The sequence below is a fragment of the Phacochoerus africanus genome, chromosome 10 (assembly GCF_016906955.1).
Source record: "Phacochoerus africanus isolate WHEZ1 chromosome 10, ROS_Pafr_v1, whole genome shotgun sequence".
Classification (NCBI taxonomy): Eukaryota; Metazoa; Chordata; class Mammalia; order Artiodactyla; family Suidae; genus Phacochoerus; species Phacochoerus africanus.
In genome coordinates, this window is record NC_062553.1 from 66,925,995 (window position 1) to 66,998,083 (window position 72,089).

General features: G+C 35.8%; 2 protein-coding genes and 1 long non-coding RNA gene across 3 annotated transcripts; all 3 read left to right on the forward strand.

Moving 5' to 3' along the window:
- Positions 1-10,653: 10,653 nt before the first annotated feature.
- On the forward strand, positions 10,654-19,642 carry ODAM (odontogenic, ameloblast associated). Its single transcript, XM_047799213.1, has 11 exons — positions 10,654-10,862; positions 10,954-10,995; positions 11,704-11,751; positions 12,321-12,548; positions 13,241-13,288; positions 15,463-15,567; positions 16,464-16,511; positions 17,150-17,221; positions 17,652-17,810; positions 18,032-18,090; positions 19,303-19,642. The coding sequence occupies exons 1-10, from the start codon at positions 10,797-10,799 to the stop codon at positions 18,059-18,061; spliced, it is 846 nt and encodes a 281-aa protein (XP_047655169.1). The 5' UTR covers positions 10,654-10,796; the 3' UTR covers positions 18,062-18,090; positions 19,303-19,642.
- Positions 19,643-35,926: 16,284 nt separating this feature from the next.
- On the forward strand, positions 35,927-41,534 carry LOC125137914 (uncharacterized). Its single transcript, XR_007137535.1, has 5 exons — positions 35,927-35,997; positions 38,385-38,454; positions 38,874-38,906; positions 40,170-40,374; positions 41,455-41,534. It is a non-coding gene; the product is annotated as an uncharacterized LOC125137914 (long non-coding RNA).
- Positions 41,535-52,710: 11,176 nt separating this feature from the next.
- CSN3 (casein kappa) lies at positions 52,711-60,238 on the forward strand. Its single transcript, XM_047799179.1, has 4 exons — positions 52,711-52,776; positions 55,956-55,988; positions 57,387-57,882; positions 60,083-60,238. The coding sequence occupies exons 1-3, from the start codon at positions 52,720-52,722 to the stop codon at positions 57,846-57,848; spliced, it is 552 nt and encodes a 183-aa protein (XP_047655135.1). The 5' UTR covers positions 52,711-52,719; the 3' UTR covers positions 57,849-57,882; positions 60,083-60,238.
- Positions 60,239-72,089: the final 11,851 nt, after the last annotated feature.

The following is a 72,089-nucleotide window of genomic DNA, read 5'->3' on the forward strand; positions in this document are numbered from 1 at the left end:
GTTTATTAACTTGTTTATTCTACATTTATAACTAGTTTATTCACTTGTTTATTCTACCTTTATAACTAGTTTATTCACTTGTTTATTCTACCTTTATAACTAGGTGTATTCACTTGTTTATTCTACCTTTATAACTAGGTGTATTTACTCATTTATTCTGGGCTTAGAATTTATGTGGAGGCCCCAAGCAAATGCAAATTGCTTCTTTCAACAAGAAAACTGCTCCACTAGGGCAAGTAAGTAACATGACTGCTCAGAAATCTTACCTTCCTGGGCAATCAGGAGAAGTAATTATTGCAGGAGTGCCTTCCTTGCAATCAAACGGCCAGGGCACCTCAAATTATTTCCCACAAATTGTTTCATCCACATTGGTTTCTAGGAGAGTCATTTCAACCCAACCTAACATTTATTCAAAGTCCAGGCTTAGACAGATAAGCCATCTTCAGACATTCTGCAAATCATTACATAATGTTTATTCATGGATGACTTTAGCCTCTTTATCGAAATTAGTTTCTTGACTGTTTCTTGGTAATACTTTTTCATCCGTTCAAACCCTCATGGTCAGAATTTATTTTGTAGCATTTCTAATTAATTTATCTCCAAGATGCTCTTTTTAAATCTTTGCCTGGTAAATGACAGCATGAGAAAATGACATTTCCCACAATAATATAAAATAGGCATCATGGCAGCAAGGAAAATATTAATAATAAATAATAAATGAAGATTAAATTTCTTCAACTCTTATGTGCACCTGGATGTTATAACAGGATACAAAGGAAGAAAAATACATTTGTGGAAATGTGGGTTCATAGCCATCAGATCCACGACAAAACACTATTCGATTCACTAAGTGAGATTTTTTTTTTTAAATGTGTACACATATAAAACTGTATACATTAAAACTATGGGATGAGTCTTTAATCAGCTAAGTGGTTTAGTACAGTATAGTGGTTGAGAAGAGCATTTTGGGGTTGTATAAATCTCAGTTCAGATCTTGTCCCTGGAACTCATTAATAACATACCCTTTGGGAAGGTTTCAGAATTTCAGTGATCAATATTTTAACTACGTATAAAATGAGAATATCAGTGTCTAAAGCTCAAGTGGCAGGGTGATTAATACAAGTGAGTTGATGTATGTAAATGTACAAGCTACATGTGAGCAAGAAATATTTTTGTCTAATTCACATCATCATTCAGAAATAGGTGCTGCAAGTGATTCTTTAGAGAAGTCTGCAAGTGAATGTTTCCATGTATGGTACACATATTTATATACAGAAAGAGAGAGAGAGCACACAAGGAGGAATATGCTCTGCAAGGAAACAGCATGTACATTTAGAAATTTGATGAGGCACCTACATAGTTATGAATATAATTTCAGAAAGAAAGTAGAACTCTTTGTAAGCCATCTTACTAAATAAAATAGTCAATTAAGCAGATACTTTATGAAAACACAATACGGGTGTTATTACAGAGTTTCTATGTTTCTGAAAGCAGTCCTGGTGAGGAAAATTATCTGTGGCACTGGCTTATTAGTTCTTGGCTTCTGCTGCCTTAAATAATTGTTTTTGTTGGTGGAAGATCTTCTTGGCAAACGAACAGAGAAATTCAAACTTCCGTCACTGAAATATGACCAGAACAATAAGCACTGTTTTTAGGTGACCTTCACGGTCTGTAATATCAGCAAAGGGTACTTAAGCTGTATTTTCAAACAATAATCTCAGATATATTTCCTCATGTCAGAATGAGTTTCTTGAGACCATTCAAGAAGCAGAAATAAGTTGTCTGACTTAGTATCTCTGACTTAGAAAATTCTCAAATGCTCTGAGGCAAGTTTCTGAAAGTCCAGAAACTGAGAGATACTAATTATAATAGAATATATGTCAGGGATTATATTATTCAAGACATTTGGAAAATCTTGAACAAGTGATAAGAAGAGAATTTTTTTTTGTCTTTTGTGTTTTTTTAGGGCCACACTCGTGGCATATGGAGGTTCCCAGGCTAGGGGTCGAATCAGAGCTGTAGCTGCCGGCCTACACCACAGCCACAGCAATGCAGGATCTGAGCTGCATTTGCAGACTACACAACAGCTCACGGCAATGCTGGGTCCTTAACCCACTGAGCAAGGGCAGGGATCGAACCCGCAACCTCATGGTTCCTAGTCAGATTCGCTTCTGCTGTGCCACAACAGGAACTCCAGGAAAGGAATTTTAATCAAGAAAATTATGATATTTATTTAATGCATCTCAAAAGTACATGGGAAAAAAATAACTAATGTCTTCATTCTGAGCAAACACATAACAAATGATTTAAAAATAAGTATCTCCTTTGGAAAAAGACCTAGGTTCAAATCTGATTCTATTGCTAACAAACTATGCCACCTTGGGAAAATTACTTAATCTCTCCTGAGTCTCAGTCTCCTTGTAAGTATAATGAGGATAATGATACTTTGTAGATTCTATGAGAATCAGTTGGAAAAAAAAGTATTCAGAACACACAGCTGAGAACCTGATGTATGGCACTGAACAAATGTTAGTTTCATATATCTCTAAATACCCACATCCGCAGCATAAATTGACAGTCATGTGAGATAAAGCATGTAAAATACTTATAAGTCAAAAAAGCTGTATCATTTGGATGATTCAAATATTATCCATTATGTAAAGGCATTATGTTGCTGAAGCTGACTCTTTCTGGCCCTTGAAATTTAATATTTAGCAACTTTAAAAGCCAGTTTTGAAACAGTTGGTAACTTGAAATGGGCCTGCTGAGAGTATTTACACTATGGGAAGTGGGAGATACTAAAAATGAGCATTTTGGTGGTGGTGGTGGTGGTGGTGTTGCGTGTGTGTTTGTCAAAGATCTGGTTTACCAGTGCACCATCGATGAAAAGAAAGGCTAGAATTTGGGAGAAAGAGGGGGCGTTAGAACCAAGTACATTTTCTTAATAAAATTGTTGAAATTAATTTTTCAGAATTTTTAAAAAAAATTTAATTAACAGACTATAGGGAGTTCCCGTCATGGCTCAGTGGTTAACGAATCTGACTAGAAACCATGAGGTTGTGGGTTCAATCTCTGGCCTTGCTCAGTGGGTTAAGGATCTGGCATTGCCGTGAGCTGTGGTATAGGCCAGCAGCTACAGCTTGGATTAGACGCCTAGCCTGGGAACTTCCATATGCCATGGGAGCAGCCCTAGAAAAGGCAAAAAGACAATAAAATATAAAATAAAATAAAATAAAATAAAATAAAATAAAATAAAATAAAATAAAATAAAATAAAATAAAAATTAACAGACTATATTAGTTGATAATCTATATCTTTCATTTTGTTTCAGGGACCTACCTCTACCAAAGTGCTCCATGGACCTTCTGACATTATGCTGACTCTTTGCTTTTCACTTTTGTTCTTCTACACCAAGTGCCATCCGAGGCACCATGCTGGTCTCGGTCTGAAAAGGGTAGTTTTATTAATGATACTTCACACTTTCACTCATTCAACAAACGAATATTCTGTGAAAACCTTACGCCAGGACCTAGGGATGCTCTAGTTTGTTTCAGTCTAATGTTTAGTTACATTAACCTCATAACTTTTTATGTGAACAGAGCATAAATTAGCTTAACAACCCTGTGAGGTTACCGTCATTTTACAGAAAGGTAAGCTGAGCCTCAGAGAAGTTAAAAGGTGCCCACGATTCAAAGGCTTGCAGCTGGCAGTTGGAGTTGGAGCCAGGCAAAATGACTCCAGGGTCCAGGCTCTTTATCTCAAGCCTTGTACAGCCCCACTTTGAGATGGAGACAAGTTAAAAAATGGTAACAAATGAAGGCAATAAACTGGGAAGGTTTGTAAGAGTTTTTGGAAATTAAATTTCTATAGCCCTGGTTTGTTATGGTCCTAACTTGATACTTTAGAAATGCACGCAGTGCTAAACTTGTGGGTGTTTGCTCTGCCAAACTGCCAGATGCTTCTCACCCTAATGGGATCTCTGTTCTCCCTCTGAAACTTGGTCAAAGATGCATTTTAGGTAGGGAGACACAAGTTTTATCAACCATCCTATGACAATAACCAGCAATAATTTTCTACCATGGACTCTATACATAGAGGGTGTTCTTCATTAGTCATTTTATGACCCATTATATCAGATAATATTGGTTCTTATTTAATATACATCTAATTGCTAAAATGTATAATAGAAGCAAGTGTAATGAGAAGTTGAGTTCTGGCTATTAGACTATGGCCTGCGACACAGAAACAGCATTCACAATTCAACACACAGTGAATGAGACTAGTGAATTAGGTGCTTTTCTCAGAAGTAATCTATTCTCAGTAGTGATTCAAAGCTGGCTCACTGATGAGAAATAATTAACACAATGCACTGCAAAGCAATCACATGTACCAGAGATAATATTTTTATGACTACAGCCTTGGTGACTGTCCCCCAGGAAGCACACTGAGGTGGAAACAAAGGGCAGGAAATGGATTAAGGGCCCTTGAATTTAACACCCCTGGGACGGAGGGGAAGGAAGCAGGAACAGGCAATGTGAGCCATCTAGCTGCTGTGTCTCCATCCCATGGGGAACTCAGGAGCTAGGCTGGCCTCTAGCAGATTAGGCAGATGGCGTTTATTGGCTAGAGAAGTAGAACACCTTTGAGGGAGGTTGTCGAGGCAAATCCTGAAGAGGCCGTCTTGTTGGCAGCCCTGCCAGCGCTGGGGTGGAAAGCCTTTCGTCCCTGAGTGGGGCTGTGGTTGGGGGCACTTTAACACCCACTACAAAGACTAGCACAGGATTCTCAAAAAGGAGAGTTCAAAACAAATGATGACTTGTCCCGTCATTGACGCTGGGGGACAGGCTAATGCGAATATGGGTGACAACTGACCAACACTGGTAATTTGATGAGATTGGGCACGTTCAGGGTGGTATGGCTGTAGACACCACTGGGAATTTGAACAGAATTATTCCCAAGGTGAAGCATGATGACAAAATAGTGTCTAGCAGTACTTTTACTCATATTTGCCTTCATCATCTGAGTCTGTAACATTGAGTGACCTCCAGGATGTAGTTCCCATTCGTGGCTCTGTTTTTCATAAACTTCATTACTGATTTTTTTTTCCTATTTCTGATTCTTCTGTCTGCCAATATAGCTCCCATTTCTGTCCTTGACTTTATAATCAGATTTGATACTTAGCCTTATTTTCCAAACAACAAATATAAGTTCCCCTTTCACTGATCAATAGCAAGCAGAAAAACAGGAAGACATTTCTAAGACCACTAAGGCATGGATTAAGACATTACAAGCAGAGAAACACATAAGTACAAATGACCACTCCTTTCTACCAAATTCTTCATTTAAGATCACCATGAGATAGCAGATTCTATCATAGAGAAGTATTTAAACCAAGTTAGATACATACGTTTTGTTTGACATAGGAAAGACATTACATTAAGAATTTTGTTGTATGATAGTTAGAATGAATTTCTAGAAAGAAGAGTAATTAGATTAAGCAATATATCTTGTCATCAAATAACATCAACAACTTTTAATATTTGTTAGTGCTGTAAGAAACATTTAATCTCATTACGCCATTGTCTGTCTTTGGAATTTCTGAGTCAGAACAATCATCATGTAATTGTTCAACAAATATTCAAATACCTGTTATGGGCTAAGCCCATCTAAGCACTGAGGATAAAGGAGTGAACAAAACAAAGATTCTGCTCTAATTACATCAGAGTCTAGTGATGGAAGGTAAAAAATAAAGACAAAGTTTTATGAATAATTTTTTTAAATAAGTTACCAAATAAGTCAACACATATATCACTGAAGAGACAGCGGCACATGCTTTGCAGAGAATTTAAATATAATTTAAATAGAGGGTACAGTTCACAACTAGGTAAAACTGGGAGCATCCTCTTGTGGGGTGACCCCTAAACTGAATGATGAGATGGCATCAGCTCTTCAGTGATCAGAGACAGAGCATTCCAGTCTGAGAGCAAATACAAAGACCTCCAGGCAGGAATCAATTTAACATAATCAATATTCAGAAAGAAACCTGGTATGGCTGGAGCTTAGTGAACAAGGACCCAAGCACAAAGCAGGGACGTGAGAGAATAAACCAGGGGTCAGATCGTTTATAAACCAGGATAGGTGGAAGGAAAAAAAAAAGAAGTGGAGTAGGAAATAAAGGAAGAAAAAGGAAATACATGGAAGACAGCCAAGAGAAAAGAGGAGAAGAAGAAAGGAAGATAAGGCAGCAAACGCTTTGAGCAATGATACCACTGCTATCAGAAAGCATAGAATCTTGTTAAGGAGGTGAACTTTTCATGTAACAAAATGGAAAACAAGACAAGCCACAGAATTCTGAGGAAGAACTAAGGCAGACTGGCCAGGGGTCCTAGGCTCCCTTGACGGGACATTCACAGGAGAGTGGATGATCACAGCATGGTCTCAGCTACGTGGCAGAGGAGAAAGCAAGAAATCAGCCAAAGACATTAATCGTGAATCAACTTACTAGAACCATGAGATTGGGATTAAAATGGATGTGTTCATTTTTGGGAGGTTATGGGACAGACACCAGCTTGGGGCCAAAATCAGATATAGGTCCAAAATGAAGATACGGGGTTCTGTATTCATAAAAAAAGCAAAGAACACAAATAAATACTGTAGAGGTTCAGTAGAAAAAGAAACCAGCTCAGATCAGGGGACAACAGAAGCGACTTTCAGAGAAGGTAGGTGCTGATCATGTCCAGACCAGGACGGGCTGATTTGGAAAGTCGAATTCCCACTGCACATGCTGCTGGCCGCACCACAGAACTCGGCATTCCGTAGCCCGAGCTTCGCGGTGTGCTGGCTTCTCAATCACTCTGAAGCTCATGGGTCCTTTGTGAAAGGAAGAGGTGAACATTACTTTATTTTTCCTACTGCCTCTATTCCTGAGCAAACAACTCCTGGAAATTATACTTTACAGCCATAATTCATATCACACACCTACAGATCCTAAATAAAATGCAATTAGACTCATTTAATCCAGCCAGAGCCAGAGTGGACATGTGATCTTTAATACCCAGGAATACTCACTATTAAACAGAAGGGGACACTTTAGTAAAGTCTCAGAGAAATTAAAAGTAAACACAACGTAATAAGAGGAGATTCGATGAAGAGCTTGTTTATTCTCCATAGTTACCACACAGGCTACTCACGAATTAATTGTTAGAATCATAAAAGCTTCTGCCTTCATTGAAATGAGATTCATTGTTCAACTCTGGCAATATATGAAAATATGCGCTTTTAGCCTTTATTATTTTTTTCTGTTGGAATTGTACCTTCTCTCTTCTGTTAGGAAGCTTGGTGCTTTAGAAAGGCGACTTGGTTAAGACTCTAAAGACCTGCCTATGAGCCACAACTCTGGTACTTTTTCTGACAATAGGAAAAAAAAAAACAAAAAACAAAAAAACAGTAATTTCCGTGAAGGCAGAAACCATGCTTATTTTATGAACACTAATTTCTCAGGACCCAGCAAGGGCACAGACTAGAGAAGGTGCGCAATAAGTATTTGTCACATGAGTAAGTGAATGGATGATATGACTGAACCTTCTGTAGCTCAGCTTTCTCATTGAAACGTGGCAGTGATATGTATGTCCTGCTTACATTGACATGTAATTAGAAGTTCCTGGAAAAGTATAATTCAGAGGCAAGATATTTATTTTTATTATAAGCAGTGCTAAAATTCAAATTCAATTCTTTGGCTCCACAGAATCTACTTCACAGTAGTTCTCTGTAAGCCTCTTAATTGATTTTCAGGTTAGCTGAACAACAACAACAAAAAAGCAGAGATAACATTTTCAAAGGACTAACTTATAAGCCATGGTTGTTTCTGCTTCATCATTTCTGTTACTGGAATAGAGCAAAGACATGGATAATTTCAAGGGTACATAAGCCAACAGTCATATGTACTTGGCATTGATACGTGTTTTTGTACTTTTATTTGAATAAAAAGCTGTCTGGTGTTCTGGTAATTGAACTAAAACAAACACTGAAGTCACATTGACACTACCTGGTTCAGGATTTCCTCATTTTAGATTCCTCTGCTTAATGTCCCTGCACCTTAATCCATACAGACTGACATTACTCTGGGTCTGGATCACCTTCTTTCTCCCCTGAATGAGGGAACCCACTTACTTAACTCAAGCCAGTGGAATGCTTACTGGGTGACTGACATGAGAGAAAAGTGAACAAATTCAGTTAAGTTGAATTGGAGAAACAAATACAGACAATATTTATCCTACAGTGGGTTAAGAATTAAACTAGAGCCCCTTGCTACTTTTATCCTACTCAGAGATAACTTTGCCTCCAGTGACATAGGAAACTCACGTAGGAAAACATAGCCTAGCTTTTCGTTCTTCAACTTGCATAACTAGAGAGTTTCGAGTGCTTTTCTTTAGAATATTCAGGTAAAGGAAAATAAAAACAAAAAGAAAACATAAATCTCTCCCCAACCACCTTCAGGTCTGAGAAATGCAGCAAGATGAAACTGTCCAACATCAGGGTAATGATGTCCACGTTGACTTCATTTTGGCTCTGTAATACAGGCCCTAACTTTTTCAGTGCTTGACCCTAACAACTTTCTGGCTCAGTTGTGGGGTTAGCTGCCAAAGACCCTGCACAATGCCACAGGTAATCTCAGGGGACTGAGAATTCACAATGTACTAAATTTAATTTGACAATATTCAGAATAAACTAAGGTCAATCATTGTAAATATATCATCACTCAATTTCAATATTCCTAGTTCACCTACTCAACCAACCTACTGGACTTCCCAGGCAACAACTAGTCAGCTTAATCACTTGGCTCTAGTGAAATCTGCATCAATATGTGTGGTGGTCTATTTAGCTAATCTAAAAAGGTAACTCTTCTGTATCTTGGGAAGGTTCTTTTATAACCGATATACAATCCTGATAGTAGATTCTCTGCTTTGGTAAAGAAAAGAGACTTGCTATCTTAACTTTTTTGTTTTGTTTTGTTTTTTTGGTCTCAGTTGTTTTCTTAGCTAGATAACAAATGGTATGATCATTTTAATAGTAATGAACCATACAAGTTCTACTCGCCTCATTCTGCTAAGAAAGACAAATTTATCAAAAGGCACAATGGAAATTCACTGCTAATATAATACCACAACAAGTGTGATCTTTGGCTATTTATTGGAGTTAGGTCAATATTAACAACAAAGGAAAACCAGAAAAACACAAAACTCACTTTACGAAGAAAATTTAAATTATGTGCAACAGTAATACTTGGTTGTATTTTGAATGCTCAAATCATCTTTAGCAAAAGAGAATTTTTTTAAAGCACAAAACATTCACTCTCCATCACTTTTAAAATGTAGGATATCATTCTTCATATTTATTAAATTATTTATTCCAAGCAACATGATCACATGGAAACGTATGTCAGAGATATAGAAACTTAGCAATTTTTTAAGGATTATTCGATAGGTAGGAGGAGATATACTGGGTTTTCAAGGCTGAACCTAAATGAAATTAGTTCCTATTTACTCCATCTAGCACTGAAGAACCAAAGTATCTTTACTGTCCCTAACTAGGTTTTGAATTTTTGTCTTTTAGATCAATGCCTTATATCTAATTATTTTGTATTTAACTCTTGAAATCAAAAGAATCACCCATTAATCCTTGAATAAATTTTTTTAAAGTTTCTCTATCAAGGTATCCATTTTAAGGACAGTAAAAGAAAGAACAGAAAACTTATTCTAGATGAATTCGTCATAACCAGAGCAGAAGCCAGGAATGATGACAGGGAAAGGTTTCTCAGAGGATAACTTAATGACATTACTAAAATTATGGGAATCCATATACCACCTAGATGATTAGGAAAGGGGTTATTAGTTAAGTCATTGTCTGAAACCCACTGAATCACTGGTCCTTTTGAAAAATGATTGGTCCTCCTTTTCTAAAGATGGGGTTTTTAAATTTAAGAGAAGTTCCAAGCAGCAGAGTTGAAAGATCAAAAGGACACAGACCCTGAATGAATCTAGATTTCTCTTCATAGGTAAAGGAGTGAGGTAAGATATCAAATCTTTGCTTTCAGAATTTTAACAGAAATTAGTCAAGTTTTCAGAATAAACTACCAAGATCACCCTAAATGCATGTGTAGGTCAGTGATTTGAGCTAGGGTAGGAGTTTTCACATCTGGAGGACTATATTTCCATCAGTTACACTACAAATCAAAATTACAGTTTTATTTATAACATCTTTCCTTGAATTAGAAAAAGTTTGACTCAGTTGCTATAGTTTTAATATATTTTAATGTTATCATAGTTTTAAACAGAAACTATCTGGTACTGATCTGGTCAGATCTGTATTGTAGTATTCTTACCACTGTGTAAAATAGAAAATAAAATTGTCTTCATGATAAGGACATAGTTCACTGATCCCAATCAGGGGCCTCTCATGGTCCAAAAGACCCACTCCCTTCAATGTAGAATCACACAAAGAATTAGGCCATGTTGTTCATAAATTTATTCAACTACATCGTATGCCACTGAATGAGTAATCTGGGCAAGCTAAAAGGACAAGGAAACGATTTCAGTTTTTATAAACAGCTGCTCTGAGAAAAAGAATGAGTTCTGTTACAGATATGAATAAATGTACCTTTTTACTTTAAATCCCATAAGTAAAGACTGTAGAAGTCACCCGACTACTCTTCTGATTGAACAATACCAAGTAATTATTGTTATGGTTTTTACGTAGAAATTTTTTTTTAAAGTTAAGGTTCACAACTTATCTTTTAGATGTTTCATCTGAAAATGAAAACTATGATCCTTCTTGGGATACTGGGAGCCACAATGTCAGCTCCGGTAAGTGAACTCATGATACAATTGAAATCATTGTGCAAAACGCCTAACAAATCCCTCCTTTGACCATTTCTGTTTCTGTTCGTTTGCTTAGCTCATTCCACAGCGCCTTATGTCTGCAAGCAACAGCAATGAGGTTAGTTTAGATACCTAAATAATGTCACCTAGCTTTTTTATTTGTTTGTTTTCTGGAAACACAGTAGGGAAGAGATAAAAGCCTTTTGTTGATTTAATCATGCAATTCTACCTACTAGCTCTTTATATTGGAAGGCATTTCCAAAGTTCTTGTTTGTTTTGTATGCCAAGTTGTTTCTAGAATATTATTTTGCCTCCCTTGCTTGATTGCAAGTTCTTTATAAGAAGACAGATCCTTGTATACTTTTCGTTCTAACAACACCTAATATGGTTTACATAGGTGTTTAGAGCATAAAATGACTGGAGTTCCTGTGTGGCACAGTGGGTTAAGGATTCATCCTTGTCACTGCAGTGGCTCAGGTCACTGCTGTGGTGTGGGTTTGATCCTTAGCCCTGGGAACTTCTACCTCTCACATATGTGGCCAAAAATAAATAAATAAATAAATGAATGAATAAAGCATAAAATGACTAAGTAAACCACTGAGACGGGCTAAAGTTGTGCAATTTTATATACAGCGTGGGAGAGGTAGTTAAATCCTAACCTCTAATCACTGTAATTCAGTATAAGCTTAGTGAGAAAAAAATCTCACCTGAAACAGGAAACCGTCAGCAGCCAGCTCTGACTTGTGCTGTATTTGTAGTAAACATCATTCGTAATAGTTTTAACATGTGTAGTCATCATGTTTTCATGTTATCTTTCTTTCTTTAGTTACTTCTGAATCTTAATAATGCTCAGCTTCAACCATTGCAGCTACAGGTAACCTCGACCTCAGTAATTACTTCAAGAATGTTTTTCTACTGTTCATTTCCCGGGGTACTTGGTATGAGAACAAAATGTTTTCTATTTCCACTTCTGAAATCTCAACTCTTAAAGTTATGAACTTGTCCCAAAGTTCTAATGATCATTTGTTTAAAGATTAAAGTTAAAAACTCTAATCTGATTAAAATTTATTGAGAACTTAGTATATGCCAGGCACAGATTCTCACAACTCTGAGATAGGTAAATTAACCATTTTACACAAAGTCATACTCAGCTAGTTGGTTTAAAGAAAAAAACAAAATCGAAACCAGTCTGGCATCTGTAGAAACTGTACCCCTTATCCATTTCATTCTGCCCCACATTTCTCATCATGACCATTGGGAATTTAGCATCGTTCATGCTGTTTGCAGGACTCATAATGTGCCAGGGTGCTGTCCTTTTTTCTAACACAGCAATGGAAATATAGAGATTGTTTACATTTTGTGTCTTTCTTGCTCAGGACTGCTTTTAAATGCTTTCTGAAAAGAAAGAGAAATGCCTCCTTCCTTCCTTTTGTATCCTCCCAGGGCCCATGGATACCCCCTTTCCCTGTGATTCTACAGCAGCGGCAGCAGCAGGCTCAAATCCCAGGACTCTCCCAATTCTCCTTAGCAAATCTAGACTGGTTTCCTGGACTGGTCCCAAACCAGAGAGCCTTCCCAGGACAGGTCAGCTTTGCTCAAGTCACTGAAGCAAGACAGCTGGACCCCTCACAGCCTCAGACATCACCACAGACCCAACAGGGCCCTAATTATGTAAGTCGGATCTCTTCCATCTTGTTACCCCGAGGGGAGAGAATGTGAAAACGAATATGAATTCATTTTGAAATAAGACAGGAGTTATTGAGCAAGAATTCTTTCTCATAATATGTTTCTGCCACCACTGGAAATGCTTTCTGATTTTTGACATGAAAAGTGTCATTTAAATTTTCTATTTTGGGATCATAGTCACAAAACCAAGGTGTTGAAATATGTCTTGGAAAAGATAACCAGGGAAATTTCATCTTTTTTTTTTTTGTCTTTTTGCTATTTCTTGGGCCGCTCCCGCGGCATATGGAGGTTCCCAGGCTAGGGGTCTAATTGGAGCTGTAGCCACCAGCCTAAGCCAGAGCCACAGCAACGCGGGATCTGAGCCGCATCTGCAACCTACACCACAGCTCGCGGCAATGCCGGATCGTTAACCCACTGAGCGAGGGCAGGGACCGAACCTGCAACCTCATGGTTCCTAGTCGGATTCGTTAACCACTGCGCCACAACGGGAACTCCGGAAATTTCATCTTTTAAAAAAAGGGAAAATTGTATTAATGTTGGTACCGATCATAGATGACATTTTGTCATCATAGAAGACTGCTAATATAAATTATATGGCTAGGTCTAAAGAAAACAGCTTTGGAATATTAAATTAAAAAGCCAAGTATAACTTCTTTATAATTCATTTTTTTTGGCAGGTTATGCCCTCTTTGTTCTCCTTCAAAATGCCTCCAGAGCAAGGACAGGTAAATGAAAAGAATACCATCATTTCCATATAGAGATGGCTGCATATACTCGCTGCCGAATGCTTTCTTTTGTATTTGCAACTCTTTATATTTCATATTTGTATATTATCCATACAAGGCTATTACTGTCTGGATACCACCATCTGGCATCAGTTTGTTAATGTTAGGCTCACTTAATAGCTTCTAAAGAAAGGCTAGCTGAGACTGTCCAAGATGCCTGAGTTTCCAGGACATTCCTGAGTTGGGACTTAAGGAGCTCACCAAGCCCTAGATAGCATCTTCATCCTCTGCACGTAAAGTGCTGACACTGAGAACAACTCTGGAGAAATATGATGGGCTAACTTTGCCCAACCCTAAGTTCTGTCTCAGAGGAAGATACATTAAATTGATAAAATATGATATGATTACAGAGAGTTATGAAATTTTTCTCAAAACATTTCCAGGTTTTTGTATGTTTTCAATTTAACTCCATATCACCATCAAATGGTGATGATTTCCATCCAATAAGAGAATCTTTAAAAATATGAATGCAAGCTATTAGAGTCATTAAAGTAATATAGAAAACCCTCTCAACATTAGGCTAATTAATTTTATAATAACCTGGTTTCAGAAAAATTAGGGATATAGATAAATTTTATTATTCACCAGAATACTGACCATTTCATTAAAAAGTTATACCACTTGGCTCTAGTGTAATCCATAATTATGTGATTTTCTCCACCCAATTACAAAACAAAGTATCTCTAGACATTATCTCATTCTATGCCATAGCATTTAGAGAGTTAGATACCTGACAAGTGGAATTACTTCATCTTAAAGATCAAGAAACTGAGTCTTAAAAAGATTAAGTTCCCAACCCTAATGAAAATAATTGTTGAGTTAGAATATAGTTCTTGACCATTCCTTTAACCACTAAACCAGTAGCTCTCCACCTTGGCTTTGCATTTGAATCTCTGGTGATGATTTTGAAAATTACAAATGCCTGGACCCTGCTCATACCCTATGAATCAAAACCCCATGAGTAGATCACAAATATGATTACCTGTTAAAAAGTTCCATTGGTGGTTTTGATTCTTAGCCATAATTAAGAACCACTGCACAAAATATACCTCTTTTCAAACCATGGTTATGGTTTTTTAACTCTTATATTCTATATAATCTCATATTTAATTATACAAGGAAACCAAAGAGAATATGAAACTCTATACATGTACAATGATTCACATTTTCTATAAACATATATGCATATAGAAACACACAGATATAAGTAGAAGCCAATACATGATAATGTGGCTAGGGAAATTGCAGGTGATTCTACTTGTTCCTTGTCTATTCTGGATTTTCCAAATATTCTACAATGCATATGGATTGTTTTTATTTATTTATTTATTTATTTATTTATCTATTTATTTATTTTGTCTTTTTGCCATTTCTTGAGCCACTCCCGTGGCGTATGGAGGCTCCCAGGCTAGGGGTCGAATCTGAGCTATAGCTGCTGGCCTACGCCAGAGCCACAGCAACACAGCAACTTGGGATCCGAGCCGCATCTGCGACCTCCACCACAGCTCACAGCAATGCCAGATCCTTAACACACTGAGCAAGGTCAGGGATCGAACCCACAACCTCATGGTTCCTAGTCGGATTCGTTAACCACTGAGCCACGATGGGAACTCCTGGTTTGTTTTAATAAAATGCTAATTACTAAAGGTAAAACATTTTTGACTATAAGTTCATCATGACAGAATTTCTAATACCTTGTCCTACAGAATGAAGAGTTTCAAAAAATATTGGGGCTCTCTTCCTGCACAGATTCTCTTTCTGCACAGGCTCTCCTCCTCTTACATATTTTCAAAGTAATTTATGTATAAAGTTTGTATATAAAGTCCAAGGTGCCCTTTTTAGTTTTAGTTGAATTCACTACTGGTTTTAGATGAATTCACTACTTCCTGGAATATTTGACCAAGCAACCTTGAAGCAAAGTCCAGTGTTGAGTGCAATGGAAGTTTTTTTTAAAGTTGGGCAAGGACTATTCTTTTGTTCATAAAACTGCTAAATATAAATCAGCTTTAATAATGTTGACACTAGAAGTTAGTTGTTTTTTGTTTTGTTTTTTTTAAAAAAAGGCCCGCACTGACCTAAAGAAAGCTCTTCTGTGCTTTAATGTTTACACATAGATGCTCCAATATTATCCAGTTTACATGCTCCTACCCTGGGAACAAGCTCAGCAAACAGCTGCACAGTCACCTCCGCAAAAAGGACAGCAGCTCTTTGAGGAACAGGTACTACAAGTGTTTGAATTTAATCTGACTGGTTGCACCTAGAATAGAAAAGATAAGGTAAATTTTTAGAGAAGAGACTATCTGATTATACTTGGTGCAAAAACTGAACAGCTTGTATTGGTGGTCATAAAAGGATAGAGTGCTTTCTTTTAATGTGTTACTAATTTGTAAATATCCCCCAAGGCTGAATTTTTAAGAAAAGTCAGTGAACAGCCTTCAGTCAAATTGGAGGCCCAAAATTGAATCATCCTGGAAAATGAAGTTTTCTAACTTTTAAAAATCTACCAGCATCCCTTTTGTCATACCTATGCATGGTTTTTTTAAATAGCTACCATGATAAAAGATACTTGTAACCACTAGATCTTGAGCTACAATTAAATAACTTGCAATAAATTTGTAGAATTATAATACAAATTCAGATGGCTCAAACATAACTAGAGTTTAGTTAGAATGGAAATTTTCTTAATTTTTCATCACTTAAAACTTGCCCCCCAAAAAAGAGAGTTCCCTGGTGGCCTAGTGTTGTCAATGCTGTGACAGAGGTTTGATCCCTGGTCCAGGAACTTCTGCATGCCAAAGGCATAGCCAAAATAAAAAAAGTAAAACTCAAAAAAATAAAACTTACTAAACCAATTAGAGAAAACTGCTTTAAATGATGGGTAGACGTACTTTCAATTAAGTCACATTAATTTAAAGAGAAAGGGAGGAGTTTTAACCTAGAAATCATATAGTGTTAAAAGGATGCCTGGTAATTTAACAGTAATTTTTACCACCTAGGACATAGAACCTTCAAAAAGTATTTAGTTAAATATGAAAACAAATAATTGAAAGTAATCATTGATCACATGATAAAAATCATCAGAACAAATCTAATGCCTTTTTCAAAATTCTGACAGATGCCATTCTATACTGAACTTGGATATGTTCCACAACAAGTAGAACCTGTAAGTGAATGCATGCTTTTCATTAAAAAACATAATAATAACTTAACAGCAAGTATTGGAATGACTTCTCACAGGGCCTGGGCTTGTGTCAGGTGGTTTAAGGGAAGGTTCAAGGAGTGATGGCTCATTTTGAATTGAGTGTTCTCAAGAAGAGAGGATTGTCCTATGATTGGATAACTTACGGATTCTTACCTAGACAGCTAAGAAAAACAGAGTGAGGCAAAGGCTGTGATGGGTAAAGAGGCAGGAATTCTTCAGAGTAGCCAGGACCTACGGATGCCTGGCATTTTCACACCTTGCACAGACACCTTGCTGTAGACAAGAGTACAAAGTGGTGTTTTGATTGCACGTCGTCGTGCTCGGAGGCAATCCTGTTTGAGGCTGGTGTTCTGTAGGATTGCTAATGTGCAACAGAACACCAGGGCCCAGCAGAGAATGTCAGGCCAGCTCCTGACAACACAGAAGCAGAGAACTGGGGGGTCAGGCCAGGTTCTCAATGTCGGGAGCTGCTTATCTATTTCTCAAATTATTATTTTCATTTTTAAGACACTGCTGAAGAAGCTGGGAAGGGTTTAACTGCCATAGGTGCAAAACAACTTATGTTATAGTTTAATAATTTAGATATTTTAATTGTTCAGGTTATGCCAGGAGGACAGCAGCAACCAGCCTTTGATCCCTTCCTAGGCACAGCTCCTGAAACTGCTGTGATGGTAAGTTTCTCTACTGCACTGCTAGCTACTGGAAATCAGCAACTGACAGCCCACAGGTCCCTGCTATTGTTCCTTTTAAAGGAAATGTTATTTTTATTCCATCAATAATTATTACCCCTTCCCTTGTAATCTTTTTTCACTCAAGATTCAATTCACTCCAGTTCATCAAATATTTATTGAGGAGCTATATGCCTGACACTCTCCTCAGGTACACTCATTTAAAATCAGGTATTAAGAGACATCCATGTTTGCTGGTATATATTCACAGTCTTTCTAAGGGATGGATTATAATTGAGAAAATTAATAAAGGTATTTGCTTCTGAAATTAAGTCCTTGCCTTGAATCTCAATCCTATTGCTTTATATGCTTTACAATTTTGACCTCAAGCTTGAACCTGTAACCACTTTGTTTTCTTTCTCATCCTCTACAGACAGCAGAAGTGTTACCATATTTTCAAAAAGAAATGATACAGTTTAAGCACAGCAATGGAGGAATTTTCATTCCTTCAACTTCACAAAAACCCAGCACAACAAATGTTTTCACTTCTACTGTAGACCCAACTATTACCCCAAAGCTCATGGAAAAGAAGGTAATCAAAGATTCATTTTAGTAAGAAATTGATGTCTAATAGAAAATATAAGGTTAGTGCTTAACTTATAGGCCTCATTCATGGAGTTAATGATATAGTAGAATATACGGTCTTAACCTTGAATAAGAAGACCAATAATTCCTTACTGATTATCAATTTTCTGAAACATAATTTAATTTTGATTTAACAAGAGCTTTTTATGAATGTCCTTTTGTCCCTAGGCCAAGACTGATAGCCTGAAGGAACCATAAGGCATTATCCTAATCATTCAGAATTTGGGGTAGGTATTTTTCAAGTACAATGATATACCTAAACTTAAAGAAAAAAAAGTAATGATTACATAACTAATAAAAACGAAAAAAAAAGTTAGTGCATGTATTTTCCTATGAAGTTAACAATAATTATGATACTCTAGCAATTTTTAAAAAATTAAAATAAATCTTTGAGGATCATGTCTATAAACCTGCCATAAACCTATGCCATAAACTTGGCATTAACTGAAAACACAAATAGTAAATATACTAGGTCCATGTAAAAGATGTTCTATAGACAGTACATACAAAGTTCACCCAAATCACCACTTTACTTTGCAAGTTAAAAGTTATAATAATGCTGGAGTTCCTGTTGTGGCTCAGTGGTTAACGAATCCGACTAGGGACCATGAGGTTGTGGGTTTGATCCCTGGCCTTGCTGAGTGGGTTAAGGATCCAGGTTGCCATGAGCTGTGGTGTAGGTCACAGAGGCAGCTCGGATCCCGTGTTGCTGTGGCTCTGGTGTAGGCTGGTGGCTACAGCTCTGATTAGACCCCTAGCCTGAGAACCTCCATATGCCATAGGCGTGGCGCTAGAAAAGACAAAAAGACAAAATAATAATAATAATAATAAAATAAATTTTTTTTAAAGTTATAATAATGCCCATATCTGTACTAGTTTGGAATGAAATAAAACCTCAAAGAGATTTTAAAAAATTGTACAATCACATGGAAATTTAAAATGTCATGATTTTATATTGATTGCTGTCCCAATGGGCTTTTTGGGCTATGAAGCTAGTGGATGTTTGATAGAATAGGTTGAGATGGCTCCAAAAAGTAAAAAAGTACGCACTAAAAAGCAAACAATTAGGCCTGAAAGGGAAAATTAAAAGGCAAAGATTCTTGAAATCTCCTTTCTGCTGCCTGTGAGACTCTTCTGATTTCTGCTTCTATGAAAATGAATATTTAGCATTCTTCAGATTTTAAAAAAGTCTAAAAATACAACCAGAAGTGAATAATGTGAGGATTCTTTAGAAAAGTCTCTTCTATAATAAAGTATTTTGTACCACGCAAGTCAATTTAATCAAAAATAGTGATTTCGGTATATACGACTTTTACTCTGTGGGCACCAATGTCAGAAGAAGTAGTTTTCCATTATTGTTAAGCAATTTACAAAATATCTAGGAAATTTTAAGAAAATGATCTCATGGTATTAAAATGCTATTCTATTTTATTTTTCAGAGAAAAAGATGCAGCTGTGCCTTGGATATTATGTTAGGCTATTTGCTTCCTCAATGTTAATGTCAGTTCTTTGGAAAATACGTTTTGGATCTTCTCCTGAGTTTCTTTTTACTTAAAAATAGTATTATTCTCTTTAATGTCATAGAAAAGTAATGCAACCATTTAATTAGCCTTATCTTTACAAAATTGTATTTCTTTTCAAATATCCTCTCATTGCATGATCTGAAAAGTAACAACAAGATAAAGCTATTTTCACTGAATCAATTGTACAATTACATTAATAAATGAAGGCTCTGGAAAATAGTGGCATCAGTGAAAATAAAGGTAACCTGTCTTTGGATTTATGAGTATGATGACTGAGACTGATGAACTAAAGTATGTGCTTAACTTTGACATATCACCTCATTATTCCCCCCAGGCCCATTCAGCTAGATTTCTTCTGATGCATTCCCCATTAAAATCAAAATTATTTGGTGGCAGATATCATAAAGTGCATGAACCCAATTTGACACAGCTACATGGAGAGAATGCTATCATCACTTAAATGGATGCAGCCCCAGAAAGATGAATACTGGTTTGAGGCATCATCCTATACAAAATAGGGCATCGATTTTGGATTTCATTAGATGTGCCTTCCATCTGGCTTTGACCTATCAGCAAGTCGCCAGCTGAGTCTTAGTTTTCACAGGTGTAAAACAAAGATAACTGTGTCTATCTTTTCAAAAGATAACTTTATCTATCTTTTCAAAATTTCTGAAAGGACAGCATAAATAGCACATGTTAAGATACCTGGCTCATACAAAGTACAGCTGACACTTGAACAACATGAGTTTGAACTGTGGAGGTCCAGTTACACCCAGATTTTTTTCAATAAATTCCTACAACCATACTATACAATCCGCAATTGGTTGAATCTTTGAATATGTAACCATGGAGACAGAGTGCCAACTGTAAATTAATTTATTTATTTATTTATTTATTGTCTTTTTAGGGCTGCATCCACAGCATATGCAAATTCCCAGACTAGGGGTCGAATAGGATCTGCAGCTACCAGCCTATGCTACAGCCACAGCAAAGGCAGATCCAAGCTGCGTGTGCGACCACAGCTCATGACAACACCAGATCCTTAACCCACTAAGCAAGGCCAGGAATTGAACCTGCATCCTCATGGGTGCTAGTCAGATTCACTTCCACTGAGCCACAATGGAAAATCTCCGACTGTAAATTTATACACAGATTTTAAGTCTTTGCTCTTAACTCCCATCTTGTTTAAGAATCAGCTGTACTCAGAAAATGTTAATATTCCCCTTTTCACTTGTGACTATGGAAGTTTTTCTTATTTATTTTCTCAGCTTTGTATCTTTCGGCTAAAATTTTAGCCAGAATTTTGGATAAAATTCTGTGAAAACAGAGAAAATCATATTCAATATACTTCACATATTTGTATGTAGACGTGTGTTGATGTGTAAACAGAAAAATGATGAGTTAATGAATGAGTAAATAAATAAATGATTATGTAATAGGTGGTTTCAGACATATTTGGTTAATATTTTAGACTTTAAAGTTGATCACAAATCCTAGAATTATATCTTTTTCCACCATTTAGTAACGTTCTAACTCTGGAATCTGCTACTTACCCTACAGAAGAGTAACCCCAAAATCACCTATTCTACCCTAATCTTATACTTTTCTTTTCCTCCTAAATTGGTGAGTTGAGTGAAAGCAATTCTGCATAATTGACAGACCTCTCAATAACAGACATGACATAGGTAGTCAAAGAACCTGATGTCTGATAAATCACAGGTATTCAGCACTTAGGAACTTTATGTCCCAAAATTCCAAAAGTTCATGAGGTCACTGAAAAATTGTCCAAGGTAATGCATGCTGAGCATTTAGAAAATATTCTTGAACACAGCAAATATTCTACTTCTCTATTGAAGGAGGAGGAGAAAGGGGATGGTCAGAGACTGAAGAAGAAAGATGGGCACAACGCAGCTGTTCTATCTGAGGGTACACTGAAGAGAAGCAGAGCTCAGGGAAAGCTGCGAAACTCTAAGAATCATGCTGTAATCGTCAAAAGCTTGGCAATATCAGGGGTTACAGTAATAAATGCTTTGAAAATTACATAGATAATATAAATACACTATTAACATATAAAGTCATAAAATGGATAAGTTCTACATAAATAAAATGATGCAATGGTAAACATTGAGAAACTAATTCAAGAATGAATATTTTGATAAAACATTAATATTAAGCTAAGCATGCCAAATTTATTTCTTTGTTGCTGGCAATATTAAAAGGACCTTATTCTTTTTTTGTGTGTGTGTGTCTTTTTAGGGCCACACCTGAGGCATATGGAGATTCCCAGGCTAGGGGTCTAATGAGAGCTATAGCTGCCGGCCTACGCCAGAGCCACAGCAATGCCAGATCCGAGCCATGTCTGCGACCTACACCACAGCTCATGGCAACGCCAGATCCTTAACCCACTGAGCAAGGCCAGGGATTGAACCCAAAACCTCATGGTTCCTAGTTGGATTCGTTTCCTCTGTGCCATGACGAGAACTCCTAAAAGGACCTTATTTGCACAGATGGCTTTACCAAATCCAATTTAGTGACTCAGCTTAAAAATCATTTCCCAAATCTCAGACTGTTCAAAATCCAATCTGTTTCAGGAAGACCTTAATTTGAAGATGTTAAGTCTTGGTAAGGTATTCTTGGGCAAAACCTTTGTTTGAAAACTCTAGTCACTATCAATGAAATATTCTATATTTTCACACTATTTTATAAAAAAACTTTTAAATTCTGTAGTTTTTGTTACCAAAGTTAGAAAGACAAGAGTTCAGAGTTAATGGAAATATCACTGGGACACAGGCAGAGAACTATGTTTTATGGGTCTGTTTGTTTTACCCCTGGCATCCCAATCTCCCCATTCCAGGCCAGTGAAGGAAGGCAAAGCCGAAAAACAGTCAATTCTGAACAAATTTGACCAGGAAAAATTCTACGTAGAGTAATTTCTCTAGAATCAGCTTTGCATATATTTGATAATCTTCACTTTAGCCTCAAAATTTTCCCTACCACCCTTCTCCACTGGGTGCTTCCTATCGAAATGTATTATAATATAGCCTTAGTTCAAAACTGCTGTATAGAATTCATGCATGATCTCACCTCCAGTCCTGCATGTACAATCCATCATCATAGTCTAGAAACACTTTCAAATGTGTAGTTTAAGTGTGTAGTTTGATGAATCTACTTCAAATTTACATATACATATATATGCACATATACATATAAACGTATATACCTTATAATCACCACTCCTATCAAGATACAGAACACTTATACCACTCAATCCTCCTTCACTTTTCCAGTCAATCTTGTCTCCCTATTTTCATGCCAAGCCACTACTTTAAAAAATAAAATTTTTCAGTTCCCATTGTGGCTCAGCAGGTTAAGGACACAACATTTTCTCTGTGAGGATGTGGATTCAATCCCTGGCCTTGCTCAGTGGATTAAGGATACAGATCCAGCATTGCTGCAAGCTGTGAGGTCGCAGGTGCAGCTCTGATCTGTGTTGCTGTGGCTTTGGTCCAGGCTGGCAGCAGCAGTTCAGATTCAACCCCAGGCCTGGGAACTTACATATGCCATAGGTGCAGCCATTAAAAAAAGAAGAAAAAAAGAAAAAAGAAACATAAAATTTCAACACGTATTAATTTTTCCTATTCTAGGACTTTATATACATTAAATCATACACTATGGATTCTTTTGTGTCAGTTTCTTTTACTCCATCTTATGGCTTAGGTTGTATGTTACATTGTATGAATGTACCACAGTTTCTTTATCCATTTTTCTATTGAAGAACATTTAGTTGTTTCTAATTATTGACCATTAGGCATAAAGCTGCCACAAATATTCTTGTACCAGCCTTTTGTAAACATATGTTTTCATTTCTTTTGAGTAAATACCATGAGGTGGAGATAAATCATAGGGTAGGTTTATCATATGTAACTGCTAAGTATTTTCCCATGTGGCTGTAGCATTTTATACTCTGACCAGCAATGTGTCCCAATTCTAGTTCCTCAACCTTCTGGCCAACATTTAGAATTGTCTTTAATTGTCTGATAAAGGAGTCCATCAATTCTACATTACACTTTAAAAAAAGTTTTGACTTCAGTAAATGTTTTGTTTGCTGAGTTTTCTACATATTTGATTTCCATTTTTTATTTTCTTTACTCTATGTACTTTTTGTTTAAATTGCACTTCTTTTCTAGTTTTTTTTTATAAGGCAAATATATGTAATAGAAGTCAGCAAACTTTTTTTTGAAAGGGGCAGACAGTAAATATTTTTGGCTCTGTGATCCATACAGTCTGTTGCAACTACCTAACTCAGGTATTGTACAGTGAAAGCAGCCCCAGATAGTATGTCAAAGAGTGGGTATGGCTGCTTTCCAGTAAAACTTTATTTTAAAAAAAGGGGAGGGGGTAGATGTGACCCTTAGTCTACAACTTCCAACCCACTGCTTAGCTCATTGATTCCAAACACTTTTTTTTTCAGCTATACCCACAGCATGTGGAAGTTCTCAGGCCAGAGACTGAACCCCATACTACAGCAGTGACTCAAGCCACAGCAGTGACAATGTGGGATCCTTAACCTGCTGAGCTACCAGGGAACTCCCACTTCTTCTTTCTATTTTAATATAAGCCTTTAAAAGCTAAAAAAAAAAAAAAAAAAAAGTCTTTCTAATTATTCCTTTCTTTTTCAACTCATGGGTTAGTAAGAAACGTGCTGATAAATCTCTAAATGTTTAGGGGTTTTCAGCATATGTTACTGCTACCGATTTGTAATTAAACCCATTTAAATCATATTCTCTATCATATGAGAACATATTCTACATCACTGTATTCCTTTGGAAGTTACTGATACTAGTCTATGGCTCAGGCTTTGTTCCATCTTGATGACTATTTCCTGCTCACTTTATTTTTATTTTTATGTTTTTCTTTTGAGGGCCACACCCACAGCACATGGAGGTTCCCAGGCGAGGGGTTGAATTGGAGCTACAGCTGCTGGTCTACACCACAGCCACAGCAATGCAGGATCCAAGCTACGCCTGCGACCTACACCACAGCTCATGCAACGCCAGATCCTTAACCCACTGAGTAAGGCCAGGGATCGAACCCACAACTTCATGGTTCCTAGTCAGATTTGTTTCTGCTGCACCACAACGGGAACTCCCTGATCACTTTAAAAGCAATGTATATTCTAGAGTTGCTGGTGCCCATGTTCTACAAATATCCATTAGATCAACTTAATTGTGTCATTCAAATTTCCTCTATTTTGTCAGTTAAAAACAAATGTGAAAACCTGTAACTGTGATTGTTGATTCATTTATTCTCCCCTACTTCTGTCAATATTTGTTTCATCTATTTCAAAGATCTGATTTTAAGTGCATACACATCTGAGACTCATATTTTCTTGAAGATTGGCCTGTTAATTAGTATGACATGACCCTAACTTATCTCAAATAATATGCCTTGGGGTTTTTTTGGCCACGACCATGGCATGTGGAAGTTCCTGTGCCAGGGTTGAACCCATGCTACAGCTGTAACCAGAGCCACAGCAGTGACAACGCCAGATCCTTAACTCGCTGAGCCATGAGGGAACTCCTAACATGCCATGATTTGAACCTTACTTTGTCTAATATTAATGGACACATGTAAGCCTCTTCTGCTTAGTATTTACATGACATAGGTTTACCATCCTTTTCTTTTTTTAAATATTTATTTTTTAATTTATTTTCTATTATTTTCCCCAACACACTTCCCCCCCCACTGTACAGCATGGGGACCCAGTTACACATATATGTATACATAATTTTTACTCCCATTGTCATGCTGCATTGTAAGTATCTAGACATAGTTCTCAGTGCTACACAGCAGGATTTCAAAGTAAATCCATTACAAGAGCAATAGTTTGCATCCGTTAACCCCAAGCTCCCAATCCCTCCCACTCCCCCCCTCACCCTGGGCAACCACAAGTCTATTCTCCAAGTTCTTGATTATCTTTTCTGTGGAAAGGTTCATTTGTGCTGTATATTATATACCAGATATGAGTGATATCATATGGTATTTGTCTTTCTCTTTCTGACTTATTTCACTCAGTATGAGAGTATCTAGTTCCATCTATGTTGCTACAAATGGCATTATGTCATTCTTTTTATGGCTGAGTAGTATTCCATTGTGTATATATACCTCATCTTCCTAATCTAGTCATCTGTCAATGGACATTTGGGTTGCTTCCATGTCTTGGCTATTGTGAAAAGAGCTGCAATGAACATGCGGGTGCATGTATCTTTTTTAACATAAGTTTTGTCTGGATATATGCCCAAGAGTGGGATTGCAGGGTCATATGGTAGTTCTATGTATAGATTTCTAAGGTACCTCCATACTGCTCTCCATAGTAGTTGTACCTGCTTACATTCCCACCAACAGTGCAGGAGGGTTCCCTTTTCTCCAAACCCCCTCCAGCACTTGCTATTTGTGGACTTATTAATGATGGCCATTCTGACTGGTGTGGGGTGGTATCTCATGGTAGTTTTGATTTGCATTTCTCTACTAATCAGGGATGTTGAGCATTTTTTCATGTGTTTGTTAGCCATCTGTACATCTTCCTCTGAGAAATGTTTATTCAGGTCTTTTGCCCATTTTTCAATTGGGGTGCTGGTTTTTTTCCTGTTGAGTTGTATAAGTTGTTTGTATATTCTAGAGATTAAGCCCTTGTCAGTTGTATCATTGGAAACTGTTTTCTCCCATTCTGTAAGTTGTTTTTTTTGTTTTCTTTCTGGTTTCCTTTGCTGTGCAAAAGCTTATCAGTTTGATGAGGTCCCATGGGTTTATTTTTGCTCTTATTTCTGTTGCTTTGGGAGACTGACCTGAGAAAATATTCATGATGTTGATGTCAGAGAATGTTTTGCCTGTGTTCTCTTCTAGGAGTTTGATGGTGTCTTGTCTTATATTTAAGTCTTTCAGCCATTTTGAGTTTATTTTCATGCATGGTGTGAGGGTGTGTTCTAGTTTCATTGATTTGCATACAGCTGTCCAGGTTTCCCAGCAATACCTGCTGAAAAGACTCTTTTTCCCATTTTATATTCCTGCCTCCTTTGTCAAAGATTAATTGACCATAGGTGTCAGAGTTTATTTCTGCATTCTCTATTCTGTTCCATTGGGCTGTATGTCTGTTTTGGTGCCAGTACCACATTGTCTTGATGACTGTGGCTTTGTAATATTGCCTGAAGTCTGGAAGAGTTATGCCTCCTGCTTGGTTTTTGTTTCTCAGGATTGCTTTGGCAATTCTGAGTCTTTTGTGGTTCCATATAAAATTTTGGATTGTTTGTTCTAGTTCTGTGAAAAATGTCATGGGTAATTTGATAGGGATTGCATTGAATCTTTAGATTGCTTTGGGTAGTATGGCCATTTTTACAATATTAATTTTTCCAATCCAGGAACATGGAATATCTTTCCATTTCTTTACATTTTCTTTAATTTCCTTGATTAAAGTTTTATAGTTTTCAGCATATAATCCTTTACCTCCTTGGTCAGGTGTATTCCCAGGTATTGGATTTTTTGTGATCCAATTTTAAAAGGTATTTTTGTATTCCTTTTCTAATACTTCATTGTTAGAATACAGAAATGTGACTGATTTCTAAATGTCAATCCTGCTACTTTGCTGAATTTGTTGATCAGTTCAAGTAGTTTCTGGGTTGAGTCCTTAAGGTCTTCTATGTATAATATCATGTTGACTGCATACAGTGACAGTTTTATCATTTCTCTTCCTATATGGATGCCTTTTATTTCTTTTGTTTATCTGATTGCTGTGGCTAGGACTTCCAAAACTATGTTGAATAGCAGTGGTGAGAGTGGTCATCCCTGTCTTGTTCCAGATTTTAGTGCAAAGGCTTTCAGCTTTTCTTCATTGAGTATCGTATTGGCTGTGGGTTTGTCATAAATGGCTTTGATTATGTTAAGGAATATTCCGTCTATACCCACTTTGGTGAGAGTTTTTATCATGAATGGATGTTGGACTTTATCAAATGCTTTTTATGCATCTATTGAGATGATCATGTGGTTTTTGACTTTTCTTTTGTTAAGGTGGTGTATGACGTTAATTGATTTGCATATGTTGAACCATCCTTGTGAACCTGGGATGAATCCCACCTGTTCATGGTGTATGATCTTTTTGATATGTTGTTGGATTCGGTTGGCTAAAATTTTGTTGAGAATTTTTGCATCTATATTCATCAAAGATATTGGCCGATAGTTTTTTTGGTGGTATCTTTGTCTGGTTTTGGAATTAGGGTGATGGTGGTGTCATAGAATGTCTTTGGGAGTGCTCCTTCTTCTTTAACCTTTTGAAAAAGTTTAAGGATGATGGGCACCAGTTCCTCTTTGTATGTTTGGTAGAATTCATCTGTGAAGCCATCTGGTCCTAGACTTTTATTTGTAGGGAGTGTTTTTATGACATATTCAATTTCATTTCTAGTGATCAGTCTGTTCAGTTGGTCTATTTCTTCTTGATTCAGTTTTGGCAGGCTGTAAAACTCTAGAAAGTTGTCCACTTCTTCTAGATTGTCAAATTTGTTGGCATATAATTGTTCATAGTATTCTCGGGTTTTTTGTATTTCTGCAGTATCCATTATGATTTCTCCTTTTTCATTTCTTATTTTGTTTATTTGGGTTCTTTCTCTCCTCTTCATAGTGAGGCTAGCCAGAGGTTTGTCAATTTTGTTTACCTTTTCAAAGAACCAGGTCTTGGTTTTATTGATTTTTTTCTATTGTTTTTTTGAATCTCTATTTTATTGATTTCCTCTTTGATCTTTATCTTACTCATGTTTCTCTTCACATTGTATAAATCTTTTGCTTTTTACCATCTTTTTCTTTCAATTTGGCTTTATATTTAAAGTGCGTGTCTTATAAAGAGTATATAATTGGTTATTGCTTTTTTATCCAGTTTCAACATTTGTCTTTTTTAAATTTTCTTTTTTCTTTCTTTCTTTCTTTTTCTTTTTTTTTTTTTTTTAGGAGTTCCCATCATGGTGCAGCAGAAACAAATCTGACTAGGAACCATGAAATTGAGGATTCATCCCTGGCCTTGCTCAGTGGATTAAGGATCCTGCATTGCTATGCACTGTGGTATAGGTCACAGAAAGGGTTCAGATCTGGTGTTGCTATGGCTGTGGTATAGGCTGGCAGCTATAGCTCTGATTCGACCCCTAGCCTGGGAGCCTCCATATGCCATGGGTGTGGCCCTAAAAAGAAAAAGACAAAAAAATAAAATAAAATAAATTTTCTTTTTAAGGTGTAACCTGGAGCATATGATAGTTCCTGGGCGAGGGTTGAATCAGAGCCTTAGCTACCAGCCCACACCACAGCCACAGCAGCACCAGATCCTTAACCCACTGAGCAAGGCCAGGGATTGAACTGGCATCTTCATGGATACTAGTCAGATTCTTAACCTGCTGAGCTACAATGGGAACCCCTCAGTATTTGTCTTTTAATTGAAATGTTTGTCTTTTAATTGAAATGTTTAGTCTATTTAAATATGGTATGATTATTGGTATGGTTGGGTTTAAATCCACCCACTTGCCTTTTTGTTCTGTATTTGTTTTCTGTGTTTTTAGTTCCCTCCTTCCCTTCTTGAGTTAAACATGTATCCTTCCTTTCTCTTTCCTTTATAGAATACTTAGCTAATAGATATATACCATTTTGTGTTTCCATGAAAATCATACTATATATCCTTAATTTATCTGGTCTATTTAGAATTATTATCCTATCTCTTACACATAACAAGATTATTTTACATTAATATAGTACCATTTATCTCCCCTACTGTTCTTTGTGGTAATGTTCTCACATATTTTATTTCTACATAAGCTTACTGATTTATAAAAAAAATACACTTATATGTACTAAATATAAATAATATAAGTCTTTTTTTATAATATAAATCTTTTTTTTCCTGAGTTGCTTATGAGACTTTCTCTGTGTCTTTGGTATTAGCTGACTGATTGTAATAGACAAAAGTGTGATTATCTTTATAATAATCCAAGTCGTTGTACACTGAATTTCCTGGATTTAACATTGGTTTTTGACCAAGTGTTGAAAATGTTCTCAATACTTCTTTGACTATTTTTATTTTCCATTTTCTCTCTTCTCTCTTTCAGGAACTCCAGTAACTAGGGTGTTAGATTATTTGATATTACCCCTTGGCCATTGAGGTTTTGTTAAACTTTTTTTTGAGTGGTTCAGTTTGGAACATTTCTACTGACTTCAAATTCACTGAACTTTTCTTATATCCAATTTGTTTCTACTGATAATCTCATCCAGTGAGTTTTTTATTTCAAGATTTTGAAAATTTAAGTGCTGGGATTTCCATTTGATTAACAATTTTCTTATCTTTCCAGAAATTTTCTAACATTGTACTCAATATATTAATCATAATACTAAAAAGCATTCAACATATTTAATCCTACTTATTTTAAAATTCTTATCTGTTCATTCCAGTAAATTGTGGGTCTGTTTCTATTGACTGATTTTATTTTTGAGTATGGGTATCATTTTTTGTATGATCAATTTGACTCGCAGCAGAGTGTCTAGATTAGACATTCTTTCTGAGTGTGTCTGTGAAAGTATTTCCTAATGAGACTAACATTTGACTCAGTGGACTCAGTAGAGATGGCCCTGTCCAGCATGGGCAGGCAGCATCCAATCCACCAAGAGCCTGGACAGAACAAAAGGCAGAGGAAAGATATGTGTTGAGTGATCTAAAGCTTCCTTTGCCCAAATAAAATGTAAAAAAGAAAATGCATGATCTTTTTGAACACACAGTTACTAAAGTATATAAAATTAAAAGTCTGTCTTTTTTTTTTTTTTTTAAATAGCCACAACTGCAGCATAGGAAATTCCCAGGCTAGGTGTTGAATCGAAGCTAGAGTTGCCAGCCTACACCACAGCCATGGCAACACTGGGTCTAAGCCACGTCTGCAACCTGCACTGCAACTTGTGGTAATGCCAGATCCTTAACCCACTGAGTAAGGCCAGGGATTGAATCCACATCCTCAAAGACAATGTCGGTCCTTAACCCACTGAGCCACAATAGGAACTCCATCTCTTTAAATGTACTGCAGCCTTTTGTTCAAACAGTCTGGAATGTAACCTCTTTTGGTATAAAAAAAATTTTTTTTAAATAACAGATTCCATAACATTTTAAAATCTCTATGGCCATCTTATACATGATTCACTAAATGGATCTTTCCTTGATTCATTTCATGTTGCTTGTATTGTGGTTAGGGACTGACTAATTATGTGTTCCAATTACAGTTTACTAGACCTGTGATCTTAGATACCTAACTTCTAAGTCACCTTTTCCTCATCTGAAAAATAGGAATAATTGCATAGTTTACCCATAGGGCTGTGGTGAACATATACAATGTATTCCATGTAAAGCACATAAGTGTTTTGATACTGTTACATGAATAAGGTAAAGCTAATAGGACATTTTCTAACTAGGTGACTCCTTTAAGATTTAGTATAATTAGAATCTGTTAAATACATAAAACTTCTTATATTTTGCTAATTTAATAATAGAAATAAGGGGAGAAATTTGAAGTTCTGGACAATCAATGTGGAAAAGATCAGATATGTACCTGAAGGAGACACAAAATTCCAGACTTCTGATTATTGCAAACTGCCATGTAGAAAATACCCATTTTTATTTAAACTGTTAAAGCTATAAGGCAAACAGGAAAAATGTTGTCATTGTCATTTACCTGAATGAATGGGCGATTATACAAGACTAAGGGAATTGCCCAGGGTAAATGAGTGAGTGTGATTCAGATCCTGGATGCAGGACTCTGCAGGCCAATTACTTCTCCGCATGAGGAGTGTCATTGGGGGAAATGTACTCAAGAGAAACCACAGGAAGTGCCTACAGAGCTCTGCGTGACACAGAGAGGGTAGCAGTATGGTAGACAATGTTTTATATCAAAATATTTAGATTCTATTAAAATATTTTAGAAAAACTGTAATAGTTCATAAAAAAGGAAATCATTGATTTTTTAAGGTTTCTTATTTAATCCCTACTAGTTTGAATTTGAGAAAATAATTATTTATTTTGCAGAAGGCAAGGGACATTTTGAAAATATTTGGAATATACAAACATAAGCTGTTTGTAATATACATCAAATATGGCAATATGGACTACATAAGCTATTTATGACATATCAAATATGGGGATTTCCATCATTTGAGTCATATGAAAAATAAATTATTAATAAAACGTGGTATACAATTCAAATTTTGAATTATGTTGCATGCATATGGGGCACAGGTAATAAATAGGGATTCTCAGCAATTGCCTTTTGAGTTTCATGCTAGGTTTAACTGATAAAGACACCAGGACATAGCCAAAGCAATTTCTCAAAAGCCTAATTTGTTCACTCAGTAAGTATTTATTAAGCACATACTTGGTGCCAGAGTAAGCAAGGTCCATTCCAGGGAAGAGTGTGGTGGACATGGCACTGTCTGGCCATGACTTCTGGGTCTTGCTGATGCTGACTCTGGGCATGAGAACTTTATGACCACTTTCCTTTTAACAGCTGGGGGTCAAGTGTGCCACGGAGACTGGTGAATCGACAACCACTAGGATTCCATAAAACGTTGACACATAGGTTTCTAACTTTTTTTGCAGGAATCCACAGTTACTAAAGTCACTTCTAGTTGGATATACAACATTTACGGAGGCTTTGAAGAAATCCAGAAATTTGTCTGCATACATTCCCTTAGAGGGAAGACATCAGAGGATTTCTTAAAATAAAAATTCTTCCTTAGCTTTGACATGCCTGTAAGCCTAATAATGGCTAGAGCATTTCTTATAGTTTTCAATTCACACACACACACAAAAGAGTGATAATGCCCAAAGAAAGTGAGTGTATTGAATTTCTACAAACTGTCTATTTCTAATATAGATCAAATTTGTATATATTACAAGATGAGTAAAGATGTGGACCAAGATACTTCTGCTCTCGCATTGAGGTAACAGTGAGTTAGTCTCCTACTGTGGCTTCCCACAGCCTGGATTACCATGTGCATTTCCTTACCATTAATTCTAATCCTTTAATGAGAATAAACTCAAGGGATTTTTATTACATTAATTGCTAAACCTGTTCTGGTAGGAATTTTCATCCCCATTTAATACCCAGTCTGAGAGAATTACAGTTGAATGTGTACAGAGAGATCATCAAAACCATTCTGTCCGCTACAGAAAAATCCCCTCTGTTCCACCTCAGCCTGTGGTCATGCAATATCTTGAATATCTGCAGACATAGGTGTTTTTAACTTGAAGCATTTTTTCCTTATAGATTATTTTAATGCCTTGATATATTACTGTTCACTGCTGCCATCGAGTTCCCCCAAATGAAACTAAACTTTCTTTCATATGGCAGACTATCCAGCTTCTGAAGTCCACTCGTGACCCCTTAATGGGCAAAACACCCTGGTTGCTTGCTCTTCCTGTGGTTATCCTTGCTCTTTGAAGGACAACCATGTGCTGAAGACTTTGGAGAGAGGGTTCTTTATCTATAATTTTTGCTCTGTTAGGCAAGGGTGTTCTCGGTTTAGTAAGCTTCTATGCATTTGAATTAAAGTTAACAGCAGCTTCTCTTGCTTGAATTCAGCCACAATCACAGCTTGTTAGTTAGCACTTGGGGGGTTGTGTGGAGGGTGAAGTTAGATCACTAATCAGAAAGAATAATTACTCCCTCTGGACACTGCTTGACTTCAAAATTCCCTACGCATTTTCAGATTTAACTGATATTAAGCCCCTCTCTGGTTCTAATTACTATGTAAGGTGGTTTTGTACACCTTTATATTGGTTGAGAAAGCTAATTATCTGAGGAAGCCTGAGGCTGTGTGGCAGGAAGAGGTCTCATTTACTCAAAGCTTCAGCTTTGACACTGATGAAACCATCATTTATGAAGTTGGACTGTATGATGATGTTTTTATACATTTCATTTCACTTTATTCCCAATTCTGGATATAATTATCTTTATTTTCACTTTAAAGATAGAAAACTGAGATAAGAGAAGGTATTTGTCACTTACAACCAATCAAGATAGAAAGATGTATGAACCCATCTGTCAAATCCACAGCACCTGCCATCTCATTTAGCTTGGGAGTATCCAGAGCTGACATCTTCATTATTTCTGTTGCCTTGTGTTAGCTAGAATTTCAATAACAGGATAACCACCTTACTTAAACCCGATTACTTGTGGGCCTATACAAATGGAAATCAAAGATTAAGAAAGCAAAAAGTACTCATTAGAAAGACAAATACTTCATTATCTTGCTTATATGTGAAGTCTAAAAACAGAAACAAATACAAAAACCTTACAGAAACAGGGAATAGATTTGTGGCTATCAGGAGTTGGGAAGTGGAGGAAATGGGTGATGTTGGTCAATGGGAACTAACTTCCAGTTATAAGATTGTTAAATTCTGGGGAGCTAATGTACAGCACGGTGACTATAGTTAACAATACTCGATTGTATACTTGAAAGCTCCTGGAAAGTTAGATCTTAAATATTCTCACACACACGAATGCACAAAGCTAACCTCGTGAGGTGATGGATGTGTTAAGTAACCTTATGTGGTAATCATTTTCTGATACAACTATATATATATTAAACAATTACATGGTACATCTTTAATTTACCCAATGTCATATATCAAATATGTCTCAATAAAGATGGAGAAATCTTATGTATTTTTAAATGTTTAATAAATGAAACTAGTATTATTTTTAAAACCCTGTTTCAGTTGTATGCATGAATGTACATCCTCAGTTATGACATATTATGTATTTTTTTCCTATGAGTTGAATTTTAAAAGATTTAACAGCTGGCTTAGAAGAATATGACCAAGAAGTGTTGGAGAGAGAATACTGGAGACAGAGAATCTAATTAAGAGGCCACGGTAATGGTCCAGGAGAGAATGAAGAACTAAGATAAGAAACTGCAATGAGAATACACAAGAAGGAAAACTTAATTACCCTCAGATGCCAAAGGGAAGGGATAAGAAAAAGACAGGGTGAGTCCCATGTTTCTGGTTGGATGAATGAGTGACAAATGACCTGATGAAAAATTAAATAAAAGTGAGGAGGGATTTGGAGGGAAAAGTAAGTTCCGTTTGAATTATCCCCATCATACCCCTAAACAGAATATGAAGTTAAAGCCTTCAAGCTAAAGACATAGGTTAGAGAGTCAGAAGTAGATGATATTACACAGAGTGAGGGTGGACTAAATAGATAAGAGGTCATGTACAATGATGTTGTTGATAATAGTACTTTGTTTTAGGAGTTGGTTGTTTAACGGTTAAATGAGATCATACATGTAAACTGCTTAGGTTTATGCTTGAACACTTAAAGTCCTCAAGAAATGTTACTATTTTTCTGAGTCCTCTTGAGAATAAATTCCTAGAAAGAATAAAGGGAAAGAAGGGATACTGATATTTGCTACAACTTGGTTCATATAAACTCTGCTGAAATAGAAACTGAACACGAGTATGCAATATTTTTGAGGGCTCAAATAAATATGATCAAAAGCTCAAGTTCGGAGTTCCCGTCGTGGCGCAGTGGTTAACGAATCCGACTAGGAACCATGAGGTTGCGGGTTCGGTCCCTGCCCTTGCTCAGTGGGTTAACGATCCGTCGTTGCCGTGAGCTGTGGTGTAGGTTGCAGACGCGGCTCGGATCCCGCGTTGCTGTGGCTCTGGCGTAGGCTGGTGGCTACAGCTCTGATTCGACCCCTAGCCTGGGAACCTCCATATGCCGCGGGAGCGGCCCAAGAAATAGCAACAACAACAAAAAGACAAAAGACAAAAAAAAAAAAGCTCAAGTTTTATTCGTACACATTCAAAGTGGCTTGAATTTTTTGAGGGCTCTAGTTTTTAGTGCTACATTTGATGGTTATACACTTTGTTGTGTCAGGTGCATCTTTAAATAAAAAACAGAGTATCGTGTTTCATAAGGAAACCAAGACGCTTTGATGCTTCCAAACATGACCCATTGATCTTTAACGCTTTAACATTGCTCATTAAAATCAAAGAGCTAAAAGTGGAATTATGTAAAAGTTTTCACTTAAATATTTCACTTTTCACTTAACATTTTTAAGATTAAAAAATGATTTTTAAAATGTTAAAACCTTTCCAACAGATTATAATCAATTATAACCAAGTGGAGTATAATCAATTATAACCTAGTGGATTATAATCAATATCCATAGTTGCTGAGAAAATGTTTTTAATTATAGATATTAAAGAAAAAAATTGAGCACATGGCAACATTATGTTGAGATGAGTTTTGAATATACAAGATATACAAATTTGAAAAGAAACCACAAATAGTTGTATTCGGTAGTCACTCACCCAAAGTTTCAATGAAACTGTAATTATCAGTTATTCCCCAATTTCAACACATTATGATAGTTGATGATTCAACTAATAACTGATCCCAGGGAGAAGCCTTCAAACCACAGACTTCTTCATTCCATTCACTTCTAAGCGTATAAATAGCTGTAACATTCCAGGACCAGTCACTTTTCATTTGTTATAGCAGCATCCAAGAGAAGAAACTAACTGGAAAATTTGAGGTAAGGGAGATCTTAAATGTCATTGATATTAATTTATCAAGATATATTATATACCTTATATAAAATATATTCTCTAGATAGATATATATGCATATCCTATAAAGTGTCAAAATCAGAATTATTGAGACTATTATGTAATGGTTGCTTGAATTATAAACTTCAAGTAATGAGACAATCATTTCGGGTATATTTATTTACAAAACTTTTTCATAAAATCACCACTACCCAGCTATATAGTAAGTGCATATTTTAGAATGACCATAAATAAATCTTTGTGGGAGTGGAGTGCTCATGGCACATGAGACTGCTACAGAGCCTCTGACTCTACAATTCTAGTTTTATGGATCTAAGTCAGCAAATAGAGGGGACATGCATTATCAGTTATTCTCTAAAATATGAACAAGGGCCAATTTATTTGTAGCCTCCTGTTTTATCTTTGAAATTTGCTGTATTTATGTTCCTTTCTATCACATACCACATTGATTTTAAGTTAAAAATTACTTGGGTTTTCCTATAAATCCTTGAGTGAAATTGATGCTCTAGGAAGATGCATCTAATTTATTCAGAGCCATTGGATTTATTCCTGACCAGACAGCAACACATTGCTATGGGTACCACAGCTTGAGAAGTAGAAAAATAAAAGGTGATAGTTGTTAATGATGCTAGTTCCTGACTATAAGACATGATCTGGAAAAGTCTGTGGTGTGGTTTATTTACCTCTTTACTTAATGTGGTTTTAACTAATCCTTCATACCAGTCTGAAGTCTCTCAATTATATGTGGTCAGCTTAAATTCTATCCTCTCCAAAATTTGTCTCAGTTTTCTTCTATACCCTCTCACTATTTTGCTATTTCTATGTATAGTATTTATGAGCATTTGCCTTGCATTATAACCATATCTCTTTCCTTACTAGCTGCCAGAGGGCAGAAACTATGTCCCTGACACACTTAGAAAAATGCTGTGCACTTAGAAGTTATACTAATTGTGGGTATATGTGTTTGTGAGAAGTGTGTGGGAGGGTGTGTATATTACTGTGTGTAAAACTTTTACTGTTAATTGCCTATATGGCCCATCTTCCTACAGAATTCCGAACTTGACTGGAATTTTAAATTCCTGTTTTGTCACAATCTTAACATCATCTGGTATTTTTTTCATTCCAATTTGAATTTTGATTAATATGATACAAAATAAAGACAAACTTCAAAACTTTAGTACATTTTTCTTTTACATTTTCATTTTCTATCTCACAGATATTTAGAAAACATCGAGGTGATGAAATCCTCCTAGCATCTCCATTAATCACCTCTTAGCCACCCCCAAATAATAATAATGATATGGGAAATTGACATTTTCCTCAATGTAAAATTAATTATATTCTCTTCAGAGAACTTTGCAATTTATTGACCTATTACCATGTGCTTACCAAGGTTCATGAAAGCAGAGACTTTCTCAACTGCTATCTATGCCATTACCTAAAACAGTGTTTGGCAATCAGTGATCAAGAAATACTTTGTGAATAAATATAGAGCAACTTGAAGAAAAGTCCCCTAGCCAACCCCCCTTTCCAATTTGACCACCTTTCCCAGACACCCCCATCCCCTGTATATTCCCGTGTCAAGAGCATCCACATCAGGACCAAGAAAAGAATTAATGACTAATGACACCGTCCCATAGGTAAAACTGCCCATTCATGTTTGATATCAAGTAGTATATACATGCATATTGTATTCAAAATACTTTAATGCAATTTCTCTGCTTTATTGTCTACTTCTCTATTATATAACATGACCATTAGTTAAATATTTATTTACCTCAGTTTTCCCTTTTATTGCCAATTAATTATACCATACACTATAACTATATGTATCATAAGATGAGTCTACAACATAAATTAAAATAGAACCAAATATTTGGAAATGTCTTTTCCCAAATGTCAAAAGTAGATGTCTCTAAACAGCATGGAATTTTGGGGGGCTGCCTGGGAACCAAGGCAAATAATCTGTCACCTAAATTAATTTCATGGTCATCGTTATATGGAATGTTGTTTTGAACTTCTTGGGATCCCTAATTAACTGCTTATCCCCACACTAATAGTTAGTAAAAACTGAGGCCATAGTTCAAGTCAGAAACTACTCTCATCACAATATACAGAAAAATATTATTCATAATTAATATGTGAATATTCATGTTTAAAAGAATTGATGTAACATGGTTGTAAAATTGCAGAACACCTTTGAATGTACCTAAAAAAACAATGTTCTCCAAATGGGTTGATGCCCTAAGATTAAGTAACTGGTCCATGGTCAAAGAACTACCTGTGACATAATTTGTACTACAACTAGATCTTCTGAATTTGTGTTAACATTTGGTCTTTCTATCACTCCTAGAATACTTCTGAAAAAGATGAAAGTTCTCCTTCTGCTCACAGCCATGTTGGCAGTAACCACTGGTTTTCCAGTGAGTATTTCTACATTTCAGAGTATTTATGGAGTTTTTTGGTTGTTGTTGTTCTAATTCATAAATCCTAGAAATTTTTCCTCCTCACACTGTATTCTACTTGGTAGACATGCCTAATGTCTGATTTTTAACATTATATTCTATAAATCTTAAAATCATATACTGTTCAGTGTATTAATTCCACATAGTCTTGGTACAGTGGTGAATTTGAGGCATTTGAAATAAATATTAACACTTTTTAGAAAAAATAATTCCTACAAAAATTTTCTGGAAGCTCAAATCCTAGATTTTTTAAAAAGTGGATACTATGAAATAATATTACAGAGTGTCTAGTCAAATTCTTTCATGCCCATGTATATACTTCTCAGTTTGTGTGTTTTATTAGCATGAGTTGAATTAATTTCACTTTTGATCTTTAGGTCTCTCCAGAACAGGAAAGAGAAAAACGAAGCGTAAGTTACACTCTCTCTTTTTAACATGTAAGATTTCCATGTGAAATACCCTTAAGTGTAGTTAAAGATATTCCTTGTACAAACTTCTCAAACTCCAGAGAAATTCTTAAGGAATTCTAGTATTAGACTTAACGGAGGTTTAGTCTTCAGCGATTTGACCTCTACTTGATAGAAATAAAATTATTTCAGTACCTCGTGTAATAGTGGGACCAGTGGAAGCTTGAATCACTCTATGATGAATTAGATTATATTATTTTTTTTTGTCTTTTTGTCTTTTTTTTTGTCTTTTTTTTTGCTATTTCTTTGGGCCGCTCCCACGGCATATGGAGATTCCCAGGCTAGGGGTCTAATCGGAGCTGTAGCCACTGGCCTACGCCAGAGCCACAGCAACGCGGGATCTGAGCCGTGTCTGCAACCTACACCACAGCTCACGGGCAACGCTGGATCGTTAACCCACTGAGCAAGGGCAGGGACCGAACCCGCAACCTCATGGTTCCTAGTTGGATTCATTAACCACTGCGCCATGACGGGAACTCCAGATTATATTATTTTTAAATGAAATTGTCTAGCCTAGTAAAGGTTCATAATTCCTCATGCCTCCATTTTGCTTTATCTCTACAAAACCCATTCCAGAAAAGGTAAAAAATAAAATAATGAGAATAATAAAAACTTGAGAATTAGGAAACACAGACCTGCTATAATGACCCTACCAGTGACAAATTCACTAAGGGTTTATTTTGGTCTAAATAGTTAATCAAAAACACTTAAGCAGAAGAAAATAAAAATCTTAAAAGGCAGGGTCTTATTTAGGAATTTGTTTATATTCAAATAAATCTCATTATCTGAAAGGAAGCATGATTTATCAGCCAAAAGTGTAGAGTGCTAAGATACAGAAATTAATAGGAATATAGATGAGAAGGTGGAGAGGGAAAGAGAGAAGAAGGAAAAGAGAGGAGGTTATGTCTAAAGGCCTTGAGTAAAGACTTTGTATAAAGGCAAAGGGACAAAACTGATGTCTCTTCTTCAACCCCTGCCCCCTCAGTCTAATACCTACAGAAGTGATTATCAGGAAAATTTGGCTATGAATAGAAAGGTACAAGAACATAATTATCTCTAAATAATTTCCTAAAATTTTCTAAAATGATGCAAATTAATCAAAGCCCTGTTCATAGTTTACTAGAAAGGTAAATGGTTTCAGAGCTTCTAAAGCCTCTACTTAAAAATGAAGACCCACATGTTAATTTAATTTCTTTTTCTCAACAGATCAGTGGAAGTGATGAACTACCTTCACAGCTTTTTGTGCCCCCTAACATATATCCATTTTTCCCATATCCACCATTCCTAAATCCATGGTCTAGGTATTTTTATCCTCCCATTCCAATAGCTCTGTCTGGACCTACAGCTATCCCTCCTAAAGAAGAATTATTAGAAAAGAAAAGTCCCAGTGCAATTTAAGACGAAATAGGTGGTGAGTATACAAAGCACAAAGTTTATTTTGTTTTGTTTTTGCTTTTTAGGGCCACACCTGTGGCATATGGAAGTTCCCAGGCTAGGGTCAAATCGGAGATGTAGCTGCTGGCCTACATCAGAGCCACAGCAATGAGGGATCTAAGCCCATGGCAATGATGTATCCTTAACCCACTGAGTGAGGTCAGGGATCCAACGCACATCCTCATGGATACTAGTCAGGTTTGTTACCACCAAGTCACAGAAGGAACTCCCCAAAGCATGTGTTTTAACTTTTGCTGTCTGTGTATTGGAATGCATCATCCCACGGGGGGGGGGGGGGGGGGGGGAGTTACAATATTTTCATTTAGCCCCATTAAGTTACAATTTATTTCAATCTTTTTCTCTGCTAGAAATTGTTAGGTCTCTGCTGAGGGATACAAACATGTATCCTTCCATAGTTCAACCAACACACCAGTTTCAATCCCTCACCTGCTATGATGTGATAGAAATAAGTTTTCTTATTAAAATATTTTTGCAAAATATTTTTAACATTTTCTACTACCATCAACAACTGTGCATTTAAGGGCTGAATCAGAGTACTAAAGAAGGCAAAACTTTAACCAAAGTGAAGATCGTAATAAACGAACTTGTGGGCCTAGGATCAAAGAGAGACTTCGGCTGAATCCTTAGAAAATCATGCATTAATTAGAAAACTCCTAGCTTCTGACTGTCACATTGAAACAAAATCTTAAAGGCTGAATGCCCCAGCTATAATAGAGGTCCCTATCATCTCATCATGTCAAAAACAAATTGATGGTCTCTTAATCACCAATGATTTTTGGAAGTGAAGACTGTACTAAAAGTCATATTAGGACCCAGAGGATTGTTCTAGGAAACAAAAAACTTGAATACGAACTACTAAAGGCTTCTGCCTTCTTCCCTGTAGCTACTCAGTCTTCTTGAGCAGGAAGTGTCCTAGTCCCTGAACTAGGGGAAATATTTTTGGGGAAATATTTGCAATTTAAAAGCAAAAGACTTACATGTTCATAAGTAAATGACCTATTGAGATTAACTGCTCTATACCTATGATTTATTTTAGGTCAAATTGAATGTGAGCCACTTCCTTGAAGAATCAATTGCCTTGTTAATAAAAGAAAAATAAACGTGATTGAAGCAGCATACAGTGTTTTCTCATTAATATCTCAAGCAGCTCTCTTTAGTAAACATGAAAGAAAAGATCTTGGCTACCCATTTTCTAAATGTGCACTGCTGGTAGGAATGCAAAATAAATTTTAACAGATTTTAATATACACTTCCTGATGACTAACCATTATAGGGAAGGTACTGGCAAGGAGGTGACCAAAATCAACCAGCCCTGGAATCACCTTGAATGAAAGTCTTTCAGTAGCTTATGCTGTGGAGTTCTACTCCTTGTATTAATGAGACTAGAAGATGATTTAATTTAATTCAAAAACATATTGGAGTAACTGAGTCTGAATCACTCAAATACCTATTTAAGTCTGTAATTTGTAGGACAGTAAGACTGATGCATTGGTAAATGATATCAAAAACAACCAAGTCTCAAACTTAAAAAAAAAATATATGGGTAATGGGTGGGATCCTAAAAATAGCATTTAAGTCATGCTTATAGGTTACAGAGTGCTTTTCCAGATCATTATATCACTGAATCTCCACATAATCTTGGCATAGGAATCATATTTTATATGTGGCAAAATTGAAGATCATGAAATCCCTGTGTCCTACATAGTCATAGACCCAATACGTGGCAGAAAAGAAGTAAAAGCAAGTATCCAAATCTTACACATTTGTTTCAGTAGTTTATCTAGTAAGACAAATTCTGTGTCCTGGACTCCACAATGATGGTACCAAAAACAAGTTAAATCCCTCTGTTTTCACTTTATTCAGGAAAAAAATCAAACTCATGCTAACAGGGTAACATCTCCACCACTCTTACGCTAACTTAGCTGCCACACGGCCAGTGGAATTATTTTGGAAAACATACAATGGCCTGTATATCCTGTTCAAATGCCTTGTAAGGCTTCTTATTGCCTACAATAAGAAGTCCATTTTCCCCTACATGGTATTCAAGGCCTCCAGCTTCTTCCCAAATCTCCCCTGCCCGCCCTGCCACCAGTCCAGCCTCCCTTGCATCCTCCACTGTCACACCAGGCCACTGCCGTTCCCATGCCCAAAACTGGCCCTCACTCACACATAACTGGGCCTTTGCTCATGATGCTCTCTATTCATGAAATATCCATCCCTCTCTTTCACTCTTTAAATCAAATTTATTGTTCAAGATCCAAATCCAATATTATTATTTGCATGAAAAACTTTCTCCAATCTCTCCAAATAGAATGAATACAAATCTCTCACCATTTTGAACATCTCCCACTGAATTTTTCCACTGTATTATGAATCTCATTATACTTTACCTTCTAATAAAATAAAATAATTCATTTGCAGGTCTATTTCTTTCTTAAAGAGATTGTAAGTTCCTAGAGTATCACAATAATATAACTATTTCCCAGTATTTATCATAGTACAAACTACTCAGTGAATGTTTGATAAGTGGACTATATTAATAAAAGTTTCAAAATGACTGATTTTCAGAAAAAGAGCTTCGTCATTAACCTATATCAACAGCTGAGTTAGCATAAGATTCCTTTTTGTGAGAGGAAAACAAACTTCTTAAAATCAATATTTAAATGGTAAGTGGTAAATAGTTCTTACTTAATTACAACATTATCACAGTAAATTGGGTAACTTTGTGTCTACCTGTACTTTGCTATAGAAATTGCATAGCCCATGAAACATCAAGTCATGAATAAAATTCTTTCTCCTAAAACAATCCAAGCAACACACACACACACACACACACACAAACACACACGCACGCACGCGCAAAACGTCTTAAAACATTTAACATTTTCATCAGCAGTGGGAAAACCAAGCTCAGAGGCTTTCAGTTTACTAAATATATTTTCTCTTCCATATAAAGTAAATGCATCTAGTAAAGGTTTTATGAACTTTATTGCAGAACAATTTGTCCTAATGATCAGTTACCATAAATCCCATGATGAACACTCTAGAAAAAAATCCCTGAAGGAGAAAAAGGTGACGAGTGGCAATGAAAAGAACTTTCCTGCAGTATATGACAAAAGCCATCCAACAAGATTCTACCTGCACAATAAGCCTTTCATTGTGTCACAATGGCAGCCTTTGTCCAACAGGTAAATTATCAGGAAATTAGAAAAATTCTCCTTGAGCAAAGACTGCATCTCTCCACCCCAAGTTTAAATTGTTCATTGCTGACACCCTTAGCATCAGTAAGCTGGCTGTAGATCAAGGCCAGCCTAATGAGCCTCTTGGCAAGGCTGGAGCAGGGAAGCTGCTGTCTCCCTTCACTATTTTCGGGGATTAGAGGCTCCTCAAACACTAAACATTCACTCTTTGGTATTAAAGTCAGTGCTCCCAGTTAAAACTATGGAAGTGACAGCAAGAGGACCAAACTGTCCTCAACATAACTAGGTCAATTAATTTTATAGGGATTACTTCTCAACCTTATAGCTGACAGATTGTAGCTCATCAAATGACTGATGCAAGGCAGCCATGGGAAAGCAAGATGGAGGAGCATAAAGAAAGTAGGAATTCAGAGCCCTGAAGAGGGGCCAAAGGAGAGATCTTCACTACCCTGAAGGTTGGGAAGGCCAGCTCTGCAAGTAATTCACTTACCTCCCTTTTTTTCAATTATTGACATACTTCTTAACTCCAGATTAGAATTCTTACTTTATTCACCTCAAATTATGTCATCGTAACCTTTGGTGGGGGGGATGTCATTTACCTTTAACTACTAGATTTGTGAAGCAAATATATTCTATTAAAATGAATCAGTTATTCCCCAGTGGATTTGGGCAACATCATTCCTGGTCCTGACATGTTTGATTGCTGTGGTTGGTAGGAGAGTTCCCCAATAAACACGTCAGTCGAACTTCCATTTTCTTTCATTATCCAGTGTTGGCTAATGGAGATAGGATCCACTAAAACACTGTTCACCAAGGTATGTTTCCTGAAGCATTAATCTCAATAGTTGGCCCCCCAACACATATTTATCCTCAAAATGTCTCTTAGAAATTTACAGTGTACATACACATGGTAACATTCTTGAAAATACCAGTTAAAAAAAATCATTTTGCTTAACTACATTGATCAAAGTATATTGAACCATAGAATGATGCCAGTCTCCTCTAAAACAGTTGGCAAAACCAGCGTGTCCCTGAGCACACCATGCCATTTTAAAATGTAATCAGCTATAGAGATACTAGGCACCACATTCACATGGAGTTAATATACTAATTACTGAAAGACGCGTCCATGGAATAGCAACCAAAGAGCTAAATTCACCTCCACTGTTCTGTAATTCCATTGGGAGGACTCATATGTCCCCCATATAATCTTTCAAATTTCATTCACTAAAAATCTAAATATCAGTTTTGTGTCCATTGTGCTAAATGCTGGGGATGTGAACTCAAAAGGATTTTTTTCCCCCTTTAAAGATGTTACAGTCTAGTGAGGAGGAGATTAACACATATACAATTTCAATAAATGTAATAAGCACTCCAATATGGTATTCCTTTGTTTGTTTTTGTTTTTCAAGCAAAGGGAAAATTAGTTCTTCCTACACAAGTTAGAAAAGGTCCCACTGGTGACTTTCAGCTGAATCTTAGTGGAGAAATAGGTTATTGGCAATTAGATAAGCACAAATTAGATGCTCAATAGAGGTTTACCAGATGGATAACTTCAACAATCAAATTTTTATTTTTAATAACATTTAGTCTCAATCAGTAAAGTAAAAGAGAGAAAAAATAGAAATAAAAAATTTAGAATCTACTTCTAATGAATATACAAATGAGTACATACATTTCTCTTAAGCTAATAACCTCTGACCTGAGAAACAAAAGGAAAGGTATCTTAGTAATATTCTTAGTAATATATCTTAGTAATATTCTTGTTCAGTACATAATATTTCTGTTACACAGATATAGAGCACAAATATCACCTGATGAGTTATTTTCCTATGTAAATGGTTAAGATATCCAGGAGAGAGTATTTTTCCAGATTTCTATGTCAGTTTATTAATACCCAGGCAGAGTTGAAATTTCTAACCAAAGTTGGGTCAAATCAAGGTAGCTGAAGGAAGTTATAGTTACCAGCAACAAAACAAGGTGAAAAGTGAGGCAGGGACAACTGAAGTGCCCCTCCCTCAAACAGCTTAAGTAAGCCTCCAGTTCCCCTCAGCAATCCAAGACTTTGGTACTGGAACGGAAAGGAGACCAAAGGGCAACACTGAAATCCAGCTGCAGTCTCTCCAAACGGGAGCCCAGCTATAGCCCAGCTCCCCCTGGCAGTCAGGGGAAGTCAGTTCTAATGCTCTCTCAGAAAACCTTATCCCAGAAAAATCCATCTCTTAGCTATATACACTAGCTTTTCAGTGAAATAAATTAGAATTACAGGGAAAACAGAAAATAGGCTTGTTCATTTTAGAAGTTCCTCATGACCAGTTTCTGACTTTATCCAAAAGAAAGCAGTGGTTTCCAAACTTTCATCTGTACAAAAATCATTCAGGTGTTTATTAATTAAATTAAGCATATTTCCAGAGACACTGCTTGCCTTACAAATTCTGACTCAGTACTATGAAGTGAGGCAAGAATTTGCAACTTAAATAGTTCAGATAATTATTTCTGAAACAAATATTTAAGTGACTCACATGCACCAAAGACCCATACTCTGTGGAACTTATCTTCTAGTGGAAGAAGACAAAAATAGGAAATGATCATATATAAATTTTAAAAAGCATTTCATATTGTGATAAGTTATGAAGTAATGTAAAAAAGGCAAAATAATAGAGTGCTGAGGGAAAGGAAAATGACTATTCAGAAAAGGTGCCAAGGAAAACGTTTCTGAGAAGAAGACATTTAAGCCGAATCATATAAAGGAGACACTAATGAGAAAAACTGAGTTAAGACAATTCCAGAGACTATGAACACAGTGAAAAGTTCCTGATTTCCCCAGAAATCCCAGAGTCTGGCATCTGCTAGGAACAGAAATTTTGCTGAAGCTAGACCACAGTGAGAGAAAGACTGGTAGAAGAGGAATTGAGAAAGACTAATTGGCTCTGATAAAATATTTAGAATTCATCCTAAGTGCTATAGGAAGCCACTGTAAGACTTTAAGCAGGAGAATAATCATATCATATATACGTCCAAAAAATAACATTTTTATAGCTATGTGAAGAATGAGTGTAAGATGATAAAGGTGAATGTAGTGACATCAGAAAGGAATCACTGGGATAGTCAGGTGTGTGATGTCAGTAGCTGGTACTCACTAAAGCAATAAAGGTAAGACTAGAAAGAGGTGGCAGATTCAGAACATATGGTTAAGACAGGGCTTATGATTCTTCTAACAGACCGTTGGGGAGACGGAATAAAAGATGATCCATAGGATTTTCTCTTGAGCCACTGGGGGTATCATATGGCCATTTATTAAAAAGGAGAAGACTAGTGAGTTGACAGGGATATTCAAATATATATATTTGGAGGTCAAATATTCAGATTTGTTCATGATAAATTTGGAATGTCCTTTCCAAACACAAATGGAGGTGTTGACAACAGCTGTTAGATACGTCAATCTGTAGTTCGGTGAAGTCAGCAGCATGTAGATGATATTTAAGGAATGGAGTAGGTCAACTGGAAGAATCCTAAACATGGGGTGGGGGGAGGTGGAGGCCTGGTGAACTCAGGAAGAATCTTTGGAAGCTTTCCCAACTTTAGACTTTATAAAGAAAATGAAAAAAAACCAAACGAGAAATTAAGATTGCAGATTGCAAAACTATAATATTCCACTTTGCTGGTGCTGAAACAGTTTTTAAGAACATTTCATGCTATTGTCCCATGATTTTTACATATCACAGCAACAGTTTCTGAAACACACAAGTTTCCAAACTAAAATGTTACTTTTCTGATGCCTTAAGGATTAATCATATAGAAAGTTATGTTAGTCATTTACCTTGTGACTTCTATCAAAAATACTGTACTTCAAGCACACAGCAGACATACTCAGATTAGCCTGCTATCAATGAAGTTGCTGAAAAATAAAATGAGACAGAAAAAAATAATAAAACCACATTGCCTGAGAATACCACTAAAAGAAGGAAAAACTAGAGATTAAGTACATATTAGATGTAAGAACTACTAACAGAACAAGAGAAAGCTGTTAGGGGTAAATGAATGCATATGAATCAATAATAATCATTTCACTTATCACAAAATGTTTATTTCATAGTGCTGGAAATACAAATTTCTTACTAAATACAATAGCTCCACTATATGAAAGTTATATAAATGGACACTGCTTATCAAGATCTAAACAAAAGGAAACCATAGCTTGGCTGAGAAGCCCTGCTGTTCCTCCTCCCATATTCCAAGGATGTTTTAGGAGTTGGCCCCTCAAATGAATATGTGACCAGATCAAGGCTGGTGAATCAGTTCTAGATCACAAACACAGTAAGTTTTTTGATTTTTGAGACGTTGTTCAGCACCACCCTGACATCCTAGGAGATTTCATTTCATAGGAGTTCTGATTCCTCTTTTGCTTTTCTTTGGAAATACCAGGGTATCTGAATAGCTCCAAAATATAATTAGTCTAGTTCATCTACAACAATGACTCAAAACTCTTTAGCTCTCTTAGATTGCCTTGGGTCAATATACATTCCATGGGGCATATTCAGTGTCACTAGTATTCAAGTAAATGTTAGACTAGCAGTTCCACAAGAGCAACAATCTTCACCTGCTTTGGTTACTAGTTTATCTGTAATTCCTGGAACAGTACCTGAAATAATTTAGGGGCCAAAAAATAATATCCAGTTTTGCAAAGTTCCCAAGAGACCCAAATTAGTGTTTGAAGTGGACAGGAGACCCCCATTGTAGAAATGTTTTTCTTTGATTTGAAGGATTCCTAGCATTCCAGGTGAAAAATATTATCCTGTCAACACAAGGTCATTGAAGATATCCTGAGTCTCTGTACCTGTGAGTTAAAGAAAGACTTGACTAAAATTAATCTAAATGAATGGCTCTAAATGAATGGCTGAGAAATGACAATGTGGAAGAGAACACCTTTATAATTCAGGGCCTGTCCCTAAACCATAATCTTCCAACAACCACTTGACCCAGAGGATCAAAGGAAAATAATGTGACTAAACAGTGCAAATAGAATAGGTGGTCTTATTACTTTAGCAGCTTGTTTTAGCAGTTTTGAAACTCTGCCATCTTTCTCTGACCGGCAGAAGTCGACTCTTCTGAGAAATAGAAAATCTCAATTTACTCTCTATAAACTGAATAAGTATTTTAGGGTTCTGAACATCATTCCTAACTTTCCAAAACATGAAATGCTTCTAAGAAAAAGAGGACTACAATACAATGCTGTTATTATTTCTTGTTTGTATTCTGGCAGTCCCACATTTATTCCTGTAAATACCTCAAACTGGCCAGGATTTCACAGCTAATGTGAAGTCACAGTTAACATTTTTTTTCCCAGAGAAATGTAAGCAAAAGAAAATATTATTTTCTGAATTATCTAGGCAAATTATTTGGTTAATTGTATTTTATCAAAATATTCCCCATATTAGTGGTGTTATAATACATGCTGTAAGTCAGAAGGTGCTGACTCTGAAACAGAAAAATTATTCTGAATTCAATAATTTAATTTCACACATCCAGAATGGTTCAACTTTATATATCGAAATTTTAAAATGTAAGGGCAAGTTTGGTTACGTAGAAGTTAATCAACCAGCAAGTATATATTGAATGATTGTACCATGAACTTGCTGAAGAATAAAATGCAAATGGACTCCTATTTTATATTGATTAAAGTATTTCCTATTTGGATTTGACTTATAAGAAGTAGTTCTTGACATATAAGAGATAGTCAGTTTTCCAATTTTTAAATATCAAGGGTTGTGATTCTGGAAGGAAGGTGACCAAACACAGCCCATCACATACATAGAATCATTTGATATCTAGGTTCTTAAATTAAAAAGAAATGTTTGAAATATAAATGTCCTGGCTATTTTTCATTTTAATAATAGCTTTAAATCCAAATAGGTGGAACTAGTCGATTGAGTGCAATTATTATTTTTAAAACCCCTATCTTTTCATAAAACATAAAAATTCATTCTTCAAAAAGTGTGAATAGGAGTTCCTGCTGTGGTACAATGGGATTCTCAGCATCTCTGTGATGCAGGTTCGATCCCCATCCCAGCACTGTGGGTTAAGGGTCTGGTGTTGCCACAGCTGTGGCATAGGTTGTAATTGCAGCTCGGATCTGATCCCTGGCCCAGGAACTTCATATGCCGTGGGGCGTTCAAAAAAGAAAAAAAAAAGTGTGAATAGTCTCTTTTCAAACTTTATGAATGACAACTCTATTTCCCCTCTGCATTTGATTAACTAAGACTGATGCAAAGATGGCTCTGCTATCGTCAAATCTTTCTTTTCTGTCATCTTCCTATTGGGTTAATTTAGGAGGAAGATAAACCATATGACGCAAGGCATTAATACCCTTTAATTAGTCTCCAGTTATTTACCTTGGGTCTTCTCTACAGTCAAGAGGCCAACTCAACCCACTGCCAAGCAAGAACTGACGGGCACAAGGAAAGGTAATCATCCTGAAATATCCAGAGAGAATGATTTTTTTCACAGTAGTTAGTAGTAACATCCCCAAACTTATTTTAGAAGCATACTTTCTCTCTTTTAGCTTTTATTGTTAAGCTTGAAAATGCCTTGGCATCATTTTGATATTAGTTTCTACCTTAACTTTAGACTCTATATAATGTTATGGTCAAATTTATTTTTAATTTCACTTTGGGTTAAAGTCAAGGTTTGACACTGGCTAAACTACCGAGGACAATGTAAATGCTAAAGAAAAGGTATTTGAGACAATGAACCTATTCCTACAGACAAATGTGTGAGGCAAACATCTCAGGAAGATGAAGTGCATAATAATTTGGATCGATCCCTTAATTAATTAAAAAACATTTCTATCTATAAAGATTATAATTTTATTTGTTATAGTATGGCTTAAAAAAAGACATATATTCAGGAAAGCTGAATTCTTCTGATTCGCATTTTTTTTCTGTCTTACTGAAGGATGAAGACAAATTCAAGCATTCATTGGTTTAAGTAATCAATAAATAAAATATGGTTTTATATCTCATTTCTATTTTTGCTAAAAAGATAGGAACTGCTATCATTTTACAGATAGTGTGTGTGTATTATATTATAATTTTGGGTGAATTGAAAAGGAGTCTGTGACTCACCATAGGAATATTATTGTTCAGTCTACAATCCTAAAAGTTAACTAGCAATTATAGTACAATATTGTTTTCTATATTCACTATACTATATGATAATCCTCAAACTTGCTAAGAGACTAGTCTTAATTATTCCAACTGCCAAGAAGAAATGATAATTGTGACATGACAGAAGTGTTCATTACCACTTAAATGACAATTATAATATATTAAAATATCAAATCAATATGTTGTACACCTTAAATTTACACAATGTTATATTCAAATCTATTTTTTTTTTTTTAGAGCTGCACCCGCGGCATATGGAGGTTCCCAGGGTAGGGACCTAATTGGAGCTATTGGGTGCTGGCCTATTCCAGAGCCACAGCAAAGCCAGATCTGAACCGTGTCTGCAACTTACACCACAGCTAACAGTAACGCCGGATCTTAACCCACTGAGCAAGGCCTGGGATCCAACCTGCAACCTCATGGTTCCTAGATGGATTCGTTTCCACTGTGCCAGGAAGGGAACTCCTCAAATCTATTTCAATTAAGAAAAAAGTTAATGGCAAGTGAAAAATTAATAAGGAACTCCATTCCTCTCAACAAAAATTGAGTTCACTGTAGGTTGTTCAAATTTGATCTTACATGCGTTCTTTTCCATCCAATGATATCCCATCAGAGGTTCTAAAGTAAGTTTAGTAGACTGCCTTTCTAATTATTCTGACCTGAGAATTGAAGGCAAATTGAATCTGGTGTGCTCCTCTCACCAAGCCTGAACTTAAACTCTGTGACCCTTTTTTAATAAAACTCAGTTGGTAGGTCTCAAGTGTAAACAGGTATGGCAATAACAATAGCTGCAATAAGATGGAGTTAGCATTTACTTCACAAATACAATATGTACTTAGATATTAAAAGTCTGAAGTGTTACATGTATCTTTCCAAAGACAATTTATTTTAAAAAGCAAATAAGCCAGTGAGACTACCTATACTCCTTTAGCAAGTTAAGGCTAAGTTATTTCTTAATATTTTTCAGCCCAAGCCCTGAAATTATCATATATATATAATTGTCAAATATATATTTCATTAAAAATGATGAAGTCAATCACATCATTTACGATTAATGAAGGATGTGATTTCATAATACTCACATCTCCTCCATCTTCTATGTTCCTGTTAGATCAATCCTGGAACTACAGAATTTTAGAAATTTTAGTTCAAATAGTTATTTATAGGTAAGAATAGCAGGGCCCAGATAAAGGAAGTTACTTGGCCAAAGTTACACAAGTAGAGATAGAACTCAGTTTTCCAAAGCAATGTATAGTCACATGTCTCTAATCTGAAACCACTCAGCCCTTTTCCATCATTTAGAAAGTCATGCCTAATTCTTCAATCTGGCATTTAAGGCCTCTGCTTTCTCTGTCCTAAACTTTCTTTCCAACTTTGTCTTTCCCTTCTCTCCATTCAAATTCCCAGGGATATTCCCAAGGCTTTCTCCTCTACTTGAAGTTTCCCTCTATTAACCTCTGCATGGGCAAGTGCCACCTCCATGATATCTCTTACACAAATAATTTTTTGACTTCTTAACTGAAAACCTCTATCTGTAGAAAACACTCTTGTGACATTTTCTGCTTTCTTTCCTCAAACAGTGATTTGTATATGTTGCAATTCCCTTTTTACTTGACAAGACCAATTTACCTTGATAATCTCAACACACAACACAGGGCTTTGTCCCTAGTAGGTTCTTGGTGCATGTTAAATGAATATATGATTAACTTTGTAACGGTACTTTCAGTAATATAACCAAAATTAAATTCATACATTTTATACTGTTTGGTTTTTTAAAGCTTTTAATAAAACAGATTTTCCACATGGGCTAAATCTATCCTTAAATCTGGCTTTTTTTTTCCCTTAAAGCAAAGAAAACATTGTTCCAAATCACTCCTAAATTATTAGCAACTTATCCTTTTAATTTAAAGATTTCAATTTTTATTTTTAGGTGCAATGATGAAGAGTTCTTTCCTAATTGTGCCTATCCTGGCATTAACACTGCCTTTTTTGGTAAGTTAATTTTATCTAATCAATTTGCATCAAAATTTTAAGAAAATTTTATATAAGGGCTCTAATTATATAAATTTTTAAATACGGTTATATTTTATAGAACAAAATAGCTACATGCTAACTATACTTCTCTAAATGTAATTTATTTTTACATTTATTTCTCTTATAAAATTAAAGACATGTTCTTCTGGATATCCTTCTGATTTCTAGGAATTAAGAAATCACACTTTATTCTGTATAGAAAAACCTTTAAATTCTCATACAACAGAGAAAATACATTTTGGGAGAAACAATCCTGAAAATATTTTTAAATTATAATATGCTCTAAAAATAATTCACAAAAAAATAAATATAGGAATCATAGTCCAGGATCAGAAATGTTTTTAATAAATTCCTGTCTCACACAGATTCCAATCTCTTTAGAGATTTAAGAGATTAGAAGTCTGTTTAAGCTTTTTTTTAACCAATTTCAAATACCTTAACACATCTATCTTTAACAGTTAAACATATCATACCTTTTATTATAATCTTCCCGTTATGACTGACTCCTTCCCAGGTATTTTATCTATAAACAACCCTATGATTTTCAGGCATTTTCTTGAATTACATGCTGCATATTAAGGCTAGCAGAATAAGGAAAGGGTTTTTTTTTTTAATTGAATGGTTTTCCTTATTATTTTGGCTATTACTCTGTTTTATTTTCATCCTCATTCGGGATTCTAGGCACTTACTTGCCAACAGCAAGAACAGGAAGGGTGCTGTTTTACGACCTCCTCTTAGACTATAAAATTTGGGAGGGCACTAGTCCTTGTTTCAAAAATTCATTTATTATTAAATTTAGACTTGCTGTTAATGTAATATTCTATTAGGTAAATTCTTGGAGTCAAACTTTTTAAAAATTTGAGTTATATAACTTTCATATTTATTTTCTTTATGCTTTGAAATTTGATTGTGGCCACCTGCACATTTAGAACTTGGGTTTTCACTTTGAGTGAGAGGGATTAAAGTTTAAATCAGAAAATGACCCACAACTACCTGACTTGGAGTAACCTCTTCTTGAGCTCCTTGAGCCTGTTCTAGCCCCAAACCCTCCTTCCTGTTTTCACAATGCGACAAGCCCCAGAGACATAAACAAATAGTTCAAAAGAAGAATGAAAGTTTATAGATTATCACTCAATCTTATGAGTAGTCAAAATTATACAAATTAAAACAGCCATGTGAGAGAATCTTTTACATGCTGCATGTATCCCTTCTCTCCATAATAAAAATAGTTAAGATAATACTTATCACTAGCAATTAAGAGATGAACTGCACAATCTGATAGCCCATTGGTAGCATAAGTTGGCATAAATTTTCTGTATATTGGTTTAATAATTTCTATCAAAGAATTTTTGTCCCCCCCAAAATCAGTTTTGGAAAACTGTCCTGAAAAATCAATGAATACTCTTTAAAATGCCATTGATATCCAGATTTTATTTATCTATTTATAATATTTTTTGAAAAAAGCTTTAATGGTTAACAATAAAGTGAAGAACAAACATTTCATGACATAATCACTGGTTATTTTTCAACTATGAATACACAAGTATAAAAACTATGAGATAATGGAGAAGTGATGTGAGAAATTATGCTTCTTAAAAAAAGCAAAATACAAGTTACTAAACTATACCAGGAATACATAATATATAGAGACTGATATATTCAAATATCTAGATTATTACGAACTTTGGGTGTAGGCAAACTTTATATAATGTTCATATAACTTTTAAAAATTTAAACCAGTGACTTAGTAAATTTAGAGAAAAATACATCTTTGTCTCAAAATACTCCGTATTTTATTATTTTTTCAAATTTCTGATTTTCTATACCTACACCTTCCAATAGGTTTATAGAATCTTTTATGTCTAAGAACTATGTGTGAAAAGTCCTAAACTCGAACTATTATTTTTAAATATTTATCATTACGACCTCATTGCAAAAGTTTATAAAACTTTTGAGTTTTAAAGTATTATGTATACATGCCTATGGAAATTGCTTTTTCACTCCTGAATTGTGTGCGTGTTGCAACCCAGAATTAAGAAAGAACTATAGGAGTTCCCATCGTGGCGCAATGGTTAACGAATCCGACTAGGAACCATGAGGTTGCGGGTTTGGTCCCTGGCCTTGCTCAGTGGGTGAAGGATCGGGCGTTGCTGTGAGCTGTGGTGTAGGTTGCAGATGTGGCTCAGATCCCACATTGCTGTGGCTCTGGCGTAGGCCGGTGGCTACAGCTCCGATTCGACCCCTAGCCTGGGAACCTCCATATGCTCTGGGAGCGGCCCAAAGAAATAACAAAAAGACAAAAAAAAAGAAAGAAAGAAAGAACTATAAAAACATGAAACTTGAGGAGTTCCCATCGTGGCTCAGTGGTTAACGAATCCAACTAGGAACCATGAGGCTGCAGGTTCAATCCCTAGCCTTCCTCAGTGGGTTAAGGATCTGGCGTTGCTGTGAGCTGCGGTGTAGATCGAAGATGCGGCTCCCGCATTGCTATGGCTCTGGCATAGGCCAGCGACTACAGCTCTGATTAGACCCCTAGCCTGGGAAGCTGTATGCTATGAGTGTGGCTCTAGAAAAGACAAAACAAAACAAAACAAAAACCAAACCTGAAACTTGACTTTTTTAAAAAAGCTACTATTTAACATTTACATATTGATGTTATGCTAAGAGGCAACTTTCTAATCTAAGAAATCCTCAGAAATCATCTTAGTAGTAGAACAGAAAAAGAAAAATATGCTCAATGCTCTTATTTTTAACAATGTACATTTAATACAAACTGAATATAAGTAGTGCATATTTTTCATTTAAGCAAGTATCATGTATATTTGTTGGCACAGGGGTCAAATGATCATATTTCAACTTTGAATTTTTCTCCCTAGACAATGATTTTTAAAGACAGCTTAACCACGGAGCTTATTATTACTATTTTAGTTATATTTCTGTCACTTCTTGAGTGGTTCACAGACTTTATAGATTTGATAGCCATGGGAAATGTTTTATAATAGTTTATCATACTAAAATAAAAACAAAGAAAACATTTTTGTCTTTAATAAAGAAGATATTTTTAAAATTAAAAAAGTCTAGACTCTGCCTTTTTTTTTTTTTAACTTATTTCTTATTCTTTCTCTGAACATTACCAGGGTGCAGAGGAGCAAAACCAGGAAAAACTAACAGTAAGTTTAATTGTTTCTAGTAGAGATAGGAACTTCAAAGTATAATATTCTACAAAGTTTAACAAGATTAAAATGCTTTCTGTCTGAAAATTAATTAAATACTTAAACTCCATAAAATAATCTAATAACCTTTGTAAAAAACATCACTTCAGCAGCCAATCATACGCATTGACCTCAATGTGCATCTGAAAATCTCAGTATCATTTTGTGTCCCCAGTCATATCTTTTGGGTTTCATGTGTTTAGCAACATGAAAAAACTCAGAATGTGGTACTGGGAAAAAATCAAAACAAGGTAAAGTTTCTATTGCCTACTTTTAAAGACTTGGGAAAAGCTCCCTTTTGGATCCATCTTTGAGTACTTCTCACACACTTGTGTTTACTTCCTTCTTTTGTTTCCTGGATCTATTTGAATGAATACTTTTTCTCTTTTTTTTTTTTTTTTTTTTTTGCTTTTTAGGGCCACGCCCATGGCATATGGAAGTCCCCAGCTTAGGGGTCGAATCAGAGCTACAGCTGCTGTCCTACACCACAGCAAAGCCAGATCTGAGCCACATCTGTGACCTACACCATAGCTCATGCCAATGCCAGATCCTTAACCCACTGAGTGAGACCAGGGATCAAACCCAGGTCCTCATGGATACTAGTTGGGATTGTTACTGCTGAGGCATGGTAGGAACTCCGAATAAATACGTTTATAAATATCTCCTTTCATGAAAAAGGCTTGCTTTGCAGTATAATTTTGTGGATTTGTTTCTGTTTATATGGAAAGATCCATCAACATATTTTTATAACTGCACATAATCAACAAAATGGAGGCAAGTAAAAATACAAAACTTCCTAATTTATCTTTAATGGATAAAAACTAAGCTGAAAAAAAATCCAAGTATAAATCCAGGAATCCTCCTACAGAACTTTTTTTTTTTTTAACTATTCTGCTGTAATTAGTCTAGGAAAAAAATGTGTCCTCAGCCCAATCGCTAGATAAATAAAATTTGTAAATTACAAACATGTGAGAATGCATATATATAAAAAACATACACTTTTTTTTCAGTGTGTGTAGTATGTGTGTGTACTCTATGTCAAAGCTTTCTATGAGATTCTTATAGCTGTTTTACTTATATGTGTAATTTTTATATACGCTGAGCTCTGGGCAATGCAGTTTACATTACTGATTATCTCATCTAAGTTTTTTGAAACTAATATTATTTGTAATATTTGATGAAAATCAAGAAATAGAGGGGAAGTGTACAAATCCATGTCTTGTAAAATAATGTGGTTTTCCAATGTTTACTTAATGTCAAATACTGTAACACCGTATTTCAAAAAATTCTGATTTAAGACATCTGTACATTCTAGCCTACAATAATACCATTCTGCATAATTTATTCTTTTTGCAGCGCTGTGAGAGTGATAAAAGATTGTTCAATGAACAAAAAGTCAAATATATCCCAATTTATTACATGCTGAATAGGTTTCCTAGTTATGGATTTATTTTCTACCAACATAGATCAGCTGTATCACCTAATAACCAATTTATACCTTACCCATATTATGCAAGGCCAGTTGTAGTTGGGCCACATGCCCAAAAACCTCAATGGCAAGACCAGCCAAATGTCTACCCACCTACAGTGGCACGTCGCCCACGCCCACATGCATCATTTATTGCCATTCCCCCAAAGAAAAATCAGGATAAAACGGCCATCCCTGCTATCAATTCCATTGCTACTGTTGAGCCTACAATTGTACCTGCCACTGAACCAATAGTGAATGCTGTAGTAACTCCAGAAGCTTCCTCAGAATTCCTCATCACAAGCGCACCTGAGACCACCACTGTCCAAGTCACTTCACCCGTGGTCTAAAAACTCTAAGGAGACATCGAAGAAGACAACACAGGTAAATGAGCAAAAGACAAAAATGAATAATAGACAACATTCATGGCTTTATCAATACCACCATAAAATCAAGATAGTATAGATGGATAAATTAAGTCTATTACTGGAACAGGCAAAATGGGCCAATTTTAACAAATTTGGTGGTGCCCTCACATAGATACACTCGATTCTTTTCCAACAGGAAATTTAAAAATAATCTTATTTTACAAAATGAAAAAAATTGAGGATTTCATTATGGAACTTTTTTTCAACAATTGGAACAAATTTTTTTGACAATTGCAACAGTCCTAGAAACTGTTAGTTTTATTTTATTCCTAGTCACACACAAAGACAGTAGAGTAAAATACTTTGTTAAACTTGTGATTTTTCTTATCTCAAAAATACATTTTCTTAGAATGATTTATATGGGATAGGAATTTAAGTACATTTTAAATGTTTACATGTTCTTGCACTTGAGTTTTGGTTTGAATAGAGTGAAGGGAAATGACATGTTTCCCACAAAGCACTTTATCCCAGACATCATGCCTGAAACAGTCCATGAAGTTAGGCACCCCAAATTTCTCCTATTCTAAGGTAAACCCGTGGGAGAATTCTAATTCTTAAGCTACACATTAAAAAGATACTTTCAGGAGTTCCCGTCGTGGCGCAGTGGTTAACGAATCCGACTAGGAACCATGAGGTTGCGGGTTCCGTCCCTGCCCTTGCTCAGTGGGTTGACGATCCGGCGTTGCCATAGCTGTGGTGAAGGTTGCAGACGCGGCTCGGATCCTGCATTGCTGTGGCTCTGGCGTAGGCCGGTGGCTGCAGCTCCGATTCAACCCCTAGCCTGGGAACCTCCATATGCCGCGGGGGCGGCCCAAGAAATAGCAACAACAACAACAACAACAACAACAAAAAGACAAAAGACAAAAAAAAAAGATACTTTCAGAACATTAAATGTGATGTAAATATTTTTATTTATTATTTGGGTCAATGGATAATGGCAGAGTCTAAAAAAATTTAAAACATACAAAGTTAAATAGAGAGATTAATAAAATAGAAAATAACTAAAGAGTGTGAAATAATTTGGGGAGAAAGTGACAAAATTTTGCAAGTATTTTCAGTGCATCACATCGTCTACATGTTTCATGGTCTAAAATCCAACTCAATGATCTCTGATATAGTGATAATGGCATTAGATCAGAGAAGTCTGCTCTTTCCCTTGTGTGATTAGGCAAGTCATTACTCTCTCTGAACTTTCATGTTCTCATAATTTTGGTTACTCTGAGACAATTAAGAAAGCATATTGTGAACAGGTTGTAAAAAAACGATCAATCTGAGAATTATAATGCTTTGGAAAAGATAAAGTAAAATTTATAAATACTAAAATTTTCTTTCACCCAATATCTCAGGTCTTTACTAAATTATCAAAACTACATAATTATCTCCGATTATTCCTATAGCACCTATATGGAATGGATTATATTACCATCTTGAATTCACACACAAAAAAATAGGCCTGTGGATGTAAGTTACTACAACTAGAAAATTCAAAGCTGGGAACCAAACCAAATCTGCTTGGTTTCAAATCATAAGCCTTAATTAGTATGTCACCTATTTCCCTATGGGCTAATTTGCAAAAAAAGAAAGGACAAAACAAACACAAAACAGAAAACACAGTATAATCTGCCAAAATCACCATATATGTAAATTTTATTATTGAATTTGCTATTAATGGTACATCTGGTAAGAAAAAGAAGATAATAAACTGGATAAAATTCAACTTACTAAAATTTTGAAAATAAAATGAGAAAATTAATGAATGGAGACAACATGAAAGCAAATAACTGAATATGCAGTTTGGACTATTTTATTAGTCCAAAACACATCATTACCTGATTATGTTTTTAAGTAGAATAATCATTACCGTAATAGTTACTTATGTTCAAAACTCATAAACCTAGATTTCTAAGTTAAAAGCACTGTATAATATCACCCATAAAAAAGAATGTATAGGACTGTGACTTTCTGTAAATATTAGGTGAAGTTATTGTCATTTCTCTATATGTCAAATTTAAATATTTAAATTTAGATATTTAATTTGATAAATTCCTTGCACACAGACATGAGGCAAATCACAGAAGCTAAATAAAAGTCTTTGTATCATGAGGCCTGTTAACACATTATGAACTAAATTCCTAAATTGTCATCATTTTTTATAGGTCTTGCTGAAACCAAATGACTACTTCAAACTCTCCTTTGGCCAGTTATCTGCCTTCAGTCAAGACAAAATATGATTTTCACGGATTCAGCTCCTTCCTCTTCTCCCCTTATGTTTTACATTCATGCCACATTTAACTTTTTGATCCCTGCATAATAAAGCCAATTGAATGCAAATGGATCTCTTAACTTGAAAAGAGTCTATGAATGCATCTCAGTGAACTTTGAAATTCTGAAATTCCAAGATAAACTTAGTGTGCGTTTGAGTACATACATTTAATTGGAAGCAAAGTTCATAATTTCATCTGATTCTCAGAGTGGTCCATGGTCTAAACACTGATTAAGAATGTCATCTGTAGGAGTTCCCGTCGTGGCTCAGTGGTTAACGAATCCGACTAGGAACCATGAGGTTGCGGGTTCGGTCCCTGCCCTTGCTCAGTGGGTTGACAATCGGCGTTGCCATGAGCTGTGGTGAAGGTTGCAGACGTGGCTTGGATCCTGCATTGCTGTGGCTTTGGCGTGGGCCAGTGGCTGCAGCTCTGATTAGACCCCTTAGCCTGGGAACCTCCATATGCCATGGGAGTGGCCCAAGAAATGGCAAAAAGACAAAAAAAAAAAAATGTCATCTGTAGGATGACCCTGAAACATCTCAATTAAAGGCTAAGTCACTGGGGTCAGAGAAGAATGAAGCCATAGTATTCAAATCCAGAGAACCACTTGGGAGTTGTGAGACCTCTCAAGCTAGTATTAAATTTACTTCCCCAAATGTAATGCTAAAATTGGTCTAGATTATTCCCACAAGCAAATTCTGAACACAGACAGATTATAGATGACTACAACTACAGACACAGATACATGGCAAAATTAACAGGAGTTGACTCTTGATCTGCATGAACAGTTTCCTCTAGTCTTGAAGATATAATCTCACACCTGTCAAACTCACATACAAAGGGCTTTGTGAGGGTTGAGTGATTGATATTTTTCCTGGCATGATGTGTTAAAGATGGAGCAAACACATAAATTACCCACTCATTTTCTTCACAATATCTCTTTAAAGAAAAAACTATGTCATATTTCCGGCCTTTAAGTATATTTACCAATTTTTGCAGACTAGAAGACTTCAATTCCAGAAGCTTCCTGGTGTGTATATGTGTGGTACGTGAGTAAAAATGTGAAAGAAATAGAATTTATTTCATTAATTAAAAATATATATATATCACAAAATACTATAAGAATTATTGTGGGATAAAAACAATAATATAATGTAATAATAATAAGCAATCAACAGTTATATGCCACAGACCATAAGCCAATCTTCTCTTTTTTCACATGCATTTAATCATTTAATATGTACTCATGGACAACATATTAATAGTAGTACTATGAAAAAGAATTGAAGTAATTCTCCTCAAGTGGAGCTAGAATTTGAACCCTGATAATTCTGCTTTAAAATACACATTTTTAATCTTGTGAACACCACTATAAAAGCATTACCACTCTGGTTGGTGAAATAAAATATGAACCAAAATACTTGGAAACAAAAAAAAAATCTTAAATATTATATCGGCTCTTATTAATAAAATATGCCTAACTAAATAACATTAATAAAAGAGGCGTTAAAATTAGGATTTTAAATTAAACACTTACCTCCCTGATATGATCTTTGTACTAACTGGAGTACAACCCCAACTAGCTGGAATACAACTAATTGGACTAACAAGTTGGAGTACACTAGGTAACTAATATGGCATGGTAAATCCTTCAACTTCTATTAACATGTTAAGAAAATACACTAATGAGTTGCTTATTTTGGATTTGGATAAATTACTTTCAGATGCAAAGGTCCATCCAAGTGAAGGTAGTTTATAATTAATGAGAAATTAGATCATTAGCATGGAAAAGAAATAGGATCTGGAAGTTGACACCTAATCATTCATTTATCATTATTTGCCAAAAGCCCACTGTGTGAATACAGCAAGTTTCCCTCCCACTTCTAGGGCTTCATAGAGTAATGAAATTTAGGAAAACATTTTTATTAAACCTTAAAAAAACAGCCTTATCTGAAAACTCTAAGGTCTTCCAAAATGCAGTGGTAATTTATATAATAAGCATTTATATAGCACTTTAAAAATGTATAAAGCACTCCTACATATATAAATAAACCTCTTAATCTTCACTAATAATCTCTTGAAATAATTTATTGATCCTCATTTTGCATATGTGGAAATACCTTTAAAGTAGTTAAATATAAGAGAGTAAAAAGTTACGGGCTTTGGATTTGGATAGAATTTGTAAAATTTTAGCTCAAAATTACTCAGCTATGACCTCGGGTAATAAACAGAATGGAAAGTAACATTTTTTGATTTATTGATATGTACGTCTGGTTCTGTAACAAGGATTTTACAAATTTTACTTTATTTCATACAGTATTCTCTTAGAGGGGTACTGTTATGTTCATATGTAAACAAGGAAACTGAGGCTCAAAGACCAAAAAGTCACTAAATGGTAAGGTTTAGTTTTGAACTCTAGCAACTCAATCCATCAGCCTCCCTTGTCTTACTGCTAGGACACACAAACCTTTAATCTGAGACACTCATTATAGTTCCCTATATTGACTGGGCATTCATTATTTCCCTATCCATAAAGGACATTCACTGCCTGCAAGATGAAGTCAACTGTCATGATCTTCCTACTTCATCTCTACCCATTAGGTCCTCTTACTATTCACCCCAGTGACTTAAGAACTTCTATGACAGCTTTAACTGCCCTACCATCATCACCAGCACTTTGTAAAGCTGCTCAAATCCTTTTGATAATTCATATCACATATTCAAAATTTGACTCTTTGGCTTAAACACCACATCCTTAAAAAACACTTTCCTGAACTTCCGAGATCAAGGGCTGCACTTATGTGCAACTACAGCATCCTGCCCCTACTGGTTCCTCACCCCTTAAACTCTAAAACTCTGTTATAACTGCCTGACCACCCTCCTGCGGGATTGTAAAACTGTGAGCCCAGGAACTATGTTCTCTCGCCATTGATTCTCCAAGGTAAGACCCACAGAGGAGCTAATAAATATTTTCTATACAAATGAGTAAGTAAAGGAAGAAATGGATTGTTAAGACTGAAATTGAAACACCCGTTTAATAGGATTACATAATCTAGGCTTTTCTTACCAAAATCTGGGCAGGGGGTGGAATGTTGACCTTAGTTTATTACTAATCATAAACCAAACTACCAAAGGAAGTGATACATTGTCAGGCCAATTTTAAACTCAAAATTACTGCAAATCATAATACCAATCACAGTAACATAAAGGTGTAAAGAGAGAATGTTTTTATAACTTAATTTCAGTTTTCACGGAAAGAAAGCTGAATGTCAACAGAATGATAACCAAATTGCTATATCAATATTATGAATTATCTTAACTCAAGGACACTATTTAGAAGAAGGCAATGACGGCATATCCTCTTCCTAATCTTCCTAATGAGATAAACTCTAGTAGTGGCCTAATGTCAGTTATTGGAATAAAGGCTGTAAACTTAATAGTCAAGACTGTTGAAAAAAAAAAAAACCAGACTTGAAAAATCAACTGTGCTCTCTTTATGTGCATATTTTAATAGAATATACTAGGAAATCCAGAACTTCTTGAAGGCAAGATTAAAGTCCTAAATATCACTATAAAATTAATACTTGACATCCTTACCATTACTTTTCACATTTAAAAATCATTCCTTTTACTCATTCATCAAAAAATACCTCTAACATTGATGGAATGTTTAAGACAGAAATCTTAAAGAATAAAACTTTGAAGTCTCTCATGCCACAGAAATAATAAATTTTAAATAATAATTTCAAGAAATAGTACAATAAACATTTTTATAAGAAATAAAATTATTATTTATTTTCCTAAGTAAAGATGGAGCAGTAAAATGTAATTTTCGCTGGAAGAATCCACATAAGCAACTGATTTCTTCAACAGGCTTGACTTTCTTTTAAATTTTCACTAAAAGCAACTGAATCCATGTAAACAACTGATTTCATCAACAGGCTTGACTTTCTTTTAATCAATAATAATCTTTGCCCACAGCAATCATATTAAAGTTTTTTCAAGTCTATCCCCAAAAGGAAATAAGTAGGAGGGACAATCAGGATGAAAGGTTTATTTATTCATAAGGTACTCCCTAGCTAGTTGGAGATGACAACTACCAGAGAGGGGTCAGCTGTGATCAAGAGAAGATAAAATCTGACCAGAACCCAGAGGACAACTCCTTCTAAGGTATCTATGGAGATAAGAGATCAGGACATAGATTTTTCCTTTAGGCTTCAGGCTTTCCACAGTTTGAACATAAATGTAACTGCCAAACAAACTAATAATTGAAACTATCTGCTCAACTAGACAAAGTGAACTTGTTTCTAACACTATTAAACTAATTGCTGATGGGAAACTGATCACACCCACTCAAAGGCTAGAGTTCTATTGCTTCCAGTGTCTGCAGTTTGATCAAGGCTTATTCCTAAAAATTACTCAAGTTCTATAGCCTGAATAGCAGCCTATGATAAAATGTGATTTAGGTTAAAAGAATCATAAAACAAACTTGTTTGTTGAGTGGAAATTTCTGTAACAGGAATGCTTAATACTGCCTAAGGCACTTCCTGATGATAATGAGAATGCACACTTCACCCTTCCAGGCATCTATAGAAGCATTAGCTTTAATATCCTAAAAGGGTGAATTTCAATTTTTTAATCTAAAAGCTTTTTTAAAACAATTTTGCTTAAATAATGCGTGTATTCTTACATTTAAAGAACCATTAAGTTGTTAACCTCAATTACTCTAAATTATGCTTTTATTATTAGAAATGTATAGATGGTACAGAAAGCTCTTGAGTAACCAGCACATTATTTAGTGATAGTGTTACTCCTTGAGAAGTCTTAATATCATAATTTACTGAAATAAATATGGATTTGAATAACCTATTTATCACTACACAGTTCAGTATGGGTTATCCTTATTACTTTTCTTGCAGAGTCCATGAAGAAAACATGAAGGTCCTCATCTTCCCTATGATCATCCTGAACCTTACTACATTCTTCTTAGTAAGTTTTCATTGTTCCTCAACAGGTGATTTTTCTTCTCATTTCGAAAAAGATAAAGATGTTCATTTAAATTATATAACACAAAACATCTCAGAGTAAAACATTATTGTGTTTGTAACCAGGATAATTCATGCTCTGTTGCCTTACAAAAAATAAGCTTTAATTATAATAAGCTTTCTTATGTCTCTTTCTATATATTGCCCACAATGGGAATATATATTATATATCACACATAAATATACATGTATATGTATCAAAAATTATGTCCATGCAAAAATGTGCACACAGATGTTTATAGACATTCTACTCATAATTGCCAAAATTTGGAAGCAACCAAGATGTCCTTTGGTGGTGAGTGAATAAACTCTGGTTTATTCATATGAAACCATGAAAGACATGGAAGAACTTTAAATGTATATTACTAAGTGAAAGGAACAATCAGAAAAAGCTATGTACTATATGATTCCAATTATAACAAATGCTGGAAAAAGCAAAACTATAAAGTCTGTAAAAAGATCAATGCTTGCCAGGGGTTAGGAGGGATGAATAAGGAGAACACAGAGGATTTTCTAGGGTAGTGAAACTGTTCTATAAGACACTGTAATGGTGATGAAATTCCTGTTGTGGCTCAGGGGTAATGAACCCAACTAGTATCCATAAGGACACAGTTCAATCCCTGGCACCACTCACTGGGTTAAGGATCTGGTGTTGCAGTGAGCTGAAGTGTAGGTCGCAGACTCAGCTCGGATTCTGTGTTGCTGTGGCTGTGGTGTAGGCCAACAGCTACAACTCCAGTTTGACCCCTAGCCTGGGGAATTTCCATATGCCATTGGTGCAGCCTTAAAAAGCAAAAAAAAATATATATATATATGTATATATATACTATAATGGTAAATACATGTCATTATATGTTTGTCAAAACCCACAGTCTGTGCAACAACAAGGGGGAATCCTAAATGTAAACTATGGACTTTGAATAATGATATATCACTGTAGCATCACTGACTAACAAATGTATTACCCTCTTGGGATGTCGATAGTGGGAAGACTGAGCATATGTGGAGGCAGGAAGTATATGGGAACTCTGTACCTTCCACTCAATTTTGCCATGACACTAAAACTGCTCCAAAAATGTAATCGTTTTTAAAAAATGGAAATCAAACCTGAAAAAAAAATAAAATGGTAAATTTAAAATTTTCCGTGAATATTTTTAAATGCACCCTATGTGACCTTATGCCACATATATTTAACTCTTTACTTGTAAATTTTTTACGTGCAGTCAAGTGAGAGTCTTCAAACTCATGACCACTCAAGACAAAAGCTATTGAGGCTGAATTCGCCTTCGAAAACCAGAACAGCAACATCCTCTCATGTACAAGCTGCACTAAGAGAAGCCCAAGCCAGGACATCAAAGCAGTCACCAAACCAGGCTTCACTTACTGGGATTTGACCAAAATCATCTCTATCTGTGTTCCCAACTCCAACTGTAGCATCTAAATTTAAAAAATCTTCAATTTCTAAATATACAGCCAAGCGCTCATTACCTTCCCAAGATGCAGCAAAGAAGTCCACCTCTACCAAAACGCAATTTCTAGCTAACATTGCACAGAAACCGCCTCGGTCAAAAACAACTTCAAAAAAACAGAATTTAGTCCACAGCTCTGCACACCAACTGACCTCAGGTGACAAGTCTAAGTCCGAACAGTCATCTGGTATAAAAAGAAAAGCAATTGCTAAGCCTAAACAGAAACAGGCACAAGTTACCAAGTCTACACGCAAGCAGACATCATCTTCACAAAATACAGGACAAAGGTCTTCAGTTGCCAATGCTACACAGAAATCAACCATAAAGACAAAAAAAGGAAAGACTCTAGCTGCCAAACTTGTACTGAGACAAACATCAACTTCCCAAAGTGCTGTAAGGAGCCGTCCAATTCCTAAGGCTAACAGGCCAAAGGCTAAAGTTTCCAGGAGTAATACAAGGAGAGTTGTTTCCAAGCAGTCTCCACCAAATAATTCAGCGGGCCCCAGATCTACTTCAAAAAGAATTACTAAGCTTGCAGCCAAAAAGTCTCAAGGATCCAATTCTGCTGGAAGCCGAAATCTAGCTTCCAAAAGCAAACAAAGGAAGATAAGACCATACCAGTCTTCATCTTACCCAATATTACCACATGCCCACAGCCACCATGTATGCAAACTTCACCCACCACTATCTCGTCCAATAAAATCTCATCCTTCTCAACCTCAAGCTCAGAAATCCAAACCTCATAAGCCTTGCTCACATCAACCAGAAAAACAGTCATCTGAGAATCCTGTAGAAGCAGCTACTGCATCACACACAGCACGAACCACTGCCTTTGCAGTTATTGCCATGACAGCCACCAGGGGTACTCAAATTACACGTACTGCAAAAGCTCTCACTACTACCCTCTCATCTGCTACTACCACCTCTGCATCTCAAATCACCACTCTGTCTGCTGATACCACCACCACCACCGGAACAGAGACCACCACCCTTGAGGATGACACAACTTTTACTATAACCAACACTACTGCTGTTGCCATTGGTGAAACCACTTCTGTAACTGAAACTGCTACTGCTGAAGCTGACACAGCTGTTGAAGAGTCTGCTGTAACTGTGACTAGAACCATGGCTACCGTAGGGAGCAGTAACAGTGCAACTCACACTGCAACCAACACCACCACCACAACAGAGCCTCTTAAAACCATGACAGCCACTCCAGGAGTGGATACTTCTGTCCTTGGCACTACTCTGCCTGTGATCACAGTCACTTCTGCTCTCCCTAATGCCACCACTGCTTCGGGGAATGCCTCCACTACTACCAGTACAACTGATGACACTGTGTCTGAAGATATCAACAACCTTGAAGAATATAACTTTTACCCTGAAGGACTTGGAATATGAATATGAATCTGGCCCAGAGCTTGCTTAAGATTCCACCACAATTCCAGAATCTAATGCCACAGGCCCAATTCCAGGGACCACTCCTCCTACACAGAATGCCTCAGGACTTGCAACTGAGTAGAATACTACCCGGAACCTATAGGAGATGGCTACTACACATAGCTTTTGAATACTGATCAAATACCCTAACCAATGATCAAAAGTATGAAATGAAATACTGAAAATTTTAGCAGTGAAAATATAGCAATTCTCTAAGCATACCGTACTGTGGTTTTTAGTCCTTCTTTATCACCTATATATCACATAACAAATTTGAAGTACCATAAGAGAAATTATTATTGCATTTTATTATGATAACTAAATTCATCTTACAGCCCTCGATACTTGACATAGAAATGGAATTTGTCTGTCTCACTCTATTCTAAAAACCCCTGATGTCCTAAGAGTAAGACTCCTTAATCCTCTTAATTCTTTAAATACTGAAGGATAATTAAATAAATAATTAATCTGATGAATTTCATTATAATGTAAGTAAATAAACACTTAAAGGGGTTTACCTATAGAATAATATGAATACCTTAAATAATACAGGAGATTTCTGGATACTGTATAACTGGAAGCGGGAATATTATTTAAAGAATCTGGCAACTGACAATGCCTTCTTCCCTTGAATGAAAATTTGGCCCTGATAAATACCAAGAGTGTACCAGAAGTCCATAAATATCTTTTTATATGGAAAAGACTATTTAAATTATTCCTGAGCTATTAACCTTTTGGAAGAGCAAAAAATGACCTACTTAAATCCAGCAAGTCCCTATCTTGTATGGACAATGTCACTAGCATCTTTGGGACGTGCTCCCTCCGCACCATGGTAACCTCACTCATAGACTGGGACTCAAGGAGAACTAACCTGAGAAATTCTGCCCCTCTCCGTTCTCTCCACAGCCATCACACTTCCTTAAAACCTCTGTGAAACATTGAGGGAAGAGATAAATTGGGAGGTTGGGACTGGCATATACATTACGACATAAAAAATAGATAAGTAACAGGGAGTAACAAGGACCTACTGTATAGCACAGGGAAATCTACTATATACTCTGCGGTGACCTATGAGTATAGAGGGGAAAGAATCTGAAAAAAATATAAATATATGTATATGCAAAACTGATTCCCTTTGCTGTACACCTGAAGCTAACACTTCATTGTAAGTCAGCTATACTCCAATAAAAATTTTTAAATAAATAAATAATAAAATATCAACATTTATAATATGCCAGAAATGACATCTGACATCTTTCACAATTAATTAGTTACAAAATTGGGAGTTCCCGTCGTGGCGCAGTGGTTGACGAATCCGACTAGGAACCATGAGGTTGCGGGTTCGGTCCCTGACCTTGCTCAGTGGGTTAACGATCCGGCGTTGCCGTGAGCTGTGGTGTAGGTTGCAGACGCGGCTTGGATCCCGCGTTGCTGTGGCTCTGGCGTAGGCCTGGTGGCTACAGCTCCGATTCAACCCCTAGCCTGGGAACCTCCATATGCCGCAGGAGCGGCCCAAGAAATAGCAACAACAACAACAACAACAACAAAATGACAAAAGACAAAAAAAAATTGTTCAGACATAAATGGAGAATGGGCTGGAGCAACTGCTTTAAAGAGCAATTACTGTTTGCAACTGAATCTTGAGTTATTAGTCCCAGTGAAGTGGATGGATGAGAAACCCAGTTTACAAGGCTTAGGACAGGCTAGAGAGATCTGCCTGTTAGTTCTGAAATTTTAGTTGACTTAGCCATCCTTCTTCTAAGTATGTAAAAGTCAGTATTGTCTAGTATCTCTAGAAAAATAGCACTCCTTAAAAAGATTATTTTTGTTTACAGAATTTGCCTGGGCCTATTTTAGGAAATTGCAAAGCTACATTTTTCCAGTGATCTCCAAAGCTTAGTTTGTTATTGCTGCTGTTAATTAGATTTGTTTTATAATTCAAATTTATTTAGATCTCAGGGCCCTCCTTTAAAATCCACGTGTTCTCTTATCTGCCCAAGCTGTAGAGTGGCTGATTGCTGGTTGTTCTGAGTAGCCATTTCTTATCCGGGTTCTTCAGACTACTGTTGGGAGCAAGGGCACAGGTTCCCCTAAACCACAAAGGGATAACAGGTATTTTTGTTCTTGGTGAACTGATTTTTATTCAAATAAAAGTAGGGAAATAATTATTCTGTGTCATGGAATTAAATGTACATCAAAATGACCTGGAAATTGCAAAGCTCATACCTGGCTTTATCATTGTGCTTAATATCTTCTTGTGCCTCCAGATCCACTCTCCATATTTTCCACCTGTTCTCTGCCCCAGGAGGCTCACCATGTGAAGTGACTCACTTTGCTCCTTGTCTTCATATTTTTTATTGATTCATCTAATTAGTGAGCACTAGAATGAAAGGAGAGACTCTCTGACTGTCTTACCAGTTTCAGGATGAAATAAGAATGGATGAATGGTTGACTACCTAGGTATGGAGCACAGGTCAGAAAAGACTATTAATTGGAAAAACATATTAGTACATAACCAGTGGAACCTACGTAACTCTCTATCTAGAGAAATATGACTATAGAGAAATGAACACAAAAAATGAATTTTAAACTTCACTTAAAAGAGGTCTTAAAGAGATCTGTATACTATTCTCATCACTTGCCACATTATAACCTCATTGGGTTTTGGGAAAATAATGAAAATTTTTTATTTTGCATAAGTAAACTTTGTGTAAATTTTCTTCAACACTGTTGAATTAACAGCACAAATAGTTCCAAAAACTTAATGACTGGAAATACAGTGTTTCAATACTTCGGAAAATTATCATATATAGAGTTAAATTATACATGTTTGAATTCTGACTTCTTTATTCAGTCAACATTTACTAGTTTAACTTATAAACCATTGTGGGGACTCATATTTGATCAATTCTTGAACAGGCCATAATTTTGAGTTTGATAATGAAAATGTTGAGTCAAATTATGATGACTAAGCAAAGAATAGAAGAAAATTACAAATGCAAAAGTTAAAAATTTACACAGAAATTAATTGAAATAAAATTATATTTGTATATAATTTGTATAATTTTATAATTTCTAATAATTTGTGTAATAATTTTCATATGCACATATACAGCAGAATGAAGATAGGTTTATTTAATAAACTTCATTATTCCTCAAATGACACCTTAGCTACAAATTCTCACCTATTTCTGAATTGCTACCCATTGCTTGGAGTTAACCTCTAAGACTACAGTTTCTATTTATCCAACCATTCCTATCCTTCCCTCAAAAATATATGATATATCTACTTTCTTTTCAAGTCTTCTACCAAGCAATCATTGTACTTTGCCTGGATTTCCTAAACATTACATTTTAGAAAGATGCTCAAGTTGGTCTGAAACTCCCTTCTCTGATTATTAGATACAAAAGAATACCTGTCAGCAGTTATTCTCCCACTTTTTTCAAAACAACCTGATAGAAATATGTCTAAGGTCATGTTTATACCCAATAATTTGATAGGAATATGTCCAAGGTTTTTATTATTTTATTTAATCTTGATTAGTATTTAAATGTTAAATGATTAGTAATCTCACTCCTCTATATCAATAATGTATTAATAACTGTGTAATACATCTTACTGATAATCACTGATAATTGGTATACTTTTCTAACATTTCCTGAATATCTTTGCATTCACATTGGAGAAGTCGTCAATATTTTTTACATAATCATAGATCTTATAATGTTATATAATAAAATTTCTCTATAAGAACTTTCCTTACACAATTACTTAATTAATTAAACCCAAATTTAAGGAATACAAAGACCAAGGTCATTAGCCTCCAAAGTCCTTTCTACTCTCTTCCAATGTTCAATATAAATGAAAACCATAAATGGGAACACCTAGAATAATACTGACTTCATAAACAAGAGTGTTTTGATTACTGTTCCAAAGTAATGACA

Bases quoted from the DNA above. Each gene is read 5' to 3' on its own strand.
- ODAM (XM_047799213.1), top strand. From the start codon at position 10,797: ATGTTTCATCTGAAAATGAAAACTATGATCCTTCTTGGGATACTGGGA. The intron at 10,863-10,953 runs GTAAGTGAACTC...TCGTTTGCTTAG, and splicing joins GAGCCACAATGTCAGCTCCG to CTCATTCCACAGCGCCTTAT. The intron at 11,752-12,320 runs GTAACCTCGACC...GTATCCTCCCAG, and splicing joins TTCAACCATTGCAGCTACAG to GGCCCATGGATACCCCCTTT.
- CSN3 (XM_047799179.1), top strand. From the start codon at position 52,720: ATGATGAAGAGTTCTTTCCTAATTGTGCCTATCCTGGCATTAACACTG. The intron at 52,777-55,955 runs GTAAGTTAATTT...GAACATTACCAG, and splicing joins CATTAACACTGCCTTTTTTG to GGTGCAGAGGAGCAAAACCA. The intron at 55,989-57,386 runs GTAAGTTTAATT...TTCTTTTTGCAG, and splicing joins AAAACCAGGAAAAACTAACA to CGCTGTGAGAGTGATAAAAG.